This window comes from Molossus molossus, unplaced genomic scaffold, assembly GCF_014108415.1.
Source record: "Molossus molossus isolate mMolMol1 unplaced genomic scaffold, mMolMol1.p scaffold_m16_p_6, whole genome shotgun sequence".
NCBI classification, from domain to species: Eukaryota; Metazoa; Chordata; class Mammalia; order Chiroptera; family Molossidae; genus Molossus; species Molossus molossus.
This window is the reverse complement of record NW_023425399.1, coordinates 45,629,722-45,701,810: the sequence shown is the minus strand read 5'-3', so window position 1 is coordinate 45,701,810 and position 72,089 is coordinate 45,629,722. Positions and strand designations below refer to the sequence as shown.

General features: G+C 38.2%; 2 pseudogenes; one reads left to right on the top strand and one right to left on the bottom strand.

Moving 5' to 3' along the window:
* Positions 1-16,613: 16,613 nt before the first annotated feature.
* LOC118618110 lies at positions 16,614-17,034 on the bottom strand (annotated as a pseudogene).
* A 12,398-nt stretch (positions 17,035-29,432) lies between these two features.
* LOC118619185 lies at positions 29,433-37,147 on the top strand (annotated as a pseudogene).
* The last annotated feature ends 34,942 nt before the right edge of the window (positions 37,148-72,089 follow it).

The window sequence follows — 72,089 nt, the reverse complement described above, 5'->3', positions numbered from 1 at the left end:
CCATTAAAGAGTTATTTTTTGATGGCAACTGGAGATGTAAATAAAATAGCTCTCTCTTAGTATTTGGTTGAGATGACCCAAATGCTTGGTAGTCATTAAAACTTCCCCAAGTGAGCCCTGGCCGGTTTGGCTCAGTGGTTGGTGCATCAGCCTGAGGACCAGAGAGTCCCAGGTTCAGTTTCCACTAGGGGCACGTACCAAAAACAACAACAACAAAAACTTTCCCAAGTGATATTCATAATAATAAAACCAAGTTGTCAACACATAGCACCATTAATGTATGTCAGTAGTCATTATTGGAGGGAAATGAAAATCAAGTATATATCACAGAATGCACTCAATTAGAAACTATGGCTTCATCTCTACATTTTTGGGGGAGGGAGGAGGTTGTACAATCTCTTTACTGGGTTTTTATCAAGTTGGTATTCCACTCTTTCATTTATGGAGCCATAGAAGTGTCTGTAATGAAAGATTAAAATGGTGGTTTGCAGTGGCTATGCCCAAATAAAATATGACAGCTCTCTTGTAGGGCCTAAATGTAAGCAGAGGGAGCTCTGCAACAAGCTGCATTATGCTCTCTGCCATGCATACTGATCGCAAATTGTGTGGGTTATCCTTGAGACCATAAAAATAAAAAAAAGATGTGTGTATCTCTGTGTGTGTCTGTGTCTGAGAGAAAGAGACAAAATGAATTTCTTTCTCCCAACTAATTATTAACCTCATACATAGCAAGTAATAGAGAAAGGACGTTCAGATTTCCTATAGCAGAGGGAAACACACACACACACACACACACACACACACACACACACTGACAGACTAATGGCTACTTTCCCAAAGAGTGGTTAGAAAGAAGTAGTAAATGGGACTGTGTTGATGCTGGGAGAAGACCTGGGCAAAGATCAAGATACCAGCAACATATCGGATAACACATAATTGGCAGGTCACCACCAAATGAGTGTAGTCATGCATTGCCGGGCAGGCCTTTTTGGGTGATAAAGACACTTGTAAACAATTCAGTCCCAGAACATGGCAATAATATGTTGATCCGGCGTGTAATGAGGTGTCCCTGGAATCAATAAGCAGTCCTGGAGAGCAGGGAGCAAGGGTAGTGGCTGTCTTTCTGATGACCTTTCCTCACCACCAAGGACCCCATCTCCCCTGAAGAGGACTTTTCTCATTTTGCAGCCAGCTCTGAGTGTCAGAACTTCCATTCACAGCCAGCAAATGAACAGCTAGGCCCTGCATGCTAATGAAGTTCGGGCTATTTTGCACCTTTTCATCTGCACATTATGCTCTTGACTCTGGAGAAGGTGGGAATTAGACCGGACCCTGGTGTCAGACTGCCTGATGGCTCAGCTTCGGAAAACTGGTAATTGAAGCTGATGACTGATGCGAGGGAGGCCTGAATTTGGAAATAAACAGTTTCAAGCACTGCATGTCATTTCTGGAGAGACTGCTGAGAGAATGGAAATGAGCTCCGTTTCTTGAATCTAATGCAGTTTCTCAGCAGGAAAAACACCGTCTTTTAGACAACAATGCCAGTCATTAAGATTTAAATGTTCTGGCGATAATAGAGGAACTGGCCTCCCCTTTCACAAACAGCACTTATGTAAATGTCTTTCAACACCCAGATCTACATTTAATCCACGCCCAGGAAGATAACTGTGTGGGAAAGCGGAACTAAATGTAATTCTTAGTCTATAAATATCATTCATAAGGAGAGAGAGGAAAACAGTAAAATTGTTTGCCGACATGTCACAAAGCATTGCCCATCAGTGCTAGTAACGGAGCAACTCCCTGTTGAAACAATGAAAGGATATTTGGAAGTCTACGATAAAACACCTCCAAGCCACACTTTTACTGGTTATTTTCACAGGGTAGTATTTCATCCCAAATAATCTACCATCCTAGCCTTTTATGTTCAAATTGCATGAATATTCCTTATTTGTATGTAGAATTTATATTTATGACAGTGAATCTGTAGATGAAATGTTGCAGCAGAAGCCCAAATCTGGACCCATTTGCTTATAATCTGTTAAAAGAAGTTATTTCATTAAGCATTTATTTCATTTTCTCTTAACATTACTAGGTTGTCACAAAACCCCAGACCCAACATGACATACTGTTTTAATCCTCTTTTCCCAATCTGCTGAGATTAATTGGACATTATGTTGCTGTACACAAAAAGAAGAGCTCAGAACTCACAGCCTTTTGCTTTTTAAGAGGCTTTAAAAGTCATTTTTACTAGGCATCCCTTCAGCCCAGTCTTTCCTGGGCAGGTGAAACACCTTCAGGGAGAAAATTATGAGCCTGGAGAAGAGAAGAATGAAGCCAGTGGTATTTATCATGGCAGGCTGCAGTGATTCATGAATAACCAGCGGCTTGCTCCTACCTAGCTTTTCTTCCTACCCCAAGTGAGATTTAGATATTTCAGGCCTTTTTCAATTTAATGGTGACATATAGGATTCTCACAGGCAGTCTTTGGTTTGTTAGTGACATCAAGAATATCAGTACAACTTGAGAGAAGTCTAAGCTAGTTAGGGTGTTATTGTCACTTCAGTTTAAAGGTAGCAAACCTATCTTATAAAGGATTAACATTGAATTATTTCAACAATTCAAAATATAGATAAGAAATGCATTTCTAATAGAGTACTTGTGGATACTAGATAGATTAATAAATATTCAGCAATCCTTTGTAGGAAATATATGAAATTTCACACAAAAAAAGGATAAATCTTAAACACACACACATCTACCCCTTACTGTTACACTGTTTGCTCCATTCAGATGTTATTCCTGCATCTTGTTAAGCTTTACAATATAATGGCTAAAAGAGAGGGAAAAGTTGGGGTCACTAAAATGCAATAGTGATAACCACAAGGTTCTCCACACATGGTACACATGCATACAGGAAATTCAATATTTATATAGTGACTCCTTCTGTGTCCAGAGCAGCACTGACTTTTTGAAAAGCTTATATGTGTATTTCTTCATTAACCTCTCACCACAAGCACAAAATTCTATTCTATTAACATGTAAGGCAAGGGAGGCGAGAGAAAGGATGCCATTTTTCTAAGGTCACACAGCAAATACAGTAGTGAAGCCAGAATCAAACTTTCTGTTTTAAATATTTGCCATGTTTTTCTTTTCTATAGAGTCATGTTCCCATGTTCCCCTGTGTAAATACTATCAATAAAAAAAGTTATGTGGTATTAAGCTATTTATACTTTTGTACTACCTCTTCTGTTGCTGTTATAAAGTTGAAATTGTTCAGACTTAGAAGCATTACATGTAACACCAATTGTCCTGAGGAAGAATAGCCAAGAGCAAGATTTTTTCCATTCTTTAATGTCTACTGGTGGTGATTACTATAGTAATAGCATCTATTTTGTGTGGAGAGTGTTGCATGGATAAGCATGATTCAGCAGTTTAAGGGTCTATCACACGGACTTGGCTTTGGTTCAAATCCTGGCTCCATTACTGTACCAATAACAGAAAAGCAGAGTGGGTAATTTTTTACTCATGTTATTGTGGTGTGAGAGAGCCAAGAGACCACCAGAGACAAATAGAGAGCAAAACCGACCAGCGACTGATCCCAAGTTCTTAGAGACCAGCCTGGGGCCTCCAAATGTCGTGGCGAGACAGTCAAAGAAACACCACTAGGGAATTGAAGTCCAAATAAGAGCCGATTATTAGCCAGCTGGCGTCTGATTCCAAACACCCCTATGACAGAGTCTTTGGAATCAGCCTCTGTATGCTTTATTACATGCCTTTTATACCTTACAGTAAAAGTTTAATGATATAAGAAAATAAGATCTTCTTGATATAATGCCCAGGGCTACAACAATGCTGTATAGATTTAGTTTGCCTCGTGGATAACAGGAACACCTAGGAACACCCACGCACACCCAGGCACACCCAGGAACACCTAGGCATTTCAAGGTACATTGGGTCACACTTATCCCTGAGCACAAACACAATGCAAACCCAATTCCTTGAGATTGTGGGGGAGGTTTAGTCTCTGACTCAAGACCTCCAGGCTCTGTGGACTCTGTCAGACATGTAGCTGACTCCCAACAAATTCTTGGTTCAGGGAGTATTCCAATTTACTGAGGTTATTTTGACTAAACAGGTTCAGCTAGAGGGCACAGAGTGACTTTCCCAATCATCAATTATGGAGCAGCACAATAATTTACCAATCATCAATTATGGGGTTATAAACATGCCAGCACAACGTAATGGGAATTTCAGAAGGAGGTAGTTTAGGATGAAAGAGAACAGGTCCCCACAATGCTATCAATGTCCCAGTTTACTTTTGTCTTTCTAATCCATCTTTTTTAGAACACTGATTCTATCTTAAGGTCATCTCATGATCATATAATGACTGTGCAGTTCTAGCTGTTATAACATGTGTCTGCGAGATAACCAGAGACAGACAGCTGAATTGTAAAAGAGCACTTCATTACACTGGCGGGCTGGGGGGGTGGGGGGTGGTATAGCTTCCCTAGATCCTCAGCCCTGATTCTACTTGCTCATCCATTTTTAAAGACAGAAGTGCCATCCCCCTTTTGCTCCCCTCCCCCATCATGGCAATTAATTAGCGGGTGTGACAGTGATTACAAAGGTCACAATTAGCATTATTCACTGGTCTCACGATTTATAGTTTCCGACGCCTGCAAATACCAATACTCGGAAACTGCAAATGCCTTCCAACAAGTGGGGCAACAATAATCTTAGGCAAAATTCCTTTACTTTAAGGGGTAATTAACCTATTATTGGAAAAATATCGAGGAAGGTCCATTGATGATAAAAATGGAGTAATTTATTTTATTTGTTTAAATTTTATTATTATTATTTTTTAATCTTTATTGTTGAATGTAGAATGTATTACAAATGTTCCTCATTTTCCCCCCATTGACCCCTCCTCCCCCCTCCCACCCCCCTCCCGCCTTTTCTCACACTATTGTCTGTGTCCATTAGTTATGCATATAAGTTCTTTGGTTTATTTGTTCCCACCCCCCAACCCCTTTCCCTTTGTGGTTTGTCAGTCTAGCAATGAATTTGTACTTTATCCCTTCACCTTTTTCACCCATTCCCCCAACCTCCCTCCCATCTGGCAACCAACAAAATGTACTTTGTATCTATGAGAATGTTTCTGTTCTGCCTGTTCATTTTGATTGTACATTCCGTTGTCGATAGATATGTATTCATTGCCATTTTGTTTGTTCATATATTTTATCTTTTTCTTCAAAAAGACCCTTCATATTTCAAATAATAACGGTTTGGTGGTGATGAACTCCTTTAATGTTTTCTTGTCTGCAAAAGTCTTTATATGGCCATCGATTCTAAATGACAGCTTTGCAGGATAGAGTAATCTTGGTTGTAGGTTCCTGCTTTTCATCACCCTGAATAATTCTTGCCACTCCCCTCTGGCCTGCAAAGTTTCTTTTGAGAAATCAGCTGACAGCCCTATGGGAACTCCCTTGTAGGTAACTAGCTGCCTTTCTCTTGCTGCTTTTAAGATTCTCTCTTTGCCCTGGCCGGTTTGGCTCAGCGGTTAGAATGCCAGCCTGCAGTCCAGAGAGACCTGGGTTCAGTTCCCGCTAAGGGCATGTATTTCAGTTGCAGTTTGTCCCCGGGCCTTGTTGGTCATGAGGGTGGCAACCACTCGATGTGTCCCTTTCATGTCAATATTTCTCTCTCGCTCTCTCTTTCTCTCTCTCCCTCCTGCTCTGTCTGAACAAAAAATGGAAAAATATCCTCAGGTGAGGATAAAAAATATATATATTCTCTCTTTGTCTTGAACCTTTTGTATTTTGATGATGATGTGTCTTGGTGTAGGCCTCTTGGGGTTCATCTTATTTGGGACTCTGTGCTTCCTGGACTTGTATGTATGCTTCCTTCACCAAGTTAGGAAAGTTTTCTGCCATTTCAAACAGGTTTTCAATTTCTTGTTCTCGCTCTTCTCCTTCTGGCACCCCCAAGATGCGAATGTTGGCACGCTTGAAGTTGTCCCAGAGGCTCCTTACACTATCCTCATTTTTTTTGGATTCTTTTTTCTTTTTGCTGTTCTGATTGGGCATTTTTTGCTTCCTTGTATTCCAAATCGATGGTTTGCTTCTTGGATTTACGTACTCTACTATTGAATCTGTGTAAATTATTCTTTATTTCAGTTAATGCCTCCTTTATTTCTCACTGTGCATACATCATTACTGACTGGTCCTTTTTTATGCTCTTGAGGCCCCCGCTAAGTTCATTGAGCATCCTTATAAGCAGTAGTTTGAACTCAGCATCTGTTAGGTTGCTTATCTCCATTTTGCTTAGTTCTTTTCTTGGGGTTTTGTTCTGTTCTTTCATTTGGGACCTGTTTCTTTGTCTCCTCATTTTGGCTGCCTCCCTGTGTTTGTTTCTGTGTATTACTTAACAAGTGGTATGGGGCTAGCTGAAACCAGATGCTGCTTGTTTGAAAGAATTTAGGACAACCTGAAGCAGAATCCAAGACAGGCCAATCCTATGGTTAAGCAAGTGGCAACAGCTTGGGTGGGCCTGAAAGTTGGGTGGGGCGGGGCCTCAGGGAGTCACCGCGACGGGGCTACCAGTGTGAGCCAGGTTGCTGGAGTCCCTGATTTGGCGGCTGTCTGCCACCCCAGGGAAGGGCTCACCAAAGGAACAAAGGCCTCTGACAGCACTTTTGCCCCGGAGAAGGCCCCCTCTCCAGCCCTCGCTCCAGTGCCAAACAGCTCAGTTCTTCCCTGTATGTCTCTGGTGCCCTTTACGCTGCCTCCCCTCTGAGTTTAGAATGGAGTGAGTCCGATAAGTCCTTGCGCGGGCCCTCTAAGGAGGTGCTTGGGGCTCCAGCCGCGTCAGCTTTCCTGAGCCTCAGTTCCTGCTGGTTTTTCCAGCCAGAAGTTATGGGGACTTCTCTTCCTGGCACTGGAACCCTGAGCGGGCACCTGGTGCGGGGACCCCTCAGTCCTCAGGGAGGACCTTCCCTGCCCAGGTGTCCTCCTCATTTTTATCCGCTACACATGGTGTGGGACCAGCCCGTGGGGCCTCCGCCCCTCACACCTCCTACCCTCGTGCCTTCACCCCTCCTACCAGTCTAGATGTGGCTGCTGCTTTGATTTCGTCGTTGTAGGATTTCCATTCAGCTTGATTTCAGGTGGTTTTGAATGATGGTTCTGTAGTTTAGTTGTAACTTTGATGTGGTTGTGGGAGGACGCAATACCATGTTTACCTACACCACCATCTTGACCGGAAGTAAAAAATGGAGTCATTTAGTTGCCTTAACCAAGGGGCCTACATAAGAATGGAATTTGGTCACCTTAGCCTCAGGGGCGCAGGTCATGGTCATCTAATCTGATGGAGGAGGAAAGGAATAGGGCAAGGCAAAGGGTCAGATAAGTCATTTTCCTTGTAAGGAACTTCACAGGAAGCAGCTCCAGTGTTTGTAGTTCATTGGTAAGAACCTAATCATGTGGCTATTTCTATCTACAGAGAAGACTGGGTAGTATACATGTGAAGCTGATTTTGGTTCTCTTGCTAATGAAAAAGAGAACAGATATTGTATAATTAATTGCCACACTTAACAGATATAAATACAAGCGGTTGTGTAAATTGCTTAAGTCTCAGTTTACTTATCTGTTACATGGCAAAAAATGGTGGTCTCTTCCTCATTACCATACTAGGAATGAGTTGTAAGGAGAAAATAAAATATTTCACATAAAGTTCCCATTGCAATCCCTGTACATAAATGTGAAGATATGGTGACCTAAGAAATGAAGTATGTTTAGCCTTATCAGAGAGACTGTGAAAACAGAGATTAAAACCCCAAAAGGATGTCATTTTTCTCCCCATTCCAACTGACAAAAATTAAAATGAACAATAATGTATGATGTTGGCAAGTTCATAGGGAAATGGGCACTCTCATAAACTACTAGTGAGAATATTTGAATAATTTTTATGGAGGACAATTTAGCAGCAATCATTCTCCTTGCAACCTACCCTAGGGAAATATTTCCATAAATGTATAAAGAGAGCCACAGTCTTTGCCATTGGTAACTGAAGCTTTATTAGTAATGGTAAAAAACAAAAACAGAAAAAACAATGGTTACTGAAGCTTTATTTGTAATGGTAAAATAAATAAATAACCAAACAAGTAAAGTTTGAAACAAAAAAATAACCCCCCAAACAAACAAACAAACTATAAACCAACAAAAAACTGAACACATCCAAAAGAGAACGGTTAAATTAAACTGTAGTACATCTATGCCATGGCTTACTATGCAGATTAGAAGAAACAGGAAGATCTGTCTGTATGTAGTGACAAGGAAAGAAAGAAGGAAAAAAAAATTACCAAGGACCTGTTAAGGAAAAGCAGCACGTTGCAGAATAACATGTAGGATATGATGTCATATATTTAACTCATATTTCATATTGCGTTCCAAATTTCTCTTTGCTTCTCTCTATCTCTGTCTTCCAAATATTTTCTTTCACTCATGTCACCAGGGACAAAGTTTTTTTTTCTTTTTCCCCTGTTGAAGTAATCTGAGTTGTATTTTTTTAATCTTTATTGCTGTATTACAGATGTCTCCCATCCCCCCCCCCCATTTCTCCCCTACTCTCTCCTTATCCCAGTTCCTACCATGCTCCAAACCTTCAACACCTTATTATCTGTGTCCATGGGCTATGCATATATGAATATAAGTAATATGAATATCACTTCTCACTCTCCTACCCCCCTTCCCTCTCAGATTCATCAGTCTGATCCATGTCTCCATGTCTCCACTTCTATTTTATTTACCAATTAATTTTGTTCATTAGATTCCACATATAAGTGAGATGATGTGATACTTGTCTTTCTCTGACTGGCTTATTTCTTTTAACATAATACACTCCAGGTACCTCTGGCTGTCTCAAAAGGTAATAGATTATTTTTTTTGCAGTTGCATAGTATTCCATTGTGTACATGTACCACAGCTATTTTAGCCACTCATTTACTGATGGATAATTGGATTGTTTCCAGATCTTAGCTATTTTGAGAAGCACTGCTATTAACATAGGGGTGCATATATTCTTTCTGGTTGGTGTTTCAGGATTCTTTGGATATATTCCCAGAAGTGGGATCACTGGGTCAAATGGCAGTTCAACTTTTAGTTTTGTAAAAAAATTCTATACTGTTTCCATAGTAGCTGCACCAGTCTGTATTCCCACCAGCAGTGTACACTTTTCTCTATAACCTCACCAGCACTTGTTTGATGATTTGTTCAAAGTAGCCGTTAGGGCAGGTGTGAGGTGATACCTCATAGTTAATTTAATTTGCATCTCTCTGATGATTAGTGACATTGATCATTTTTTCATATGTCTCTTGGCCATTTGTATGTGCTGTTTAGAGAAGTGTCTGTTCAGGTAGTCAGCTAATTTTTTTTTATTAATTTATTTTTGTTACAGATGTTTCTCCTTTTTCTCCCATTGACACCCTCCTCTTGATCTCCCTACCCCTAGCCCTGTCCCCAGCTTTGTTGTCTATGTCTTTGGTTATGCATACGTGCATATAAATTCTGTGGTTTATTTCTTTCCTCGCCCCTCTTCTGAGATCTGTCAGCTCATTTTACTTTATTGGATTGTTTGTCTTCCTTTTGTTAAATTGTATGAGTAGTATATATCTTTTGGAAATTAATCCCTTATCAGACGTATCACTGGCAAATACGTTCTCCCATACAATGGGTTCCCTATTCATTTTGATACTGGTTTCTTTTGCTGTACAGAAACTTTTTAGTTTGATGTAGTCCCATTAGTTTATTTTTTCCTTTGTTTCTCTTGCCCTAGAATTGGTGAAAATTCTGCTGCGTGAGATGTCTGATATTTTGCTGCCTACATTTTGTTCTAGGATTTTCATGGTTTCATGACTTATATTTAAGTCTTTTATCCATTTTGAGTTTATTTATTTATTTATTTATTTATTTATTTATTTATTTATTTGGTACGTGCCCCTAGCGGAAACCAAACCTGGGACTCTGCTCTTCAGGCAGACGCTCTAACCGCTGAACCAAACTGGCCAGGGCTATTTTTGTGTATTGCATAAGTGGGTGGTCTAGTTTTATTTTTTTAATGTACCCATCCATTTTTCCTAACACCATTTATTGAAAAGACTGTCTTTACTCTATTTTAAGTTCCTCCGTCAAATATTGATTGACCATGAAGGTGTGGGTTGATTTCTGGGTTTTCTGTTCTATTCATGTGTCAGTACTAGGCTATATTGATTACAAAGGCTTTGTAGTATAATTTGATATCTGGTATTGTGATTCCCTCCTACTTTGTTCTTCTTTCTCAAGATTGCTATGGCTATTTGGGGTCTTTTTTGATCTCGTATACATTTTTGGAGTATTTGTACTAGATATGTAAAATATGGTTGGTATTTTAGGGATTTACATTGATTCTATAGATTGCTTTGGGTAGTATGGACATTTTAATGATGTTAATTCTTCCAATCCATGCACACGGTATATTATTTCACTTGTTTTTATTTTCCTCTATTTCTTTTTTTTCAAGGTCCTGTTGTTTTTTTGTGTATAGGCCTTTTACCTCCTTGGTTAAGTTCATTCCTAAGTATCTTAATTTGTTTTGGTGCAATGGTAAATAGGATTGTTTTTTAAAAATGTCCCCGGGTAAGAATAAAAGAATAATAATAATAATAATAAAATAAATTTAGCAGTTTTTTGGTGGAGTCTTCAGGGTTTTCTATGTATAATATCACATCACCTGCAAATAATGACAGTTTTACTTCCTCCTTTCCAATTTTAGTGCCTGTTATTATTTTTCTTCTTTTCTGATTTTCATGGCTAGGACTTCCAGTACTATGTTGAATAAAAGTGGTGAAAGTGGGCATCCTTGTCTTGTTCCTGCTTTTAGTTTTCTTCCATTACTATGATTTTAGCTGTAGGATTGCTATATAAGGTCTTAATGATGTTTAGGTATGATGACTCTATTCTTACTTTGTTGAGAGTTTTTATCAAAAATGAGTTTTGGATTTCATTGTGTGCTTTTTCCACATCCATTGATACGATATGATTTTTATCTTTTAATTTGATGCATTACATTTATTGATTTGTGAATATTGTAAAAGTGTTGCATCCCCAGAATAAATCCCACTTGGTCATGGTGTATAATCTTTTTAATATGTTGCTGGATCTGGTTTGTTAATATTTTGTTCAGAATTTTCACATCTATGTTCATCAGGGATATTGGCCTGTGATTCTCTTTCTTTGTAGAGTCTTTATCTGGTTTTGGAATTAGGATAATGCTGGCCTCATAAGAAGAGCTTGGAAGTCTTCCTTCCTCCTAATTTTTTTGGAATAGTTTGAGGAGGATACATGTTAGTTTTTCTTTATTCTTTTTTTTTTTTGGTATATGCCCCTAGCGGGAACTGAACCTGGGACTCTCTGGTCTACAGGCCAATGCTCCAACCGCTGAGCCAAACTGGCCAGGGCTAGTTTTTCTTTGAATGTTCAGTAAAACTCCCCTGTGAAGCTGTCCAGACCAGAGCTTTTGTTTGCTGGGAGTTTTTTGACTACTGCTTGAGTTTCACTAGTTATTATTTGTTTAAGTTTTGTTGAGTTTTGGAAACTTGTATGTTTCTAGGAATTTGTCCATTTCACCTTAGTTGTCCAATTTGTTAGCATATAGTTGTTTATAGTATTGTCTTATAATCCTTTGTATTTCTGTGGTGTCAGTTAATATTTCACCTTTGTAGGTTCTTATTTTATTTATTTAGTTCCTCTCTTTTTGTTTCTTAATGAGTCTGGCTAAAGGTTCATCAAACTTTTCTATCTTTTGAGGTACCAGCTTTTGGTTTTATTTATCTTTTGTATTATATTTTTTGTCTCTCTATCATGTTTCCACTCTGATCTTTATTATTTCCTTTCTTCTACTTTGGTTTTTTTTTTTTTTTTGCTCTCTTTGCAGTTATTTAAGTTGTAGGGTTAGATATTTTATTAGAACTTTCTCACCCTGGCCAGTTTGGCTCAGCGGTTAGAGCGTTGGCCTGCGGTCCGAAGAACTTTCTCTTTTTTTTGAGATAGGCCTGCAGTGCTATGAACTTCACTCTCAGGACTGCTTTTGGATTGTTGTGCATTCATTTTCATTTGTTTCCAGGAAGTTTTTTATTTCTCTCTTGATTTCATTGGTAACTCATTCATTGTTTAATACTATGCTGTTTAGCCTCTAGGTGCTTAAATGTTTTTGAGTGTTTTTATTATAGTTGATTTCTAGTTTCATTTCATTGTGATCTGAGAAGAAGCTTGATATGATTTCAATCTTCTTGAACTTGTAAAGACTTATTTTGTATCTTAATATGTGGTCTGTCTCTGAGAATGTCCCATGTGCTCTTAAGAAGTATATATTCTGCAGCTTTGGGGTGAAACGTTCTGTAAATGTTAATTAAATCCTTTTTATCTAGTGTGTCACTTAGAATCAATGTTTCCTTGTTGATATTTTTTTTGTCTAGAAGATATATCAACTGATGTCAGTGGAGTTTTGAAGTCCCCTACTATGATTGAATTGCTGTTGATCTCTCCCTTATAGTCCTCCAGACGTTTTTTATTTTTATGTATTTTGGTGTTCCAAATTGGGTACACATGTGTTTATCAGGGTTATATCTTTTTTTTGTATCAATCCTTTTAGTATTATGGAATGCCCTTCATTGTCTATTGTTATAGTCTTTATTTTGAAGTCTGTTTTTTCAGATATAAGTATTGCTACCCTGGTGTGTTATTTCCATTGGCATTGAAAAATTTTTTTTATTCCTTCACTTTTACTCTGTGTGTCTTTTGTTCTCAGGTGGGCCTCTTATAGACAGCATATATATGGGTCATGTCTCCTTATCCATTCAGCTACCCTAAGTCTTTTGATTGGAGCACTTAAACCATTTACATTTAAGTTTATTACTGATAGGTACTTATTTGTTGCCATTTTTATTCTTTATGCCTGTGTTCCTCTTTCTATATATATTTCTTCTTATTTTTACAACAGTACCTTTATCACTTCTTGCAGTGCTAATTTGGTGCTAGTAAACTCCTTTAGCCCTTTTTGTCTGTGAAGTTCTTTATTTCACCTTCAATTTTGAGTAATAGCCTTGATGGGTAAAGTAGCCTTGGATTCAGTTCTTTGCTTTTAATTACTTTGCAAACTTCATGCTACTCTTTTATGGCCTGAAGTGTTTCTATTGAAAAATCAGCTGTCAGTCTAACGGGAGCTTCCTTGTAAGTAACTTTCTGTGTTTCTCTTGCTGAGATTAATATTCTTTTTTTTTATATATATATGATTTATTTATTTTTTTTTTTGTTACAGATATTTTACCTTTTTACCCCATTGGCACCCCCCACCCCACCCCACCTCCACCCTGTCCCCGGCTTAGTTGTCCATGTCCATTGGTCATGCATACATGCATATAAGTTCTGTGGTTTATCTCTTCCCACCCCCCCACCCCCTCTTCTGAGGGATGTCAGTCTGTGCCCTACTTCCATGTTTCTGGGTCTACCGTATTCCTCAGATTGTTATGTTCATTATATTCTGTATATAAGTGAGATCATGTGGTATTTGTCTTTTTCTGCTTGGCTTCTTTCACTTAGGATAATGCTTTCCAGGTCCCTCCATGTCGTCTCAAAGGATAAGAGGAGATTAATATTCTTTATTTATTTTTAATGTTTGTCATTTTAATTATGATGTGTCTAGGTTTGGTCTTTTTAGGTTCAACTTGTTTGGGACTCTCTGTGTTTCTGGACTTGTGTCACTTTTTCCTTTACCAGGTTAGGGAAGTTTTCTGTCATTATTTCTTCAAACGGGTTCACTATTCCTTGCTTAAATTCTTCTCTTTTTGGACACCCCTATTATGCAGATGTTATGTTTTATGTTGTCCCAAAGCTTCCTTAAATTGTCCTCCTGCTTTTTAATTTTTTCCCCAATTGCTGCTCTTATTGGTGTTTCTTTCTACCTTGTCTTCTAATTCATTGATTCTCTCCTCACCCTCAATTCACAGCTTCTTCTAATCTACTTCGTTTTTAATCCTCACCTGAGGACATTTCTCTATTTCTTGTTCAGATAGAGTGGGAGGGAGAGAGAGGATGTGAGGGAGAGAGAGGACGTGAGAGAGAGAGAGAGAGAGAGAAACATAGATGTGAAAGGGACACATTGAGTGGCTGCCTTCTGCACCACCCCAAACAGGGCTCGGGAAAAACTGCAATAGAGGTACATGCCCTTAGCGGGAACTGAACCCAAGTCTCTCTGGTCCGCAGGTCGATGCTCTAACTGCTGAGTCAAACTGGCCAGGGCCCTTATAATCTATTTTTGACACCTTCTAGAATACTTTTTATTTTAGTTTTGTCATTCTTTATTTCTGATTGATTCTTATTTTTGGTTTCTACTTCTTTTTCATGTTCTGAAGTTTCCATTCAGTTCCTTATAATTCTCATTAAGTTGCTTGTAGTTCTCAATAAGTTGTTTGTGCACCCTTATAACCATTACTTTGAATTATTTAACTGATAAATTGATTGCCTCCATTTTATTTAGTTTCTTTTCTGGTGAATCCTCCTTTTCTTTAATTTGGGGGTTGTTTCTTTGTCTCACCATTTTATCTTTCCAGTGATCCAGTGCCTGGTACATTGGGTTGGGTGGTGGGAGTAGGTTTGTGTGTCCAGAGACATCAGGTTATGGCAAGTCATGCGTTCCGGAACTCAGATCCAGTCTAGTCATCTGGGGCACTGACAGCTCTTGGCAGCATCTACAGTGGAGTTGGAAGCTCTCAGTGGTGGCAGCAGCAGGGCCAGTGGCTCTTGGTAGCACCAACATCAGGGCCATCAGCTTGGAGTGGTGCCAGCTGCTGCTGCGGCAGACCTGGCAGTTCTTGCTGATGGTGACTGCAGCAGATCCGGTGGCTCTTGGCAGTAGTGGTGGCATGCCTGGTAGATCTCTGCTGTGGAAGGGTTAGTAGAATGGCAGCTCTCTGCTGCTCACAGGTCCTGCTGGAGTGAAGGCTCTGGCACTCTTCTGCTCATGGGTCTCACAGGGGTAGAAGCCCTCTGCTGCTGCAGGAGCAGTGGTGTGGTCAGCATGCTTATCTGTGGTCTCCAGGTGTTGGGTCTCTGCAGTTCTCCACAGCCTCCTCCCAAAGAGGACCCTACACACCTTTCTGTCTGTTCCCAAGCGGGGAGAAGTGCCTGGTCAGGGAGCACACTTCTGCAGCATAAAGCTCTTTCTGCCTGGAACACCCAAATGGCCAGCCCTGATTTCCCCCACTGATAGGCAGATGCCCACCCACACTCACACCCATGCACAATCTCTCTCACACATGCTCACACATTCACACTCTCATATTTATTCTGGTCTTGCCTTCTGCATTTTGGTTCTCCAGTCTCCTGGGACAAAGTTTAAGTAGTGTTTGTCTGTAGCCCCTTTAAAAGACTGGGATTTCCTAAACTCAGGTTTCCCCAGGTATGATGGAAATCCAGTGTGTGCAGCATCCACTTGGGCCCACTTCCACATTACCCTTGGTACTTGGGAATCCAAGGTAACTGACTCAAACATGAAGCTCATGCTTCCTGTGAGTAATCAAGTCTTTTGTCTCTGACCCAGCATCCATAAGATAGTGGCAGGTTAAAACCCCAGCCCTTTCACAGTTCTCATAATGTAATATTGAGAAGGCAAGCCAGGTGCAGCCCCTTAGGCAATGAAGTGACCCCACCCTTGGCTTTTGTAATGTAATTCCCATACATCCACCAACACCTGAACTACAGTGGAACTAGAAGGCCCCCAAATGCCCGGAGGCTTATCATGTTTAAAAGGTGGCAGGAACCTGGGTGCAGGGCTCAGCCTTTGGAGGTGACTCTGCTGGGACAGCATCAGTGCACATTAAACAGTCTTTTTCTAGTCCTCCAAGTGCGTTGCAATCTGTCTCTTCCCATTGACCGAATTTCTGCCACAACAATATAAACATTAACAATTACACATTTTACAAATGTACAATTTGATGAATTTTCACAAAGTGAACTCACGTATGCGACCAGCACCAGATCCAGAAAAAGATTGCCAGCATCACAGAAATCTCCTTGATGTCCCTGTGAGTCAGAGCCCTCCCAAAGGTAACATACTCCTAACAGAATGGATTATTTTGCCTGTTTTTGAATTTGACATGCATTGAATCATGCAGTATGTACTCTTTTGTGTCTGGATTCTTTCTTGCAGCAGTATATTTATGAGATTCATCATCATCAGCATCGTCATCATCATCATTAGTAGTAGTAGTATTTTATTATATTTTTTGCAGTTGGGTGGACAGTCATTTTAAAAGGAGATTAAAGGGGGATAATGTCTTCTAAGCTGAACATTTCCTTGGAAATTGACAATACCTTATATTTCCATTAGAATCAGGAGCACATTGTCTTGTTTTGCTTAGATGTTTCTCAATTCTGTCTTCAGAAGAGTTAGTTATAAAAAAGTATTCTTAACCATCCATTTTTTTCAGGTTACTGAGGGAAGTGGAAACTTTAGTGTTCATAATAACAAAATACTGTCATTCTTCCATGTGTTCACTGGGTACCCCTTTCCAGAGTAGCTTCTCAGCTCTGTGAGAAGGGCTCTTGTTCATCCAGCTTTGGCAAAGAAATATTACCCAGGGAGGAGGGCACAAATACTCCTCCACAATTTGATGGGAGTTTTGTAGTAGTTTTTTTTTTTTTTTTAGCACAGTTGCCTTCTACCACATTGTTGGATCTCAAGTATAGACATCTGTCCTCCAGTACTGACTCCATGGGCTCCACCCCACCTGTGTCCATGGTGCAGAGCTGGTAGGCAAAAGCAATGGTTTTCTTGAGCCATGCCAAGGCCCCTTGGCTGCAGAAGTCCATAAGCACTAACTGCTCCAGGTGTCTGATCACATCAGTGTTGATTTGCCCACTTCCCTGAGGATCTGCCTGGGAAAGTGAAGCCCAACTCACCCACCAGGGCCTGAAGAACCAGCCACCCATTCCATGCCCACATTTCCCCTTCAATTCATCTATATTACAGGTAGTTGCAGATCATCATAATTATTACTGTGTCAAGTTCCCTACAGGATGGCTAACAAGGCCATCTCTGATTCTCCCTCCCCTGCATCCCATCTCTCCCCCACCTGTTTACTTCTTGATTTCATTTTCTACTACATTCCCTGTAGTCACTCTCTCCAGCTGCACTGGTATCTTTTCTGTCTGCTGAACACAGTAGGTTTGAGCCTATCTGTACTAGTGATCCCAGTGCCTGGTATATTTTTCTCCCCAATAACTGCAGTTATCTCCTTCACCTCCTTTAAGTCTGCTCATTGTCCCCCCATCTCAGGAATGTCTAGCTGGGTAATATTATTTAAAATTGCAATTATTCTCCATTCCCCTGTACTCTTTATTTCTCTTGCTCTTTTTTTTCATAGCATATAATATAATTTATTGTCCTATTATGTGTATTATTTGTTATCTGTCTTCCACCACTAGACTATTAACTCCATGAGGATAGGAATTCTTGTGTGTTTAGTTCACTGATGTATACCAAGCTCCTGGAATACTTTATTTTATTTTATTTTTTTTTAATCCTCACCCGAGGATATTTTTCCATCTTTTGTACAGATAGAGTGGGAGGGAGAGAGAGGAAGAGAGAGAGAGAGAGAGAGAGAGAGAGAGAGAGAGAAACATCGATGTGAAGGGACACATAGAGTGGCTGCCACCCGCACAACCAACCAGGGCCGGGGACAAACTGCAACCGAAGTACGTGCCCTTAGCGGGAACTGAACCCGGGTCTCTCCGGACTGCAGGTCGACGCTCTAACCGCTGAGCCAAACTGGCCAGGGCTCCTGGAATACTTTAGATACATGGTTTATGCTTAATAAATATTTGCTTAATAAATGAATAAACTTCTGTAAATCTCAATTTATTGATACTCTCTCAAAGGAATATGCTTAGAATCAAGACCAGCCATCTTTTAAGTTATACACTTGCAGTGACCAGTCACTGAATATAGACTGCCCCCTAGGACGAGGTGTAAACTGTCCAGACAAATCCCTTCAGCTAAGGGCTCTTTCTGGGAAGGAATACAACAGTGGGTCCTAAGTAAGCAACCTGCTATGCAATCATATAGTGAATGCCTCAATCATGAAGGAGACTCTGGGTAGTCTCACAGCATCTACCAAAGAATACCCCCAGTGCCTCTCAGGTACACTTGCTATATATCAATTCACCCCTGCGGGATTCTTCTTGCTTTTCCCCAGGGAAATGTAACTACAAGAAGAAGATTAGTGGGCTGAAACTGCCACTGTAGTGGTTTTGGGACTTTACTTGATATTCATCTTCTTCCTTTCCTGCTATTTATTCTCAATTCCCCCTCAGTCTAAGCCGGGATCTCTCCTGGCATAGGTGCCTTACCTGTTGGGTGATTCAGGAGGAGTCATCCTTGAATAGTCTGCCCTTTGAAGACTGTGGCTGCTGTGCTTGTCCATTTACCACCAACTGGTCAGAGGAAGACCACGAGGCACCCAATAAGTCATCTAGGTGCCACACATATTCCTCCCTGTTTCCATCATGTCACAGCATCTATACCTCTTTCTGGTAATCAAGGTCAATTACCCTGCCAGAATTGTGACTCCTCTCCTGGCTTGCTGGTGTTTTTGGATGAGGAGCCCAAAGTTGATGTTCATAACTTAAATATTAATGTGAGTTCCAAGATGGTTGTGGCATAGGTGGAAACCACACACACCACTTTCCAGTGCCAAACCACATTTACAGCTAACATTCAGAAAAACAATCTGACTAAACAATAAAGGATACCTTAACAGGAGTATTATATGCAAGGATTGATAAAAGAAGCTACACAGAGACTGGTAAGATGGGCAGAGATGTGGAGAAGGTTTATTTCTGCACCTAGCAGCAGCAGCTGAGAAATATTGCGGCTGCAAGAATCCCCCCTAGGAAAGTGACAGGACCCCTAAACCAAAGCACCAGGGCTGGGAAGAAGAGCCTGCATAGTATCTGGTAGCAAAAATAAGTGGCAACTTTATCCTCTGGAAAGAAGAGGGAGTCTACTTGAATCCCAAGTGCTTTCCTTAAGAGACTCATTCTTGGGCACTCATCTACAGCTCTGATAGAGGGAAGGGCACTCATAGTATATGGAAACCATAAAGAGAGGATCTGGGTGTCATAGCTATGGAGATCTGGAAGGTAGTCTACTGAGGTTCCAGCTCTGAGTCAACATCCCACACTGCCCTCAGGAGCCATCTCCCAGAGTCAAGCACTCTATTCTTACAGCACCAAATAAAGAAAGTGCACTAACCACATCCTTCAAATACTGGTGACACCATCCTGCCAAGCTCAAGTTTGGCATAAAGGACTGTTGGCTGCACCTAACAAGGACCCAAGGTGTGCTCTTTTCCTGGAGAAACTATAGACAGGTTCTCCGATGATTATTCAGCTGAGTGGCTTTGGAACAAGGGCCAATGTTTCTGCTTCCAAGCCTTAGGCAGGCACCAACCACAATGTAAGAATCCCTTGTCAGTGTCCCTTGCAGTACCCTACAGAGCTAGGGGAAGGTGAGCAGCTCTCTCCCTTCCCAAGGGCCAGTGCCACCCCCAGCAGAGTATTGCCTTGATCTGTTTCTCCAAGCCCCACCAGCATCCGCTTGCTAGTGCAGCCTCGCAGGGGAAAGAGGACACAACCCAGAACTGGGACATTTGATGCAGCCCCTCCTGCTGTGCAGCCTTGTGGGGGAAAGAGGATATAACACAGAACTTGGACATTTGTCATAACCCCCATGGAGCCTCCCATCAGGGTCTCTGGTGGGGAAGGTATTGCCAAGCTGGAAGGTGAGCAACTAACTTCCCCCCCAAGAACCAAGGGCCAAGGGCCTGTGTCATCTAAATCAAAGGGCAGATTTAATTTGCATTCCAAATCATGTTGGCTCCATCCTGCTAAGCTCATATCTGTGGGGAAAGGGGACAAAACTCAGAACTCGAACATATGATGGGACATCTGATGTGCTTCAAAGCTAGAAGGAGGTGGGAACTCTCTCCCCTCCCAAGGGCTGTTGCCAACCCCAGCAGTAGCCTGCCTTGATCTGTTCCCCCAAGCTCTTCCAGCACCATCTTGCTGATACAGCTGTGCAGGGAAAAGGAGACACAACACAGAACTGGGACATTTGGTATGACCTGCTAGGATTAGCCTCTTGCCAGCGTCTCTGGTGGCAAGCTGCCAAGCTAGGGTGAAGCTAGCAGCTTCCTTCCCTCCCAAGAGCTAAGAGCTGGTACAACACCTGCCAGAGGGCTGTCTTGATCTGTTCTTCCAAGTCCTGTGGGGGGAAAGGGGCCAGGGACCACGGCTTAGAGCAGAGAGTTTTAGAATGAGACTCAGTCAGGGACTCTAAAAGCATGGCTGTGTCTCCATCCAGGTAGGCTTTTTGAGGGGGAAGGAGGTTCTGCTCAGAACCTGGACATTCAGACTACAATCTACCTAAGAGGCCCCAGTCCAGAGCTTCAGCAGGCATGGCTACAGAGCTACAAGGAAAAGTGCAGCTCACCCTCCTCCAGTGGCACAGTTGGTACCACCCCCCAAAAAACCTTTTTTGATCTGTTTGCCCAAGTCCCAGTGACCCCATCCCATCCTGCTGGCCTTGCTCCTGCAATGAGTACAGCTGGCTACACTCAATCTGAACCTGCAGTGTGCTCCTCCTGGGGGAGATAGAGTTGGACACTGTGGCAGAGTCTGAATGGTATGGCTCTGGAGTGTGGGCCACATTCTCCCCACTGAGTGTTGAACTATGCTGCTCCAAGTGAGGGGATCCACTAACTCTGTCTACCTGAACCACAGAAGAGCCAACAGCATTTATTAAGATGCAACTTAAAGATGAGGTGCATATAACCTACAAGAAACATTTTGGGAGCATGGAGCACAATTGATCTGGAAGATTGTGTCATTGAACCCAACAAGACACCATGGGACTACACCTGCACAGCAGCTTGAATGCCACCATGAAGTTGAGCCTGAGCCAGCCAGCCTGAGAATTGATCCCAACCATGAATGGCCAACAACAATCAAGACCCAGTTACAACAGGAAGTCACGCATAACCCATACAAGGGACATTCCTAGAACATCCAGCTCAGGAAATTAAGGAAACTGCACCACTGGGTCCCACAGGACACTTAAATTCAAAAGGCTACACCATGAAGATTGGGAGTCATAGCAGTTCTATTTAATACATAGAAACAAACACAAAGAGACAGCAAAAATAGGAATACAAATAAATAATCTTCAAACAAAAGAAAAGGAAATATCTTCAGAGAAGGAGCTAAATGAAATGAAGGCAATCAATTTACCAGACCCAGACTTAAAGTAATGGTTATAAGGATACTCAAAAAACTTAGTGAGAACTGTAAGGAACTTAATGAGAAATATAGAAGCTTAGTGGGAACTACATCAACATGAAAAACAACATAGAAGCCATGAGTAAGACTCAGTCTGAAAAAAAGAATACTATATTTGACATAAAGAATACACTGGAAGAAATTAAAAGTAGGTTGGATAAAGCAGAGGGTCAAGTCTGTAATTTGGAAGACAATGTAGAAAAATATACCCAATTAAAGCAACAAAAAGAAAAAAGAATGAAAAAGAATGAGAACAGTTTAAGGGAACTCTGAAATACTATGAAACAAAAAATCCGAATCTCACAGATACCAGAAGGAGAATAAAGTGAGCAGGGATACAGAACCTGTCTGAAGAAATGACGACAGAATACTTCCCTAACTTGGTAAAAGAAAAAGTCACACAAGTTTAGGAAGCACAGAGCGTCTCCATCAAGATGAAACCAAGGGAACGCATGCCAAGACACATCATAATTAAAATGGGAAAAGTTAAAGGCAGCAGGAGAGAGACAGTTAGTTACTTACAAGAGAGATTCCATACGGCTGTCAGTGGATTTCTCAACAGAAACACTTCAGACCAGAAGGCACTGGCATGAAGTACTCTAAATTATAAAGAGCAAGAACCTGCAACCAAGACTGCTGTATTCAGCAAGGCTGTCATTTAAAACAGAAGGTAAAATAAAGAGCTTCTCAGACAAAACAAAGGGCTAAAAGAGTTCAGTACCACCTAACCAGCATTTCAAGAGATACTAAAGGAACTGCTTTAAGAAAAAGAAGAAATATATATATAGAGAGAGAGGAACATAGGCATAAAGACAAAAAGAAGCAGTAAATACATACTTATCAACAATAACCTTAAATGTAAATGGATTAAATGGTCCAAATGAAAAGACATAGAGTAACTGAATGTATAAGAAAACATGACCCATGTATATATATGCTGTCTACCACAGAAGAAAAGATTCAACAAGGCTCAAAGTGAAGGGAATGGAAAAAATTTTCCATGCCAGTGGAAATAAAAAACAAATTGGGTTAGCAATACTCATGTTTTTTTTTTTAATCCTCACCTGAGGACATTTTTTCTATTTTTTTTTTTTTTTCAGATAGAGTGGGAGGGAGAGAGAGGAAGAGAGAGAGAAAGAGAAAAATCAACGTGAAAGGGACATATCGAGTCTGCCACCTGCACGACCAACCAGGACCGGGGACAAACTGCAACTGAGGTATGTGCCCTTAGCGGGAACCAAACCTGGGTCTCTCTGGACCACAGGCTGACGCTCTAACCACTGAGCCAAACTGACCAGGGCTAGCAATACCCATTTCTGACAAAAGATTTCAAAACAAAAACCATAACAAAAAACAAAGAAGGCCACTACGAAAAAACTAAAGAGATTGATCCAACAAGAGGATATAACACTTATAAACATATATGCACCAAATATAGGAGCACCTAAATATGTAAAAAAAAAAACACAAAAAAAGCTCTTGGTAGACTTTAAGGGAGAGATCAATAGCAATACAGCCATAGTGGGAAATGTCAACACTGCACTGTCATCAATGGATAGATCTTCCAGACTTAAAATCAACAAGGAAGCAGTGACATTAAACAACATACTAGATCTGATTAATTTTATTGATATTTACAGAACATTTCATGCCAAAGCAGCAGAATATACTCTTCTCAAGTGCACAGGGAACATTCTGAAAGTTAGATCACGTTAGGACACAAAATAAGTCTTAACAAATTCAAGAAAATTGAAATCATATTAAGCATCTTCTCGGATCACAACAGCATAAAATTAGAAATCAATCACTAAAATACTCAAAAACACTCAAACACATGAATAAAATACTAAGATCATATTTCACAGAACTAGAACAAATACTCCAAAAGTTCATATGGAACCTACTATAAGGGAGAGCATAATTGCCAATGATATATCAGATAGGGGGTTAATTTCCAAAATATATAGAGTACTCATATGACTCAACAATAGGAAGACAAAGAACCCAATTAAAAAATGGGCAGAGGAGCTGAATAGACACCTCTCCAAACAGAACACACAAATGGCCAAGAAACATATGAAGAAATGCTCAACATCACTAATCATCAGAGAGATGCAAATTAAAACAACTATGAGGTAGTACCTCACACCTACCAGGATAGCTGTCATCAACACACCATCAAACAAGTGTTGGTGAGGATCTGGAGAAAAGGGGACTCTAGTACACTGCTGGTGGAAATGTAGACTGGTGCAGCCACTGTGGAAAACACTATGGTGTTACCACAAAAAATTAAAAATTGAATTGCCATTTGACCCAGTGATTCTGCTTCTAGGAATATACCCTAAGAAGCCTGAAACTCCAATCATGAAGAATACATGTACCCCTATGTTCATAACAGCACTATTTACAACTGCTAAGTTCTGGAAACAGCCCAAGTATCCATCAATAAATGAGTGGATAAAAAAAGTTTTGGTACACATACTCAATGGAATACTATGCAGCTGTAAGAAACAAAAATCTTCTATTTTTTGAGATGACATGGAGGGACCTGGAGAGTATTATCCTAAGCAAAACAAGCCAATCAGAGAAAGACAAATATCACATGATCTCACTTATTTATGGAATATAATGAACAAAACTAACCGATGAACAAAATAGGCCCAGAAACCTAGAAGTAGGGTACAGACTGACAAACACATGGAGGCTAAGTAGCATGTTATAAAACAATGAATAGCTGTAAGAAAGAAAGATCTCTTATCCTTTGAGACGACACGGAGGGACCTGGAAAGTATTATCGTAAGTGAAAGAAGCCAAGCAGAAAAAGACAAATACCACATGATCTCACTTATATACGGAATATAATGAACATAACAGTCTGAGGAATACGGTAGACCCAGAAACATGGAAGTAGGGCACAGACTGACATCCCTCAGAAGAGGGGGTGGGGGTGGGGAGAGATAAACCACAGAACTTATATGCATGTATGCATAACCAATGGACATGGACAACTAAGCTGGGGACGGGGCGGGGGTGGGATGAGGAGGGGGGTGCCAATGGGGTAAAAAAGGTGAAATATCTGTAACAAAAAAATAAATTAAAAAAAAGAAAAAAAATTAAATCATGTTTTATGCAATCATGGAGTTAAGTATTTTGAAAATATTTAATATATCCCATATAAAGTGACTATCTTATCTACTTAAAATCTCTAGTTCTCTAGGTTTTCTGATTATACAAATAATATATGTTTCTTGCAGAAAACCTGGAAAACACAGAAGAAAATAAAAATGATACAGAATCCTCCCACATAAAATTAAATACTGTTAATACAGTCTTAATGTCATGCACAATTTTTATCCTGCTATTTACTTATTTGTAAATATTTCCTACCTTGTTAAGGCACATTGATGAGCCTTAATTTGATCTGGCTGTTTCTGTTATTACTTCTCATATAGATTAGTTTTTATTTTTCATTATTATAAATTACATTGAAGTGAAAATTTTGAATCTAAATTTCTGTCTGCATTTCTGATTGTGTGCTTAGAATAAAGTCCTAAAAATGTTCAAAAAAAAAAAAAAAAAAGAAAACAATGAATAGATTACCAATGAAATCAAGCAAAGAGGAAATAAAAATTACCTGGAAATAAATGAGAATGAACATACAACAGCCCAGAATCTATGGGACACAGAGAAAGCAGTCCTGAGAGGGAAGTTCATAGCATTATAAGCCAACCACAAGAAGCTAGAAAAAGCTCAAGTATACAATCTAACCCTACACCTAAAAGAACTAGAAAAAAGAAGAAGAAAAACCCAGAGGAAGTAGAATGAAGAAATTAATAAGGATCAGAGCAGAAATAAAGTAGAAAAGATCAATGAAACCAAGAGCTGGTTCTTTGAAAAGTGAAACAAAATTGACGAACCATTAACCGGACTCATCAAGAAACAAAGAGGAATGACCCAAATAAATAAAATCTAATATGAAAAAGAAGAAACAACTGACATCACAGAATTACAAAGAATTGTAAGAAAATATTATGAACAACTATATACCAAACAATGGGACAACCTGGGCTAAACTGAAAAATTCCTAGAAATATACAATCTTCTACAACTCCATCAGGAAGAATCAGAAAACCTGAATAGACTAACAATATCTAATAAAATTGTAGCAGTAATAAAATGTCTTCACAGGCAAATTTTACATAACATTCAAAGAAGAACTGAAACATATACTCCTCAAATAATTCCAAAAATTTCAAGAGGATAGAAGAATTCCAAGCTCTTTTTATGAGGCCAACATTATCATAATTCCATAAGCAGATAAGAGACTACAAAGAAACAAAAAAATTCAAGAGGAAGGAAGCTTTCCAAGTTTGTTTTACTTTGCCAGCATTAACCTAATTTCAAAACCAAATAGAGCTACAACAAAGAAAGAAAATTGTAGGCCAATATCCCTGATGAACATAAATGCTAAAATTCTCAACAAAATATTAGCAAATCGTATCCAGCAATACATTGGAAAGATCATGCAGAATGATCAAGAGGAATTTATTCTGGGGATGCAAGGCTGATACAATATTTGCAAATCAGTAAATATGATACATCACATAAAAAAAGAAAGATCAAAATCATATCAATAGATGAAGAAAAAGCATTCAATAATATTCATCATCCACTTATGAAAAACAATCTCAGCAAAGTGCAAATAGAGGGATCATACCTCAACATAATAAAGGCCATATATGAAAACCTACAGCCAACATCATTCTCAACAGGCAGAAACTAAAAGTGTTTCCCTTAAGATCAGGAACAGAACAGGGATGTCCACTTTCACCACTCTTATTCAACATAGTACTTGAAGTTCTAGCCACAGCAGAGAAAAAAAAATAATAATAAAACACACCCTAATTGGAAAAGAGGAAGTAAAATTGTCATTATTCAAAGATGACATGATATAATATATAAAAAACCCTAAAGACTCCACCAAAAATCTACTAGATCTAATAAATGAGTTTGGCAATTTGTCAGGATACAAAATCAATATTCAGAAATTGATGGCATTTCTGTTTACCAATAATAAACTATGAGAAAGAGAAACTAAGAAAACAATCCCATTTACTATTGCAACAAAAAAAAGCCAAGGTAGCTAAGAATAAATTTAGCCAAAGAAGTAAAAGACCTGTACTCAAAACAGTATAAGACATCAAAGAAAGAAATTGAGGAAGACACAAATAAGTGGAAGCATATATTGTGTTCATGGATTGGAAGAATTAACATTATTAACATGTCCATATTACCCAAAGCAATCTACAAATTCAACACAATCCCTATTAAAGTACCAATGGCATATTTCACAGATCTAGTACAAATATTCCAAAAACGTATACAGAACCAAAAATGACCCCCAATAGCCTCAGCAATCTTGAGAAAGAAGAACAAAGTTGGAGGGATCACAATACCAGATATCAAACTATACTGGTAGGCCATTGTTAACAAACAGTCTGGTACTGACATAAGAACAGACAACTAGATCACTGGAATAGAACAGAGAGCCCAGAAATCAACCCAAGCCCAAGCCTCTATGGTCAATTAATATTTGACAAAGGAGTAAAGACAGTGTACTCAATAAATGGTATTGGGAAAGTTGAATGGTACATGCAAAAAAAAAAATGAAACTAGATCACCAACTTACACCATACACAAGAATAAACTCAAAATGGTTAAAAGACTTAAGTGTGTCATGAAATCATAAAAATCCCAGAAGAAGCCAAAGGCAGTAAAATCTCAAGACATCTCTCATAGCAATATTTTTGCCAATATATCTCTTAGGGCAAGGGACACAAAGGAAAAAAATAAACAAATGGGTCTATGTCAAACTAAAAATCTTCTGCACAGCAAAATAAACCATCAACAAAATGTAAAGGAAGCCTACTGTATGCGAGAACATATTCAACAACGATATCTTTGATAAGAGGTTAATATCCAAAATATATGAAGAATTTATACAACTCAACATCAATAAGACAAACAGTCCAATAAAAAATGGGCAGCCATGGCCAGTGTGGCTCAGTTGGTTGGGCATCATGTTTGATTCCTGGTCAAGGAACATGCCTGGATTACAGGTTCCATCCTTGGTAGGGAGGCATGTGGGAGGCAGCCAATCAATTTTGTGCTCTCACATCAATTTTCCTCTCTTCTTTCTTCTTCTCTCTCTCTAAAAATAAATAAATATATTTTTTTAAAATGGGCAAAGGAGCCCTGGCCAGTTTGGCTCAGCGGTTAGAGCGTCGGCCTGCGGTCCGGAGAGACCCGGGTTCGGTTCCCGCTAAGGGCACGTACTTCGGTTGCAGTTTGTCCCCGGCCCTGGTTGGTCGTGCGGGTGGCAGCCACTCGATGTGTCCCTTTCACATCGATGTTTCTCTCTCTCTCTCCTTCCTCTCTCTCCCTCCCACTCTATCTGTACAAAAAATGGAAAATATCCTCGGGTGAGGATAAAAAAAAAATAATAATAAAATGGGCAAAGGACCTGAAAAAACACTTCTCCAAAGAGCATATACAGATGGCCAATAGACATATAAAAAAATGCCCAATGTCACTAATCATCAGAGAGATGCAAATTAAAACCTGCCATAATGGCTACCATCAATAAATCAATAAACAACAAGTGATGGAGAGGATGAGGAGAATAGGGAACCCTAATAATGCACTGTTGGTGGGAATGTAGACTGGTGCAGCCACTGTGGAAAACAGTATAAAGTTTCCTCAAAAAATTAAAAATGGAACTGCCTTTTGATCCAGTGATTCCACTTCTGGGACTATATCCTAAGAATCCCAAAACACCAATCAAAAAGAATATATGTACCCCTATGTCCATAGCAATGTTATGAACAATAGCCAAGATCTGAAAATATTCCAAGTGTCCATTAGTAAATGAGTGGATAAAAAAGCAGTGGTACATTTTCACAATGGAATACTGTACTACATAGCTGTAAAAAGGAAAGAACTCTTACCATTTGCAATAGCATGGGTGGACCTGGAACTTATAATGCTAAGCAAAATAAACTAGTCAGAAATCCAAATACCATGTGATCACACTTAAATGTGGAATCTAATGAACAAAATAAACTGATGAATAAAATAGAAGCAGAATCATGGATACATGATACAGACTGACATATGTCAGAGGGGAGGGGAGTGGGGTGGAGAGGATAAAAAAAGATGAAGAGAATAACCAAAGAACATATATGCATACCACATGGACACAGACAACAATGTGATTAGGGCCACAGAGAGAGGAGGGCTTGGTCTGGCTGGAGTAGGGCAAAGAAGGGAAAATGGGGGAGATCTATAATAATATCAACAATAAAAATAAAAATAAAACAAAATTTAATGGGACACTTGCATCCCCTGGTGAAAGTGTTGCCCTGCTTGGGAACAGAAATGTATAGAATCACGGAAACCAGAATTGGAGAGATGGGAAGCAAATTCTCCAAATAAATCATTGGATGTGATGGTGTGTGGAGTCACTTCTATGTTAACCCCTTGGTTCCCATACCTATTTATATCACCTACTGAGAAAACAATACATATAATATTCATTGATTTAGGGTGTGGTCACATTCTGGAGGATAGAGGCCCATTCTTGCAGGTTTAGCACATTGGTTGTGCCTTGAATGGGTCATTTAACTGCTCTGTAAGGTTGGTAGTTTCTTTGTAATGTTGAATGCAATGGAACTAGTAGATCCCATGTGTGTGAGACCACTGCTGGACCACCTTTGCTGTAAAATGGGCCCTTTGGTCCAATGTGACATAATGTGGGATCTTGTGTTGGTGGATCAAATACTCTGTAAGCCCTTTAAACATGGTGCTGGCTAAGGCCTTGTGGGCAGGACAGACAAAGTCATACTTGGAATATATTTTTACTTTAGTCAAGATGAATGGCTACTCCTTTCAGGGTGGAAGGAATCCAGTGTGATTAACCTGCTATCAAGTGACTGGTTGGTTTCCATGGGGGATGATGCCATAATAGGATCACTGATGCCTGTGGTTGACACTGAACATTCAGTAGTAGCATTAGCCTTGGTGAGTGAAAGCCCATGTTGCTTATGTGACCCCATACCTATCATCATGCCCATTCAGTTCACACTCTCTTATGCCAACATTGGGATAGATGACAGTAGATGGTTGAATCATTTTGTCTACCTGATTTTTAGTGTCTTTTCTGTGGTGGACTGTAACAGATATGAAAATCTTTATATCTTCATACTCATTTCAATATGTTCATTCACATGCCTTGATCTTAGAATTATTTGCTTCTCATCTTCTTATATTGCTTCTTCCAGGCACTCGACCAACCAGCTAAATTATTTACCACTTTTTATGAGTTTTTTTTTAAAATCCTCACTGAGGATACTTTTCCATTTATCTTGAGAGAGAGAGAGAGAGAGAGAGAGAGAGAGAGAGAAAGAGAGAGAAATATCGACTGGTTGCCTTCCACATGACCCCCAATCAGGGCCAGGGACCAAACCACAACAGAGGTATGTGCCCTTGACCGGAATCAAACCCAAGACTCTTTGGTCTGTGGGCTGATTCTCTAACCACTGAACAAAACTGGTCAGGGCAACATGTGTTTTATATAGTCTTCCTTTGGCTACTTTTCTTTCCACACAAAGTGGATGATCATGTGTACTGCCTCCAAACTTGCTCATTGGGAGGACTGTCTCACACCATTGACTTTAAGGCCACCTTACATTGGTGCTGTAGTGTAACTATTATCCTTTTTCTGCTTCTACCCATATACTGAGTCAATGCATTTTTGAGCCCTGTCTCATGTTTTTTCTTCTCTGTCAGCTGATCATAAGAGACCATGTGGTTTAGGTATCAGCTTAGGGAGAAAAATTGGTGGTGGATCACATAGAAGTGTGGTTACTTGCTTATGTAATTACTTGGCTCTCTGGATCTGCTCATGTTCCATCCTGGATCTAGGACATTCGTCTTACAAGGAATTACTGTGGGCTCACCTTTCCTTGAGATTCTGTGGGTCTCATAGAACCTCACTTAAAATGAGCTATTCTGGTTGCAGAGTTACTTGCTTCGTTGTTAGGTACTCAATCTTTGTTTGGACCTAGAAGCCCACCAAGAGCAGTTATTCCCTAAATCTTTTTTTTTTTTTTAATTGTGGTATAATTCACAAAACATAAAATTTACCATTTTAACCATTTTCATGTGTACAGTTCAGTGGTATTAAGTACATTCATATTGTTGTGCAGTCATCACAACCACCTTTCTCTAGGACTCTTTCCTCTTGAAAAATTGAAACTCTATACCCTTAACCAATAACTCCCCATTCTCCCCTTTCCACTGTCCCTGGATACTGCCTTTCTACTTTCTGTCTCTATAAATTTAGGTATCTCATGTAAATGAAATGATACGTTATTTTTCCTTTCTATCTGACTTATTTCACTTAACATATTGTCCTCAAGGTTTATCTTGTTATAGCATATATCAGAATTATCTTCTCTTTTAAGGCTGAATAATATTCCATTGTACACATATACCACATTTTGAAGAGCAGTTCTTTTATTTTTTGAATGGTGTAAAATTCTGTACTTCAAATATTATGAACTTACTATAGAACTCTGGAGTCTATATCCTAATTTTATTATTTAAATTTAGATAAACTCCACTCGGCATCTTTTCCCACCACATATGTCTCTAATACCATAAAGTGTATCAGTCTATATGGCCCAAGAGGCTGGCCTGGCCTGCTGCAGGCCCTTCTTTGCTCTGAGCCCCATGAAAGCTCGCAACATTTTGTGTCCCTCATTAAGTGGGTTGAAGATGCATTCCCAGGTGTGGAATATTTTCCCACCAGAAATATTTTCTAACCAGAAACTGAATATGTTTACCAGGCATGTGCGAGATGCAATAATTTGTTCTTTCTTTTGGAGGGGCCTAAAAACCCTGAATCTTCACAGGGTTTGTGTTTCATTCTGTTTCACCACTTCTTGCTCATTTGTTTCCATAATGTAATATCATCAATGCATGATGTTCTACAAGTCCAGTTTTCTATGTATCATAGGTCCAAGGGAAGAAGGGTTTACATAGCCATGGGGCAAGACTGCAAATGCATACCATTATCTATCATGGGTAGATACAAACTGCTTCTGGTCCTCATTCCTGATAAGTATAGAAAAGAAAATCTCCTCCAAACCACTTATCTGAAGCACATTAAACTTCTGTAAAATACCACATCTGGAACAGTTGTGACTTGATTCCATTTGCATTTAATTCACCATTATCCTCCAGCATCTGTCTTGGTTTGGTAGGACCAGATTGGTGAACTAGATAGGATGTAATGGTGAAAAACTTTCCTTCCCTTAGATCTTTAAGAATGACAATAATTTATGCCATTCCTCCAGAATATGATATTGTTTCTCATGTAACTCTTAAGAACAGAGGGGGCTATTTAAGAAGAGGCTATTTTGCCCTGGCTGGTTTGGCTCAGTGGTTAGAGCGTTGGCCTGCGGTCCAGAGAGACCCGGGTTTGGTTCCCGCTGAGGGCATGTACCTTGGTTGCAGTTTGTCCCCGGCCCTGGTTGGGTTGTGCAGGTGGCAACCACTCGATGTGTCCCTTTCATGTTGATGTTTTTTCCTCTCTCTCTCTCCCTCCCACTCTATCTGAACAAAAAACGAAAAAGTGTCCTCGGATGAGGATAAAAAAAAGAAGAGGCTATTTCACTTGGCACACCATAGACAGAAGAACCAATATGGGGGTTGTGCCAACTACCAAATACATCTATTCTATACCATTAAATAAGTCCATGGATCCAATGGACCCACTGAGAGCCTCACCAGAGCTCTACTTATACCTGTTCCAAACTAATAGGGATTTCATGATGATGCTTTGATTTATTGGCTATCATAATCACATCAGACCCTGCGTCCAAGGGCCCTAAAAATGCTTGGGAGGCAGTCTTTTTCTTGGAAGGTCAACCTGCAGGGTTCACATGTGGACACCTTAACCTTATCAAGGAAGTATAAATTCAGGACCAAACCTCGTGTTAATACTGGGTTGTACAAAGATTGTTGGTGAAATAATGGAAATAATTATTTTTCTGGTTTACCTTTTTTTTTTTTTTTACTAGTGTGTGACCTTTGGGGAGATGCTATTTTATGTGAAGTGTTTCTATTCCCCATCTAGTATGGGCCATGCCTTCTGTCTCTATAGAAAGTCATCGAAATGAAAGCTTTTTCTACCAGGTTGTGATATCTAGCCTTAGGTGAGCTGATAGTTTCAATGCTTGATTATGTTTCTGGATTACTGATTTTACTTTGTTTTGGTCCCTGAGGATTTAAAAAAATTTTTCAACAATATGTTTATATTGATTTTTTAGAGAGAGAGAGGAGGGGGGAGAAATAGAAACATTGATGTGAGAGAGAAACATTGATCAGTTGCCTCCTGCATGCCCACCGATGGGGATTGAGCCCACAACCCAGGCATGTGCCTCAACCAGGAATAAAATTTGTGCCTCTCATTCCATGGGACGACACTTAATCCACTGAGTCACAGCGGCTGGGCAAGCCCCTGAGGATTTTGTTTGCCTTCTTATCTGTGTGTTAGGGGCTGAATAGTATTCCTCCAAAATTAACATGTTGAAGTTCTAACCCCAAGTATCTTGAAGTGACTGTATTTAGAGATAGGTGTCTGGATACTAGACTCTTAGCTGAAATGTAATTTGCAAGTATTTTCTCATTCTGTAGGTTATATTTTAATTTTTCTGACAATGTCCTTTGAAGCACAATCATTTTTAATTTTGACAAAGTTTAATATATGTACTTTTAATTTGATTGTGCTTTTGATGTCATTTAAAAGAAACCATTGCCTAGTCTAATGTTACACATTTTTTTCTGAGTTCTATAGTTTTTACTCTTACATATAGATCTATAAACCATTTTGAGGTAATTTTTGTATATGGTGTGTAGTAGGGGCTTAAATTCATGCTTTTTCATATGACTATCCTGTTGCCCCAGCACCATTTATTCAAAAGACTATTCTTTTCCTCATTGAATGGTCTTACTAATCTTCAAAAAAATAAATTCACCATAAAAGTAAGGACTTATTTCTGGACTCTCAACTCTATTCCATTGATCTGTATTTATATCCTTATGCTAGTTGCATACGGTCTTGAATTACCCCAGTTTTGAAATATGAAAGTGTGGGTCCTCCAAGCTTGTTATTCTTTTCCAAGATTGTTTTGACTATTTTTGGTCCTTTGCATTTTCATATGAACTTTAGAGTCAACTTTTCAATTTTTCAAAAACCAGCTGGGATTTTGATAGGGAACATGTTGAACACAGATTTGAATCAATTTAAAGAGTATTGCCATCTTAACAATATTAAGCCTTCTAAATCATAAACATAGATGTCTTTATTTATTTTAGACTTCTTTCAAAACTGTTTTACAGTTTTCAGTGCATAAGTCTTTTACTTCCTTTGTTAAGTTTATCACTAAATATTTTATTCTTGTTGATGCTATGGTAAATAAAATTGTTAAAATTATTTTCTTAACTTCACTTTTGAATTTTCATTGTTAATGTAGAGAAATACAATTGATACTTCTATATTGATTTTGTAGTCCATAACCATGTTGAACTTGTTTATTAGTTCTAATAGTGTTCCTACACATTTATTAGGGTTGTCTATATATAATACCTTGTCATCTGGAAATAGAGATAGTTTTACTTCTTCTTTTCCAATATTGATAATTTTTACCTGTTTTCTTTTTGTCTATTTGCCCTAGCTGAGTTTTATAACCCAATATCAGAGGCTTTGCCTTTTATTTCAATGAGGGAAAAACTGACATATTATAAAATGCGTAAATTATAAGTACTCATGTTGGTGGAATTTTATGTGTTTATGTGTAACTGCTAATTATTATATAAAACATTTTTACCATCTCAGAAAATTTTCTATTTTTAGTTAATACTCCTTCTTTGAGGTAACCACAACAAACTACAATTGAATGTAATCATACAGCAATACATTCTTGTGTATCTGGTTGTTTTACTCAGCATAATTTTTTAAAACTGAAAATGGGAAAGGAAAAATGGTAGTGGAGTGAGTGGAAGCTACATAGACCATCCCCCAAGCCCAAACTGGAATTACAACAAAAATAAAGAGAAATAATTAGGAAAAAACAACTGAAAAGCAGCTGGTGAGAACCCATATAACTAGAGACAGAAAGAGAATGTCAAATTGAGCCCGGTAGGAACTGTGAAGACACGTGAATGTGGGCTGCAAGCCCACAGACAGCAGCAGACAGCTGAATTAGCTGTGTGTGCCACCTGCTGAGAAAGTTGGGGTTTTAAAAAGTACCAAATCAGCTATAGCACTCACCTTGGGCTCTTGCAGAGAGAGAGCATACTGGACTGGAACTGTGTGAAGAGAGTCTGGGGCTTCTGGCTCAGGAGAGAGCTAGAGGGGAGGATACTGGGAGTTTTGTGCTGAATCACTCCTTCACAGAACAGTATCGATATTACTCAAAGAGCCCCTTCTCAGTGCCCCAGGGAGAAGCCACAGCCCCTCCCTCAAGAATTCAATACCACCAGGCCAGAGAAATACAAATTGAAGCTCATTAACATGTAGATTCTGATAGCAAGCAAGTGCCCCACCAGCTGGAAATACTCTTACACCTGAGGGATTTTTTATTCAGCTAAGGAGTACAAATCAAGGCTCATCTAGCAACTGAGACTAATAGACTTCAGGTAAAAAGCTAGAGGAGACTGAACCTTTCCTTGGCTTGAAAATGTACCCAGGAAAGTAATACTTGACAGTGGTGTTTAACGCAGGTCCTCCCATATTATTTTCAAATCCAGTAGAGAAAACCACGACCAGCTGAACACCAACAGCCACAAGGAAAATTTGGCAGGCTTCAAAACCCACTGAGACAGCCAAAATGGAGAAAAAGAACAAAAACAAACAAACAAAACAAATCCCAAATGAAAGAACAAGATAATTCTATAGGAGAAGAGATAAATAAAATGGAATTAAGCAAGATATCAGAGGTAGAGTTCAGGGTAATAATTATGAGGAAGCTGAACAGCATGAGTAAAGATATAGAAACATTGAAAACCAACCAATTGGAAATGAAGAATGATATAGCCAAAATAAAGAACTCATTGGAAGGAACAACCAGAAAATAGAGGAAGCCGAGAACTGGATCAGTGAATTAGAAGATAGGGTAGGAAAAAATCATCCACTCAGAGAACCAAAAAGAAAAAGAAAAAAACAAAAACAAAACCCAAACAATTAAAAAAGAGAAACACAGCTTAAGAGAACAGTGGGATAATATGAAATGTAGCAACATCCACATCATAGGAGTGCCAGAAGAAAAAGAAAATGAGCAAGGGTTAGAGAATATATTTGAAGAAGTAGTGACAGAAAACTTTCCTAGCTTGGTAAAGAAAAAAGGCATACAAGGTCAAGAAGCACAGAACGCATGAAGTAAGAAGAACCCAAAAAGACCCACGCCAAGACACATAACAATTAAAATGTCAAAAATTAAAGACAAAGAGAGAATCCTAAAGGCAGCAAGAGATAAGCAACAGGTTACCTACAAAGAAATCCCCATAAGGCTATTAGCTGACTTCTCAAAAGAAACACTACAGGCCAGGAGGTAATGGCATAAGGTAATTAAGGCAAAGAAAAACAAGCACCTGAATCCAAGACTACTCTACCCAGCAAGGCTATCATTCAAAATAGAAGGTGAGTTCCCCCTCCTCCTCTGGGTTGGTAGAGGAAACTGCTAACCCTGCTGCGGTTCTCTTCCTGCCTGGAGAAGGCCTCTGAGGCAGGAGTTCCTGGCTCTTGCCTGAGGGGGTCAGACAATGACAGGGGTAGGGGCCAGGGACACTGTTCCCTGAAGGTTGAGGCTGAATATCATTCAGGATCCAAATGAAGATACAGAATGGAATAAAATTTTAAGAGATTTGGGCATTCATCCTCCAAAAGAAGAGACAAAAGATGAAATTGAAGAAATGGTTTTACGTTTACAGAAAGAAACAATGGTTAAATGATATGAAAAGATGACTCTTGCACGGTTGAAGGAAGCTGAAGATGAATTTGATGATGAAGATATGGGAGCTATTGAAACATGTAGGGAAAAGTGGTTACAGGAATGGAAAGATCTTAAGAAAATACAAAAATTTAGAATTAAGAGAAATTTCTGGAAATCAGTATGTGAATGAAGTCACAAATGAAGACAAAAATGTGTAGGTTATGATTCATCTATACAGATCAAGCATACCAATGTGTGTTTGTTGGTTAACCAGCATCTTGGTCTTCTAGCAAGGAAGTTTCTGGAAACTAAATTTGTTAAAGCCATTGTGAATAGCTGTATTCAACACTACCATGAAAACTGTTTACCAACAATTTTTGTTTATAAAAATGGTCAGATAAAAGGCAAATTCATTGGAATTATAGAATGTGAAGGGATAAATCTCAAGCTAGAAGAACTTGAATGGAAGCTAGCAGAAGTTGGACCAATACAGACTGATTTGGAAGACAATCCCAAAAAAGACATTGTGGACATGATATCTTTATTAATGATAAAGATAGTATGATATTATCTTTATTAAGAAACACTTCTATTTATGATGACACTAATAGTTCAAACAGTAATGATGATTATACAAAATTGAGGGAAATACTTAATGAATAGCTTTAAAGTAAAATAACAACAACAGCAACAAGAAAATAGAAGGTAAAATAAAGAGCTTCACAGACCAAAAAAAAAAAAAAAAAGGCTAAGTGAATATATTAACACTAAACCAACACTGCAAGAAATGTTAAAAGTACTGTTGTAATAAGCAGAAGAAAAAGGAAGAGAAACATAACCAGAATAAACAAAAATGGCAATAAATAAGTACATATCAATAATAACCTTAAATGTAAATGGATTAAATGTTCCGATCAAAAGCCCCAGCGTAGCTGAATGGATAAGAAAACAAGATTCATATATATGTTGTTAAAAAGAGACCCAACTCACAAAATATTCACATAGGTTGAAAGTTAAGGGATGGAAACAAATTTTCCAAGCAAATGGAGAGAAAAAAGAAAAAGCTGGGGTAGCAATACTCATATCTCATAAGATAGACTTCAAAACAAGGGCCATAATAAAAGAAAAAGAAGGTCACTACATAATATTGAAAAAATTTATTCAACAAGAGGAGATAACTTTGGTAAACATATATGCATCCAACATAGGAGCACCAAAATACATTTTAAAACTTCTGGAGGACTTTAAAGGAGAAATCAACAGAAATACAATCATAGCAGGAGACATCAACACCCCACAGACATTACTGGATAAATTCTCTAGACAGAAAATTAACAAGAAAGGAGAGACACTAAATCATGCACTAGATCAAATAGCTTTAATAGATATCTACAGAGAATTACACCCCAAAACTACAGAATTCACATTCTTCTCAAGAGCACATGGGACATTCTCAAAGATAGACCACATGTTAGGACACAAACCAAGACTCTACAAGTTCAAGAAGATTGAAATCATCTCACATCACAATGACATGAAACAAGAAATCAATTACAGCAAAAATATTTAAACACATGGAGGCTAAATAGCATGTTATTAGACAATAAATGGATTACTAAGGAGATCAAAGAAGAAATGGAAAACTTCCTGGAAACCAATGAAAATAAACACAGAACAACACATAATCTATGGGACGCAGCGAAAGCAGTCCTGAGAGGAAAGTTCATAGCACTACAGGCCTACCTCAAGAAACAAGAATAATTCCAAAATGACTGTATAACCCTAAAATGTAAAGAACTAGAAAGTAAACAAAAAGAAAAACCCAGAGTAAGTAGAAGAAAAGAAAAAGTAAAAGTCAGAGCAGAAATAAATGACATAGTGACAAAAAAAAAATAATTCAAAAGATGAATAAAACAAAGAGCTGGTTCTTAGAAAAAATAAACAAGATTGATGGACCCCTAGCCAGACTCACCAAAAAACAAATAGAGAGGATGCAAATAAACAAAATTAGAAATGAACGAGGAGAGGTAACAATTGATACCAAAGAAATACAAAGGATCCTTAACAAATACTATGAACAAGTATATGCCAACAAATTGGACAATCTAGGTGAAATGGACAAATTTCTAGAAACACATAATCTCCCCAAACTGAACCAAGAATATGTAGAAAACTTGAACAGACAAGATACAACTAAGGAAATTGAAGATGTAATCAAGAATCTCCCAGCAAACAAAAGTACAGGCCTAGAAGTTTTCATGGGGGAGTTTTACCCAACATTCAAAGAAAATCTAATACCCATTCTCCTTAATCTGTTTCAAAGAAATTAAAGAGGAAGGAAGACTTCCTAACTTGTTTTATGAGGCCAGCATAATTCCAATTTCCAAACTAGATAAAGACACTACAAAGAAGAAACACTACAGGCCATTATGCCTGATGAATATAGATACCAAAATCTTTAACAAAATATTAGCAAATCAGATCCAGCAATACATTAAAAAAATTATTCACCATGACCAAGTGGGATTCATGCTAGGGATGCAAGGCTGGTACAATATTCACAAATCAATAAATGTGATACACCACAGAAACAAAATGAAAGATAAAACCATATGATCATATTAATAGATGCTGAAAAAGCATCCGACAAAATCCAGCACCCATTTCTTTTTGGAAATAAAATTTGGTTTTATTTTGTTATTATTTTTTCAATTTTTATTAATTTATTTTTGTTACAGATGTTTCTCCTATTTCCCCCCTAGACATCTTTCTCCTCTTCACGCCCCTCACCCCCCAGCATTGTTGTCTATGTCCATTGCTTATGCATACATGCATATAAATTCTTTGGTTTATCTCATCCATCCCCACTGCCACCTCCTCTGAGGTTTGTCAGTCTGAACCATACTCCTTTTGATGTCTCTGGTCTTTTGGTTCATCAGGTTATATTGTTCATTATATTTCACACACACAAAAAAAACCCAGCACCCATTTCTGATAAAAAATGCTCAACTAGTGGGAATGGAGGGATCATATCTTGACACAATAAAGGCCATGTGTGAAAAACCTACAGACAATATTATATTCAATGAGCAAAAACTAAAATTATTTTCCTTAAGAATAGGAACAATACAGGGATGCCCACTTTCACCACTCTTATTTAACATAGTACTGGAAGTCTTAGCCACAGCAATTACACATGAAGAAAAAAATAAAAAGAATCTAAATAGGAAAGAAGAAAGTGAAACTGTCATTATTTACAGATGATATGATATTATACATAGAAAACACTAAAGACTGCATCAAAAATCTACTAGAGCTAATAAATGAATTTGGTAAAGTAGCAGGAATCAGAATAACATAAAAAAATCAATGGCATCCGTATACATCAATAATGAACTCACAGAAAGAGAAACTGAAAAAAAAAATCCCATTTACCATTGCAACAAAAAAACTAAGATACTTAGAAATAAACTTAGCCAGAGAAGTAAAGGATCTGTTCTCAGAAAACTACAAGACATTGAAAAAATAAAAAAGGAGGATATTAAAAAGTAGAAGCATATACCTTGTTTATGGATTGGAAGAATTAACATCATTAAAATGTCCATACTACCCAAAGCAACCTGTAGATTCAATGCAATCCCCATTAAAATACCAGTGACATATTTTATGTAACTAGAACAAATGCTCCAAAAGTTTATATGGAACCAAAAAAGACTCTGAATAACCACAGCTATCTTAAAAAAGAAGAAAAAAGTAGGAGGGATCACAATACCGAATACTGGGTTATACTACAAAGCCATTGTAATCAAAACAGCCTTGTACTGGCACAAGAACAAGTATGTAGATCAATGAAACAGAACAGAGAATCCAGAAATTTATCCAAAAAATTATGCTCAATTAATATTTCCCAAAGATGACAAGCGCATACAATGGAGGAAAGATAGCCTTTTTAATGAATGATGTTCAGAAAATTGAACAGCTGCATGCAAAAAAATGAAACCAGAACACCAACTTAAACCATACATAAGAATAAACTCAAAAAGGATAAAAGACTTAAATGTGACTTGCGAATCCATAAAAATCCTGGAACAAAATGTAGGCAACAAAATTTCAGACATCATACACAGCAGAATTTTCATTGGTACAATGCCTAAGGCAAGAGAAACAGAGGAAAAAAATAATACATGGGACTACATCAAACTCAAAAGCTTCTGCACAGTAAAGGAAACAACCATCAAAATGGAAAGGGAACCCACTATATGGGAGAGCATAATTGTCAATGATACATCAGATAAGGGGTTAATTTCCAAAATATATAGAGTACTCATACAAGTCAACAAAAGGAAGACAAAGAACCCAATTAAAAAATGGGCAGAGGACCTAAACAGACCTTTTCAAACTGAACATACAAATGGCCAGGAGGCATATGAAGAAACGCTCAACATCACTAATCATCAGAGAGATGCAAATTAAAACAACGATGATGTATCACCTCACACCTGCCAGAATGGCTGCCATCAACAAATCATCAAACAACAAGTTCTGGAGAAAAAGGGACTCTAGTACAGTGCTGGTGGGAATGCAGACTGCTGCAGCCGCTATAAAAAACAATATGGTGTTTTTTCAAAAAATTAAAAATTGAACTGTCATTTGACCCAGTGATCCCACTTCTAGGAATATATCCTAAGAAGTCTGAAACACCAATCAGAAAGAATATATGTACCCCTACGTTCATAGCAGTATTATTTACAATTTTAAGATCTGGAAACAACCCAAGTGCCTATCAATAGATAAGTGGATAAAAAAAGCTGTGGTACATATACACAATGAAACACTATGCAGCTATACAAAAAAAGATCGCTTATCCTTTGAAACAACATAGAGGGAACTGGAGAGTATTATGCTAAGAGAAATAAGCCAAATAGAGAAAGACAAATATCACACGACCTCAGTTATTTGTGGAATATAATGAACATAACAGTCTGAGGAATAGGGTAGACCCAGAGACATCGAAAGGAGTATGATTTAGACTGAAAAGCCTCAGAGGAGGAGGTTGGGTGGGATGGATAAAATAAACCAAAGAACTTATATGCATGTATGTATAACCAATGGACATAGGCAGCAATGGTGGGGGTGTGACAAGATGGGGAGGCAAGTGTCTAGGGGGAGAAATGGAGAAACATCTGTAACAAAAATAAATTAATAAAAATTGCAAATAATAATAAAACAAAAATCAGTCAGAGAAAGACAAATACCATATAATTTTACTTCTATGTGGAATCCAAAGGACAATATAAGTAAGTGAACAAAACAGAAACATTCATTCATAGAGAATACAAAGATACTCCCAGAGGGAGGAAGTTTGGGAGGCTGGGTGAAAAAGGGGGAGGAATTAAAAAGCAAAGTTTGGTAGGTACAAAATAGTCATGGGGATGTAAAGTATAGCATAGAAACTAAAGTAAAAAATAATGTAATGATTGTTTATGTTACGAGGTAGGTTCTGGAAAGATCAGGAAAACACATTGCAAAGTATATAACCACTATGCTATATATCTGGAACTAATACATAATAATATTAAATGTAAACTGTGATTGAAAAAAAATTTTTATGGGAAAGGAATCAAAGTATACCAGTATGATAAATTGTAAATTCATAAAGGAAGGCAGCCCAAGAGGTAAAAAGGGAAAAAAGGAATTACAAAACAACCAGAAAACAATAAACAAGTATAAATGGAACATGCTTGAATTAAAAGGAGTAGAATAGCCCAGCCAGTGAGGCTCAGTGGTTGAGCGTCGACCCATGCACCAAGAGGTCATTGGTTTGATTTCTGGTTAGGGCACATGCCCAGGTTGCTGGCTGATCCCCAGTGCGGGGCATGCAGGAGGTGGCCAATAGATATTCTCTCTCATCAATGTTTCTATCTCTCTATCCCTCCCCTTCCTCTCTCTCTAAAATCAATAAAAAAAACCCCCAAAATATTTGTTTAAAAAGGCATAGAATGGATTTTTAAAAAAACAAGACCCACCATATGGTGTCTACAAGAGAATCACTTCAGCTTCAAGCACTTACCTAGGCTCAAAGTATAGGGATGCAAAAAGATATATCATGCAAATGGAAACCAAAAGAAAGCAGAGGTAGCTATACTTACATCAGATGAAATAAACTTTAAGTCAAAAACTGTAAAAAGAGATATAGAAGGTTATTATATAATGATACAAGTGTCAATTTGTTAAAAGGATATAACAATTCTAAATATATAAGCATTCAACATCAGAACACCTAAATATATTTAGCAAATACTAACAGATGTGAAATGAGAAATCAACAAAAATACAATAATAGAAGGGGACTTCCATATACTACTTTCAACAATGCATAGAACATTCAGTAGAAAACATTAAAAAAACATTGGACTTGAGTAGGCTCTGACGTAGTGAATGAAGCCGACACTATAGTAGACACTTGGGAAGACCTTGGGAATATGAAAAGGGAAGCAGATTGCTCCAAGCTTCCAGATTGAGATTATTTGTTGGAAGTTTAATTCATCTGAGAAAATTTGACTCCCACCAAACTCAGATGATTCCCCTGAGTACATAAAACTGCACATACTGATTAAAATTGGCGGCAGAGTGAATGGAAGCTACACAGACCATCGCCCAGGACGAAACTGGAATTACAACTAAAATAAAGACAAATCACTGGGAAAAAGCAACAGAAAAGCAGCTTGTGAGGTCCATATAACCAGGGACACTGATCAATCCTGGTAGGATTTTGGAGGTGCAAGAGGGGGGCTGAGAGTCCATGGACAGCATCAGTCTTAGCTGTGTGATCAGCACCCTTGGGGAAAAACTCCCAAGCAGCTCCACAGTGCAGAGACTGAACAGAGTGCTACAATAGCCACAGCCCCTCACCTTGCCCCCCAGCAGAAGGAGGGCGGACTGGACTGGAACAGGGGGGACACTCAGGATTTGGAGGGTGCTCAGACCTTTTGCTGAGTTGTGGCCACACAGAACAGTAGTCATCTTACTCCTCCTTCCCAGGGCTCTGGGAAGAGGTGCCAGCCCCTCCCTCGGAGATTCAATATCACCTTTGGGCCATTAAAATGCAAATTGAGGCTCATTAACAACCAGCATCTGCCCCACCCTTGGGAAATCCCCTTATCCTGAACACCTGAGGGAGTTTTTCATTCAACTGAGTGAATGCAAGGCTCTTCAAGTAACCACTACTGATAGCCTCCAGGCAAAAAACTGGAGGATAACTGAACCTATTGTGGGTTTGCAACACTACCTAGGAAAGTAAGACTTGACAGGGGTGTTTAACGTGGGTCCTCCCTTACACCCACACGAGGGAACCACAAACAGCAGAACACCAACAACTACAGGGAAAATATGGCAGGCTCTAATACCCACTGAGATAACTAAAATGGTGAAACAAAGAAACAAATCCCAAATGAAAGAACAAGAGACCTCTACTGAAGATGAGATAAATGAAATGCAGTTAAGCAAGTTAACAGAGCTAGAATACAGAGCCACGATCATGACGAAGCTCAGCATCATGAGTAAGGACATGAACACCATGAGTAAAGACATAGAAACTTTGAAAAACAACCAAAGGGAAATTAAAAACCACCAAAAAGTAATAAAGAATGACATAGCAGAAATAAAGAACACAGAGTAGAGGAAGTGGAGGACCAGATCAGTGAATTAGAAGACAGGGTAGAAAAAAATCAACCAATCAGAAAACCAAAAGGAAAAAATAATTAAAAAACAGGAAGATAGCTTAAGAGAACTGTGGGACAACTGGAAACATAATAATATTTGCATCATAGGAGTCATGGAAGAAGAAGAAAATGAGCAAGGATTAGAGAATATATTTGAAAAAATAATGACAGAAAACTTCCCTAATGTGGTGAAGGAAAAGACATACCTCGGTTGTCTACCTCGGTTCTCGAACATAATTCGTTCCAGGAGGATGGTCGAGAACCAAATTGTTCAAGAACCGAAGCAATGAAACCCAATAGGAAATAATGGAAACTGGATTAATTCGTTCCAAGCCCCAGAAAATGCCTATTTACTGGCCTAATTTGTATATAATATGTAGAAAAACATAAGTCTCAACAAGAAATAAAAGTGTACAGTATGTCTAAGGGTTAAATTCAGTGTAAAGCGTGACTCTCTCCACAAAGCGTGACTCTCTCTCTCTGCACTCACACTGATGACGCAAGCAAGGCGCGCTGGGCCGAATGAATGCCATTCGGCTCAACTCGGCTCATCTCGGAAGTTCGAGTTCCAAATATTTGTTCGGATTCCAAGACAAAAGTTTCTCGAATCTCCTGGCCGAATACCAATTTGGTCGAAAGTCAAGGCGTTCGAGAACCGAGGTATCACTGTATAAGTACAAGCACAGAGAGCCCCGAGTAAGGAGAACCAAAACAGGTCCACAACAAGACACATAGTAATTAAAATGTCAAAAATTAAAGACAAGGAGAGAATCCTAAAGGCAGCAAGAGATAAGCAACAGGTTACCTACAAAGGAAACCCCATAAGGCTCTCAACTGACTTCTCACAAGAAACACTACAGGCCAGAAGGGAGTGGCATGAAGTAATCAAGATCATGATAAACAATGATCGGAATCAAACACTACTCTACCCAGCAAGGCTATTATTCAAAATGGAAGGTCAAATAAAGAGCTTCCCAGACAAAAAGAAAAAAGGCTAAGGGAATACAAACCAGCACTGCAAGAAATGTTAAAAGGACTGCTGTGATTAGCAGGAGAAATAGGAAGAAAAATATAACCACACTCAACAAAAATGGCAATAAAAAGTACATATTAATAATCACCTTAGATGTAAATGGATTGAATGCTCCCATAAAAAGACACAGAGTAGCTGATTGGATAAGGGAGTATGACTCATCTATATGTTGTTTACAAAAAACCCACCTCACAACAAAAGACTTACATAGGTTGAAGGTGAAGGGATGGAAAAAAAAAATTCCAAACAAATGGAAGGGAAAAAAAGCTGGGTAGCAATACTCATATCTGATAAAGTAGATTTCAAAATGAAGTCCATAACTAGAGACAAAGAAGACCACTACATAATATTGAAAGGATCTATCCAACAGGAAGATTAACCTTGATAAACATATATGCACCCAATATAGGGGCACCAAAATATATTAAAAATTTTCGAGAGACTTCCGGTTAAGATGGCGGCATAGGTAAACGCGGTATTGCGTCCTCCCACAACCACATCAAAGTTACAACTAAACTACAGAACAACCATCATTCAAAACCGCCTGAAATCAAGCTGAATGGAAGTCCTACAACTACGAAATTAAAACAGCAGCCACATTCAGACGGGTAGGAGGGGCGAAGGCACGAGGGGCAGCGGCGTGACGGGCTGGTCCCGCACCCAAGTGTGGCGGATAAAAATCAGGAGGATACCTCGGCTGGGAAGGTCCTTCCTGAGGACTAAGGGGTCCCCATCCCACACCAGGTGCCCCCCTTAGGGTTCCAGTGCCAGGAAGAGAAGTCCTAATAACTTCTGGCTGGAAAAACCAGTGGGAACTGAGGCTCAGGGAAGCTGACGTGGCTGGTGCCCCAGGCAGCTTTTTAAAGGGCCTGCGTGCAAACTTATCAGACTCTCTCCCTCTAAGCTTGGAGGGGAGGCAGCTTGAGGGGCGCCAGAGACACACAGGAAAGAACTGAGCTGTTTGGCACTGGAGCGAGGGCTGGAGAGGGGGTTTTCTCCAGGACAAACGTGCTGTCAGAGGCCTTTGTTTCTTTGGTGAGCCCTTCCCTGGGGCGGCTGGCAGAAGCCATATCTGGGACTCCAGCAACCTGGCTCACACTGGTAACCCCGCCCTGGTTACTCCCTGCAGCCCCGCCCTGCCCCACCCAACCCAACTTTTAGGCCCACCCAAGCTGTTGCCACTTGCTTAACCATAGGATTGGCCTGTCTTGGATCCTGCTTCAGGTTTTCCTAAATTCTTTCAAACGAGCGGCATCTGGTCTCAGGTAGCCCCATACCTCTCATTAAGTAATACACTGAAACAAACACAGGAGGCAGCCAAAATGAGGAGACAAAGAAACAGGTCCCAAATGAAAGAACAGAACAAAACCCCAAGAAAAGAACTAAGCGAAATGGAGATAAGCAACCTAACAGATGCTGAGTTCAAAATACTGCTTATAAGGATGCTCAATGAACTTAGTGAGAACCTCAGTGAACTTAGGGAGGGCCTCAAGAGCATAAAAAAGGACCAATGAGAAATCATGAATGCACAGTTAGAATTGAAGCAGGCATTAACTGAAATAAAGAATAATTTACACAGATTCGATAGTAGAGTATGTAAATCCAAGGATCAAACCATTGATTTGGAATATAAGGAAGCAAAAAAATGCCCAATCAGAACAGCAAAAAGAAAAAAGAATCCAAAAAAATGAGGACAGTGTAAGGAGCCTCTACGACTATTTCAAGCGTGCCAACATTCACATCGTGGGGGTGCCAGAAGGAGAAGAGCAAGAACAAGAAATTGAAAACCTGTTTGAAACAATAATGGCAGAAAACTTTCCTAACTTGGTGAAGGAAACAGACATACAAGTCCAGGAAGCACAGAGAGTCCCAAACAAGATGAACCCCAAGAGGCCCACACCAAGACACATCATCATCAAAATGCAAAAGGTTCAAGACAAAGAGAGAATCTTAAAAATACAAGAGAAAAGCAGTTAGTTACCTACAAGGGAGTTCCCATTAGGCTGTCAGCTGATTTCTCACAAGAAACTTTGCAGGCCAGAAGGGAGTGGCAAGAATTATTCAGAGTGATGAAAACCAAGATCCTACAACCAAGATTACTCTATCCTGCAAAGCTGTCATTTAGAATCGATGGACATATAAAGACTTTCCCAGACAAGAAAAAGTTAAAGGAGTTCATCACCACCAAACAGTTATTATATGAAATGATGCAGGGTCTTTTTGAAGAAAAAGACAAAATATACGAACAAACAAAATGGCAATAAATACATATCTATCGACAATGGAATCTACAAATAAAATGAACAGGTAGAACAGTAACATTCTCATAGATAGAGAGAAAATTTTGTTGGTTGCCAGTTGGGAGGGTGGTTGGGGGGATGGGAGAAAAAGGTGAAGAGATTAAGGAGTACAAATTCATTGCTAGACTGACAAACCTCAAAGGGAAAGGGGTTGGTGGGGTGGGAAGAAATAAACCAAAGAACTTATATGCATAACCAATGGACACAGACAATAGTGTGGAAAAAGGCGGGAGGGGAGCAGGAGTGGGGAGGAGGGGTCAATGGGGGAAAAATGTGGAACATCTATAATACATTTACATTCAGCAATAAAGATTTAAAAAAAAATTTTTCTGAAGACTTCAAAGGAGAAATCGACACCAATACAATCATAGCAGGGGAATTCAATACCCCACTCCCATCACTGGATAGATCCTCTAGACAAAAAAATTGCAAGGAAACACAGACTCCAAATGAAGCACTAGATCAAATGGATTTTATAGATATCTACGGAGTATTTCACCCCAAGACCACAGAATTCACATTCTTCTCAAGTGCACATGGGACATTATCAAAGATAGACCTCATGTTAGGACACAAACTAAATCTCTACAAGTTCAAGAAGGAAGGAAATAGTAAAGATAAGAGGAGAAATAAATGACATAGAGACCAAAAGAAAAATTCAAAGGATCAATGAAACAACAAGCTGGGTTTTCGAAAAGATAAACAATACTGATGGACCCTTTTCTGGAGTCAACAAGAAACAAGAGAGAGGACCCAAATACACAAAATCAGAAATGAGAGAGAAGTAACAACTGACACCACAGAAATACAAAAGATTGTTAACAACTATTTTGAACAATTATATGGCAACAAATTCGACCATCTAAGGGAAATGGATAAATTTCTAGAAACACAGTCTTCTATCGCTGGACCGGAAAGAGATAGAAAACTTGAACCGACCAATAACAACTAAGGAAATTGAAGTGGTAATCAAGACTCTCCCAGCAAACAAAGACCAAGGCCTGGATGGCATCAAGGGGAAGTTATTTTGAACATTAAAAAAAGAACTAACACTCATTCTTCTCAAAATATTTCAAAAAATTCAAGAAAAAGAAAGACTTCCAAACTCATTCTATGAAGCCAGCATAATTCTAATTCCAAAACCAGAAAAAGACACTACAAAGAAAGAAAACTACAGGCCAATATCCCTGATGAACATAGATGCCAAAATCTTGGACAAAATACCAGCACATCGAATCCAGCAATACATCAAAAAAATTACTCACCATGACCAAGTGGGATTCATCCCAGGGATGCAGGGTGGTAGAATATTTGCAAGTCAATAAATGTGATACACCACATAAACAAAAGAAAGAATAAAAACCACATAATCACATCAATAGATGCAGAAAAAGCATTTGGCAAAATTCAGCACCCATTTCTGATAAAAACGCTTAGCAATGTGGCAATAGAGGGATCATATTTCAACATAATAAAGACCATATATGAAAGACCTACAGCCAACATCATACTCAGTGGGCAAAAACTAAAAGCATTTTCCGTAAGAACAGGAATAAGACAGGGATGCCCACTATTGCCACTCTTATTTAACATAGTACTGGAAGTCTTAGCCACAGCAATCAAACAGGAAGAAAAATAAAAGGGATCTCAATTACAAAAAAGGAAGTGAAACTCTCATTATTTGCAGATGACATGATATTATACATAAAAAACCTTAAGGACTCCATTAAAAATCTACTAGTCTTAATGAATGAATTTGGCAAAGTAGCAGAATACAAAATTAACATCAAGAAATCAATGGCATTCTTATACACCAATGATGAATCACAAAAAGAGAGACTAAAAAACAATCCCATTTATTATTGTGGCAAAAAAAAAAATTAAGATACCTAGGAATAAAATTAACCTAGAAGTAAAGAACCTGTTCGTGAAAAACTACAGGTCATTGAAAAAAAAAAAAAATAGAGGAAGATATAAAAAAGTGGAAGCACATACCTTGTTCATGGATTGGAAGAATTAACATCATTGAAATGTCCATATTACCGAAAGAAATCTATAGATTCAATGCTATCCTCATCAATATACCAGTGACATATTTCACAGAACTAGAACAAATACTTCAAAAGTTCATATGAAACCAAAAAAAACCCCAAATAGCCACAGCAATCTTGAAAACAAGGACAAAGTAGGTGGGATCACAATATTGAATATCAGGTTATACTACCAAGCCACTGTAATCAAAACAGCCTGGTACTGGCACAAGAACAGCCATATAGACCAGTGGAACAGAACAGAGAACCCTGAAATGGACCCAACACATTATGCTTTATTAATATTTGACAAAGGAGGCAACAGCATAGAATGTAGTAAAGATAGCCTTTTTAATAAATGGTGTTGGGAAAATTGGACAGCTACATGCAAAAATATGAAACTAGACCATCAACTTACACCATACACAAGAATAAACTCAAAATGGATAAAAGACTTAAATGTGACTCATGAATCCATAAAAATCCTATTAGAAACTGTAGGCAAGAAAATTTCAGACATCATATGCAGCAGAATTTTCACTGATACATCACCTAAGGCAATAGAAACAAAGGAGAAAATGAACACATGGGTCTACATCAAACTCAAAAGCTTCTGCACAGCAAAAGATACAATCATCAAAATGGAAAGGCAACCCACTCTATGGGAGAGCATAATTGGCAAATGATACATCAGATAAGGGGTTATTTTCCAAAATATATAGCGTATTCATACAATTCAACAAAAGGAAGACAAAGAACCCTATTAAAAAAATGTGCAGAAGAACTGAATAGACACCTCTCCAAACAGGACATACAAATGGCCAAGAGGCATATGAAGAAATGCTCAACATCACTAATCATCAGAGAGGTGCAAATTAAAACAACAATGAGATCACCTCATACCTGCAAGAATGGTCACCATCAACAAATCATCAAAGAACAAGTGTTGGCAACGGTGTGGAGAAAAGGGGACTCTAGTACAATGCTGGTGGGAATGCAGACTGCTGCAGCCACTACGGAAAACACTATGGTGTTACATCAAAAAATTAAACATTTAATTGCCATTTAATCCCACTTCTAGGACTATACCCTAAGAAGCCTGAAACACCAATCAGAAAGAATATATGTACCCCCATGTTCATAGCAGAACTATTTACAATAACTAAGATCTGGAAACAGCCCAAGTGTCCATCAGTAGACGAATGGATAATGAAGTAGTGGTACATATACAGAATGGAGTACTATGCAGCTATAAGAAAGAAAGATCTCTTATCTTTTGAGACTACGTCGAGGGACCTAGAAAGTATTATCCTAAGCAAAACAAGCCAAGTAGAGAAAGACAAATATCACATGATCTCACTTATTTGTGGAATATAATGAACATAACAATCTGAGGAATAGAGTAGACCCCAAGACGTGGAAGTAGGGTACAGACTGACAACCCTCAGAAGAGGGGGTTTTGGGGGGGAGGGAAGGGATAAACCACACAACTTATATGCATGTACACATATCTGATGGACATGGACCACAAAGCCGGGCATGGGGTGAGGGGGCTGGGGAGGAGGTTGACAATGGGGAAAAAAAAAAGAAAACTTTGGACTTAAACTATACCTTATACCAAATAAAACTGATAGATATATGCAGAATATTCCATTCAATAGCAGCAGAATCCATACTTTTTTCAAGGGTATGTGAGTTATTCTCCGGGATAGATCGCATGTGAGGTCGCAAAATAAATCTCAGCAATTTTTTTTTCTAAATTTAAATTATACCAACTATCTTTTCTGACTAAAATGGTATAAAACTAGAAATCAATAACAGAAGGAAAACTGGAAAATTCACAAATGTATGGATATTAAACATCACACTCCTGAAGAAGATATTTTTTTTTCTTTATTGTTTAGAGAGAGAGGAAGGTAGAGGGAGAGAGAGAAATATTAATGAGAGAACATTGATTGGCTACCTCCTGCATGCCCTCCAGTGGGGAGTGGGCCCACAACGTGGGCATGTGCCCTGACCAGGAATTGAAGTGGCAACCTCCTGGGTATTGGTCAATGCTCAACCACTGAGCCACACTGGCAAAGTCTTGTCTTCCAGTCACTGCTTTCAAAACTCAATTGACATGGCCTCCCACTAGTTCTTAATTTAAAAATTATTTTCACATTTACTACTAAGCTTTTGGTTTATATATATCCTCTCCTTATTTTTTCTTCATATGTTTTGGTGGCAAATCTTTTCTATTTGTCTGCTCATTAGTTTTACCAACCATTCTTTCCCTTAAGGTTTTTAACTTAAGTCTCTCTGCCATGTATCCCTGCCACTATATACAAAGAAAAACAGTATTTGCTTTATGTATGAGATCAGACACTTGTAAGTCAGTTTCCTGGTGGTAAATTTATTTTTTCTTTTTTGATATTTGATTTTTTGTCTTTGATTCAATCTGCATCACTTTAATTAAAAAGCAGAAAAATAAAACTCACATGGGAATCCTTGTATGTAATGGAAGCTTCATCAGCTTTTAAACCAGATACACACAGAGACACAGAAAAACAAACTCAACACCTGATTCTTTTTATTTGAGTAACAAGAGTGAGGAGTCTTTGAAATCCTCCCTGGGATCCATGTAAATGACCAAGACAGTTAGATAGCAAATGATCTTCAAAGTGGGCATCCTTCCAACAACTACTTGCATTGATTTTGTTATTTCTGAAACCTGATTGATGCCAGAAAGATCAAAGAGCTAAGGCAAAAAATCATCTCTGTTATTGCCCTCCACCCTACCCCCATCCTGTATTTTAGAATAAGGATAGGATATTGGATGACTTCTTAAGTTATTTAGGGAATTTTAGATGTTCCCTGTTCAGAGCTAAGAGGGGCTGGTGGGTGGGGTGAGGACAACTTGATTCATGGAGTCAGGTGTCCAGTGTTCTGGCAAAAAATCAGTCTGAACAAGAATGGAGAACTGTCCTTGGGTAAGGATAAAAAAAAAAAAATCAATGGAAAAATATCCTCTGGTGAGGATTAAAAACAAACAAACAAAAAATTGGGCTTCTGAAAACTGTAAAATTTTTTTAACCAATGAAATTCCAATAAATTCAATTAAAAAGATTTCAGGCAGAATTAAGTTTGCTAATATGATGAGATTATCTGGGTGTGTCTAATTATATATATATATATATATATATATATATATATATATGAATGATCTGGATATATATGAGATCTGGAAGAGGACAACAAAAGACTGAGGTATTTATTCAGAGAGAGATTTGAAGATGCTATATTGTTAACTTGAAGATGAAGAAATATACCATGAACTAAGAAGGTGGAAAAGAATAGAAATGGTTTCTCCCCTACAGCCTCCAGAAGGAACTTAGCTCTGTCAAGAAATTGATTTTAGCTCAGTGAGACCCATTTTGGATATTCTCAAACTATAAGATAATAAATGTGTGGCATTTTAAGCCAAGTTGTGTCAACTTTTATATAAGCAATAAAAAATTAATATATCTAACATTTTTACTCCTGGTATATACTCAAAAGAAATAAGAATATATGTCCACAGAAAAAATTTAAACATGAATATCCATAGTAGTACCTTTTATAATATCCCCAAAGTGGAAACAATGCAAATGTTCAACAACTGATGGATGGATAAAGAAAACATTCAGCCCTGGCCAGTTTGGGTCAGTGGTTAGAGCCTTGGCCTGCGGTCCAGAAAGACCCGGGTTCAGTTCCCGCTAAGAGCATGTATCTCAGTTGTAGTTTGTCCCCGGCCCCGGTTGGGGTTGTGCGGGAGGCGGCCACTCGGCCACTCGTGTCACTTTCACATCAATGTTTCTCTCTCTCTTCCTCTCTCTCCCTCCCACTCTATCTAAAACAAAAATGGAAAAATGTCCTTGGGTGAGGATAAAAATTTAAAAAAAAGAAAAGAAAACACATTCATGTAATAAAATATTACTTTGTTATAAATGATATAGCACTAATCTTGATATAGCACTATAAAATGATATAGCACTATAGATGAATCTTGAAAACACAATGGGAGTGGAAGAAGCCAGTCACAAGAGCCATATATTTTATGATTATATTTATATGAAATGTCCAGAATAGAAAGATCTGTAGAGACAAAGTTGATTAGAGGCTGCCTAGGTCTGGGAAAATTGGGAGAAATTAGTAACTACTAATGGGTACAGAATTTCTTATTGGGATGTTAAGACTGTTCTAAAGTTGAGTGTAATGATGGTCAGAAAACATTGTGCCTATAGAAAATTACTTTCAATTATACATTTTAAATAAGAGAATTTTATAGCATATAAATTATATCTTCTTGTTATGAAGAAAATTATCCCTGATTCCTAAATACAGGCATGAGTTAACAAAATTTTTAATGTTGAGAAAACTTGCAAATATGGCAAGCAATGGCAGATTTAATTATATATTAGTATCCAAGAGGAAATGATTGGTTTCAGTTATCTTTTTAAAAAATTTATCTTTATTGTTGAAAGTATTACAGATGTCCCTCCTTTCTTACCTCCATTTGCCCATTCCCAGCACTCCCACCAGCCCCCTCCTTAACCACACAATTGTCTGTGTCCATTGGTTCTACATACATGCAAATAAGTTCTTTGGTTTATCTCTCAGTCCCCGACCCTGGCACTCCTGCCAGCTGCTTTCTCTCTGAGGTTTATCATTATGTTCCCTGCTTCTGTGTCTCTAAATCTACTTTGTTTGTTAGTTTAATTTGTTCATTGGGCCACATATAAGTGAGATCATGTGATACTTGTCCTTCTCTGACTGAATTATTTTGCTTAGCTTAATACTGTTTAGGTCCCTCCATGCTGTCTTAAAGTGTAAGAGAGGTTTTGTTTTTACAACTGCATAGTATTCCACTGTGTAAATGTACCATAGATTTTAAAATCACTCATCTACTGATGGGCACATGGGCTATTTCAAGATCTTAGGTATTGTAAATAGCACTGCTATGAAAATAGGGGTGCATATATTATTTTTGATTGACATTTTAGAATTCTTAGAATATATCCCTAAAAATGGAATCAGTGGGTCAAATGTCAGTTCCACAGTGGCTGCACCAACCTGCATTCCCACCAGCAGTGTGCTAAAGTACCCTTTTCTCCAAATCCTCTTCAGCATTTGTGGTTTGTTGATTTGTTGATGGTAGCCATTCTGGCATAGCCATTTTAATTGACATCTCTCTGATGATTAGTGATGCTGAGAATTTCTTAATATCGCTTGGCCATTTGTATGTCCTTTTTGAAGAAGTGTCTATTCAGGTCCTTTGCCCATTTTTTTTTTTTTTTTAATGGATTCTTCCTTTTCTTGAGTTATATGAGTACTTTATATATTTTGAAAATTAATCCCTTACCCGATGTATCATTGGCAAATATCTTTTCCCACAGAATTGGTTCCCATTTAATTTTGATGCTCGTTTCTTTTGCTGTGCAGAAGTTTTTAGTTTGATGTAGTCTAATTTGTTTATTTTTTTCTTTGTTTCTCTTGCCCTAGGTGATGTATTAGTGAAAATTCTACTATATACAATGCCCGAGATTTTGCTGTCTATATTTGCTTCTAGGATTTTCATGGTTTTATGACTTACATTTAAGTCTTTTATCCAGTATGAATTTATTCTTGTGTATGGTGTAAGTTGGTGGCCAAGTTTTATTTTTTTGCAAGTACCTGTCCAATTTTCCCAGCATCATCTATTGAAGAGACCGTCTACTCCATTGTATGCTTTTGCCGCTTTTGTCAAATATTAATTGAGCATTACAGCTTGGGTTGATTTCTGCAATCTTTATTCTGTTTCATTGATCTATATATATGCCTATTCTTGGGCCAGTAATAGGCTGTTTTGATTGCAATGACTTTGTAGTATAACCGGATATCTGGTATTGTGATCCCTCCAACATTGTTCTTCTTTTTCAAGATTGCTGCATCTCTTCAGAGTCATTTTTGGTTTCACATAAATTTTCAAAGTATTTGTCCTAGATCTGTGAAATATGCCATTAGTATTTTAATAGGGATTGCATTGAATCTATATATTGCTTTAGGAAGTATGGACATTTTAATGATGTTAATTCTTCCAATTCATGCACACAGTATATGCTTCCATTTTCTAAAATATCTTTCTCTATTTTTTTTTTCAATGTCCTGTAGTTTTCTGTGTATAAGTCTCTTTTCTTCTTGTTACGTTTATTCCTAGAAATCTTAATTGTTGTGCTGCTTTCCAGTTTGAATGTTATTTATTTTTTTTCTTCTTTTGTGATTGCTATGGCTAAGACTTCCAGTAGTATGTTGAATAAGAGTGGTCAATGTGGACATTCCTGTCTTCTTCCTATTCTTAAGGAAAACTCTTTTAGTTTTTGCCTATTGAGTATGATGTTGCCTGAAGGTTTGTTATATATAGACTTTATTATATTGAGGTATGATTATTCAATTCCAATTTTGCTGAGTGTTTTTATCAAAAATAGATGCTGGATTTTGTCAAATGCTTTTTCAACATCTATTGATATGATCATATATGGCTTTTAGCTTTCATTTTGTCTATGTGGTATATCACATTTATTGATTTGTGAGTATTGTATCAGCCTCACATCCCCAGGATAAATTCCATTTAGTTGTGGTGAATATTTTTTTAATATATTGCTAGAACCGATTTGTGACTATTTTGTTGAGGATTTTGAAGTCTATGTTCATCAGGGATATTGGCCTGTAATTCTCTTTCTTTGCAGTGTCTTTATCTGGTTTTGGAATTAGGATTATGCTGGCCTCATTAAAAGATCTTGGAAGTCTTCCTTCATCTTTAATTTTTTTGGAATAGTTTGAGGAGAATAGGTGTTAGCTCTTCTTTGAATGTTTAGTAAAATTCCCCTGTGAAGCCATTTGGACCAGGGCTTTTGATTGCTGGTAGTTTATTGATTGCTGCTTCAATTTTATTAGTTGTTATTTGTATGATTAGGTTTGTCTTCTTGTTTGAGTTTTGAAAATTGTATGATTCTATGAATTTGTCCATTTCACCTATTTTGTCCAATATGTTGGCAAATAATTATTCATAGTATTTTCCTACATTCCTTTGTATTTCTGTGGTATCAGTTGTTATTTCACTTCTTTCAATTCTGATTTTATTTATTTGGATCCTCTGTTTTTGTTTCTTGGCGAGTTATGTTTCATATTGTCCTATAGCTCCCTTAAACTATTCTCTGATTGAGTGATTTATTTCCACCCTGTTTTCTAATTCACTGATCTGATCCTCAGCTTTCTCTAATCTGCCGTTTATTCCTTCCAGTATATTCTTTATTTCTGCTTTGTCATTCTTCATTTCTGGCTTGTTGTGTTTCATAGTTTGGATATCTTTTTTTTCATGCTGTTGGGCATCTTTATAACCATCACTCTGAAATCTATAACTTATAAATTGCTTATCTCTATTTTATTTAGCTCTTCTTCTGAAGAATTCTCTTGTTCTTTTATTTGGGCCTTGTTTCTTTGTTTTCCAATTTTGGCTGCCTGTTTGTGTTTGTTTCTATGTATTAGGTTGGTCTGCTCTGACTCCCAGTCTAGGTAGGAGGGTTTTATGTAGTAGGTGACCTGTGGGACCTAGAGATGGAGTCTTTCTTATCACTAAACCTGTGTGTTCTAATAATGTTGCTTGGGTGCTTTGTGTGGGCCCTCCTTTTGCAATGGAGTCTTGATTTCTATAGGCCTGTTTGTGTGTGCACCTGACCTACAGGGTGGCTGACAGTGATGTTCAACTTCCAAAATATATGAAGCACTATTCACCTCAACAGGGTTTGGGGCCTGCCTGTGGATATCCTGCTTGTGAAGCTTATTGGGACCTACTCTGTTACTGACTGGTATTGTCCCTTGGATTTATTGGTTTGGGGAATCTTTGGAGGATTTTTGTGCAGGCCAATGTTAGATGGTATTTGTAACTGGCCCTCAGTACTCTCCATGGGAGCTATCAGTGATCCATAGCTCATGGCTCTCTCTGCTGGGGATGGATGTGTATGGAAAGGACCAAACTGAACACTAGTGTCTGGTTTTACTAGCTCTTGGCAGAAGAACAAGTCAGGTAAAGATTCAAAGCACCTAGAGATCTGCCTCTTCCTGCAGATTGATTGTTAGTCTCAGTCACTTAGTGAGCCTCAGGCTGTAGTCTGCAGCCAGGCTCAAACTCCATAGGTAGGGTAGGAGAATTTCCAATGGGTGGGGTAATTGCTTCCCTCTGGGTTACAGCTGTTTTGATGGGAAAACTCTGCCTCAGAAAGAATGTCTTTTATAGCACTGGGGAATGACTCAGCATAGCAATCCTGGTGGCTGACTTCCCAACTCTCTCCCCAAAACCATGAACCCCAGACTCTCTTCAGGCAGCTCTAGTCCACTCAGCCCTCCTTCTACTGGAGCCCAAGGTGAGTGGCTACAAACAAAATTTAGTGCACGGACCATTTTGGAGAGTGCCCGTGTTTCTAGCCATGTCTTCTTGCTGGACAGAACCTCCAGTGTTTTTCACAGCCATGTGTGATGTGGGAATCTTTCCTGGTTTTGTTATGCTGGGCTGGGGAGTCCTTCTTGAGGTTTAGACCATCCATATTCTTAGAGGGAACCCCCCACAGCTGGGATATACCGCCAGAACTCCTGCTGCTGCCTGTAGGAGCTTAGCCAGGCCTTTTTCACTTCCACACTTCCCACCAGTCTTGATGTGGGCTTCTCTTTATGTCCTTGGTTGTAAAGGTTTGCTCCAGCTAGTCTTCACCTGGTTATTTGGAATGATTTTTTTAAATATTTTAGTTGCAATTCTAGTTTGGTCCTGGGAGAAGGTAACTTTCACTTAATCCACTGCAATTTTGGAATCTCTCAGTACAGCAGACACAGAAGGACTAAACTTTAATCATTTTGTCCGAAGGAACTTATCCTTTAATTTATCTACTGACTAACCTTGAATGAGCAATGGGATTTTAGAGGACAAAAGTTCTAACCTGTGGCTGTCCAGTAGAAACATACAGTGAAAACCAGATATGCAATTTTAAGTTTTATTGTAGCCATATTATAAAAAGTAAAACAAAAGATAAAAGTAATTCTAATACTATATTTAATTTAATTTAATATATTAAAATGTTTTCTTTTCAATGCATAATTGATAAAAAATTATTAATAATATATTTCACTTTTTTATCATTTCAAATTTCAGTGTGTATTTCACACCTATAGTACATCTCAACTGAGTCACTAAATTTTCAATAGTTTGTGAAATGTACTCCTATTAAAACAATAAAATTGTGTTTCACAAAAAACCCACATACATTTCTTGAGTTTTAAAACTTAAATGAATAAAAATTATATAAAATAAAAAATTTATACCCTCAGTCACACTAGACACAATAATGTTCAATAGTTATATGTGGCTGTAGGCTGTCATTTTGGTCAGCATAGCTCTCACCAAAGCATGTCCTTAAGATATTCCTGAAGCTCTGGCCAGTGTGGCTCAGTTGGTTAGAGCATCGTACTGTACATCAAAACATGGCGGGTTCAATTTCTAGTCAGAGCACATACCCAGGTTGTGGGGTTCGATCCCTGGTTGGGGTGCATACAGGAGGCCCATGTTTCTCACATCAATATTTCTCTCTCTCCTCCCCCACCCCTTTTCCCTTTCTCCCAAATCAATAAAAATATCATGTCCTTGGATGACGATTAAAATAAATAATAATAAAAAATTTTATGCAATTGAATTCTGCTGCCAGTGTTCCAGCAAGGATTTTTTTTTTGGGGGGGGGGGGTTAGAATACTCATAGTTTGTGTACTTCCTGGATGTTATGGACTGAATATGTGCTCCACCACCAAATTCATATGTTGGAGCCTTAACCCCTAGTACTTCAGAATGTGACTGTATTTGGAGATACGGACTTCAAAGAGGTAAGCAAGGTAAAATGTGGTCATATGGGTGAGCCCTAATCCAACATGACTGGTGTCCTTATAAGGGGAGGAAATTTGGACACATGAAGAGATAAGAGACATGCATGAACATAGAGGAAAACCATGTGAGGGAATGGTGAGAAGGTAGCCATCTGTAAGCCAAGGAGAGAGGCCTTAGAAGAAACCAAACTTGCTGACACCTCGATCTTGAACTTTCAGCCTTCAAAATGAGAGAAAATTAATTTCTGTTGTTTAAGCTACCCAGTTTGTGGCACTTTGTTAGCGCAGCCTGAGTAGACTAACACTGGACCAGCTCATAGTGGGTTAAAAAAACCAGGCAGCCCTGGTCAGTTTGGCTCAGAGGTTAGAGCATCAGCCCCAGGACCAGAAAATCCCAGGTTCCGTTCCCGCTAGGGGCATGTACCTTGGTTGCAGTTTGTTCCTGGCCCCAATTGGGGTTGTGTGGGTGGCAACCACTGGATGTGTCTATCTCACATCGATGCTTCTCTCTTTCTCTCTTCCCCACTCTCTCCCTCCTGCTCTATCTGAAGATAAATGCAAAAATGTCCTCAGGTGAGGATAAAAAAAAAATCAGATAAACATAAACCCTTCATCATTTCAGATGTGTTACTCCTATTTTGTCACCAGCTTCACACATGACTGTCCCCAAATCCTTAGAACTTGACTCTATCTAAACCAATTTAAGAAAAGTAAATGCACACGGGGTGTGTTTTTTAAAAAACTGGCCTTTGTGCAAGTTCTTTAGTGGTTGGTTGGACAAGATGTTGTATTTATTTTCCATTTTGAAGGCGACGAGTGAATGAGTCACATCAACAAACCACAAAAATATGGCTTTCAAGTTCAAAGTGAAGTGTTCATGCTCATCAAGCCGAGCCTCTTGCCTTTGTCCATCACACACATCAAGCCTCTTTATGATCGCCAAACTTCGTTAATAGCATTTGTGTCTATGCTAATACAATCAGAATATTATGCAGATCATCTGTCTCTTCCCAGAGAGAACAGGGTGATCAGTTATTAGTGATTTACACTGATGAACTCCACTAATTGCACAAAATGTAATTAGTGATTACATAATATTTGAGCTCTTGCATCTGTCATTAATGTCCACAATTCACCAGAGATGGGACCTACTGAATGGAGTATGATTGCCACATGCTAAATCTAGTTAATCCAAAGTATGTTAATCAGCACAGGATACACTTTAGGAAGTGGTTAAAAGCTCTTGTGACCTCAGGAAAAAACCCTGCTGTCTATCAAATTCTGAATTGCTTACAATAGAGATCTTTATCAAAAGAGAAATTTAATAATTAAATGGCCTGGAAAACTCAAGGGCACAGTTATTGGATGGTATTAACACATTTAGATTTTTCTGTAACAGATATGGTGACCAAAATGTTGTAATAGTGCTGGTATTAATTTATGATACATTTGACTATGGATTCAGGATGTGTTATAAGCCAAAGTTATTATGATTTGTTATGTGACTAAGGAGAACTGAAGTAAGAAATAGTTCTTTTTTTTTTTTATCCTCACCCGAGGACATTTTTTCCATTTTTTGTTCAGATGGAGTGTGGGAGGGAGAGAGAGAGAGAGAAAGAAACATCGACGCGAAAGGGACACGTCGAGTGGCTGCCACCCACACGACCCAACCAGGGCCGGGGACAAACCGCAACCGAGGTACGTGCCCTTAGCGGGAACCGAACCCGGGTCTCTCAGGACCGCAGGCCGGCACTCTAACAGCTGAGCCAAACCGGCCAGGGCAAGAAATAGTTCTTTTTAGAAAATTTTTTAAATTTATTTTTTCCATTGTATTTTATTTTTTTAATTAATTAATTTATTTTTGTTACAGATGTTTTTCCTTTTTCCCCACAGACACCCTCATCCTGATCCTGCTCCATGCCCAAACTTTGGTATCTATGCCCACAGATTACCATAAAAGCATATAAGTTATTTGGTTTATCTCATCCATCACCCCTAACCCCCTTCCTCTGTGGTATGTCAGTTTGAACCATACTCCTTTCTTGTCTGTGGGTCTATTTTGTTCATCAGCTTATTTTGTTCATTATATTCCATAAATAAGTGAGATCATGTGGTATTTCTTTTTCTGATTGGCTTATTTCACTTAGCATAATGCTCTCCAGGTCCCTCCATGTTGTCTGAAAGAATAAGAGATCTTTCTTTCTTACAGCTGCATAGTGTGTATATGTACCACAGCTTTTTTTATCCACTCATCTATTGATGGACACTTGGGCTGCTTCCAGATCTTAAAATTGTAAATAATGCTGCTATGAACATGGGGGTACATATATTCTTTCTGATTGGTGTTTCAGACTTCTTAGGGTATATTCCTACAAATGAGATCACTGGGTCAAATGAAAGTTCAATTTTTAACTTTTTGAGGAAACACCATATTGTTTTTTATAGTGGCTGCAGCAGTCTGCATTCCCACCAGCAGTGTACTAGAGTCTCCTTTTCTCCATACCCTTGCCAACACTTGTTTGATGATTATTCTGGTAGGTGTGAGGTGATACCTCATAGTCGTTTTTATTTGCATCTCTGATGATTAGTGACGTTGAGCATTTTTTTATATGTCTCTAGGCCATTTGTCTGTCCTGTTTGAAGAGGTGTCTAGCTCCTCTGCCTATTTTTTAATTGTGTTCTTTGTCTTCCTTTTGTTAAGTTGTATGAGTACTCTGTATTTTGGAAATTAACCCTTTATCTGATGTATCCTTGGCAGTTATGCTCTCCCATACAGTGGGTTCCCTTTCCATTTTGATGATTGTTTCTTTTGCTGTGCAGAATCTTTTGAATTTGATATAGTCTCATGTGTTCATGTTTTCCTTTGTTTCTGTTGCCTTAGGTGATGTATCAGTAAAAATTCTGCTCCGTATGATGTCTGAAATTGTGTTGCCTACATTTTCTTCTAGGATTTTTATGGATTCATGAGTCACTTTTAAGTCTTTCGTCCATTTTGAGTTTATTCTTATATATGGTGTAAGTAGATGGTTTAGTTTCATTTTTTTGCATGTAGCTGTCCAATTTTCCCAACACCAGTCATTAAAGAGGCTGTCTTTTCTCCACTGTATGCTCTTGTCACCTTTGTCAAATATTAATTGAGGATAATGTCTTCGGTCAATTTCTGGGTTCTCTGTTCTGTTCCATTGATCTACCTGCCTGTTCATGTGCCAGCACCAAGCTGTTTTGATCACTATGGCTTTGTAGTATAACCTGATATCTGGTATTGTGATCCCTCCTACTTTCTTCTTTATTTTCAAAATAGCTGTGGCTATTCAGGTCTTTTATCATTCCATATGAACTTTTGAAGTATTTGGTCTAGTTCCATGAAATATGTTATTGGTATTTTAATGGGGATGCATTGAATCTATCGATTGCTTTGGGTAATATGGACATTTTAATAATGTTAATTCTTTCAATCCATGAACAAGGTATGTGTTTTCACTTTTTTATATCTTCTTTTATTTCTTTTTTCAATATCCTGTAGTGTTCTGTGAATAGGACCTTTACTTCTTTGATTAAGTTTATTCCTAGGTATCTTAATTTTTTGCCACAATGTAAATGGTATTGTTTTTTTAGTTTCCCTTTATGTGAGTTCATTATTGGTGTATAAGAATGCCATCAATTTCTATTTTCTACTTTTGTATCTGCTATCTCACCAAATTCTTTTATTAAATCTAATAAATTTGTGATGGAGTTTAGGGTTTTCTATGTGCAATATCATGTCATTTGCAAATAATGAGAGTTTCACTTTCTTCTTTACAATTTGGATCCCTTTTATTTTTTCTTCATGTCTAATTGCTGTGGCTAAGACTTCCAGTACTATGTTTAATAGAAGTGGCAAAAATGAGCATCCTTGTCTTGTTCCTGTTCTTAAGAAAGATGCTTTTAGTTTTTGCTATTGAGTATGATGTTAGCTGTAAGTTTTTATATATGGCCTTTATTATGTCAAGATATAATCCCTCTATTCCCACATTTTTAAGCATTTTTATCAGAAATGGGTGCTGGATTTTGTCAAATGCTGTTTCAGTGTGTATTGATATGATCATATGGTTTTTATCTTTTATTTTGTTTATGTGGTATATCACATTTATTGATTTGCAAATATTTTAGCAGCCTTGCATCCCTGGGATGAATCGCAATTGGTCATAGTGAATAATTTTTTTAATGTATCGCTGGATCTGATTTGCTAATATTTTGGTAAGGATCTTGGCATCTATGTTCGTCAGGGATATTGGCCTGTGGTTTTCTGTCTTTGTAATGTCTTTATCTGGTTTTGGATTTAGAATTATGCTGGCCTCATAAAATGAGTTTGGAAGTATTCATTTTCCTTGAGTTTTTTGGAGTAGTTTGAGGAGAAAGTGTGTTCATTCTTCATTGAATGTTGGGTAAAACATCTGGACATGAACTTTTGTTTGCTGGGAGTTTCTTAATTACATCTTCAATGTCCTTAGCTGTTATTTGTCTGTTCAAGTTTTCTATCTCTTTCTGGTTTAGTTTTGGGAGACTGTGTAATTCTAGAAATTTGTCTATTTCACCTCGATTGTTCAATTTGTTGGCGTATACTTGTTCTTAGTACTTGCTAACGATCATTTGTATTTCTGTGGTATTAATTTTTATTTCTCCTCTTTCATTTCTTGTTTTGTTCATTTTGGTCCTCTCTCTTTGTTTCTTGAGGAGTCTAGCTACAGCTCCATCAATCTTGTTTATATTTTCAAAGAACAAGCTCTTTGTTTCATTGATCTTTTGAATTTTTTTTAGTCTACATGTCATTTATTTCTGCTCTGATCGTTATGATTCTTTTCTTCTGCTTGCTCTGGGTTTTCTTTTTGTTTGCTTTCTAGTTCTTTAAGTTGTGAGAGTAGAGAGTCAATTCAAAATTTTTCTTGTTTCTTGAGGTAGGCTTCTAGTGTTACAAACTTCCTCTCAGGACTGTTTTCACTGCATCCCATAGATGTTGTGTTGTTGTTTGTTCACTTTCACTAGTTTCCAGAAAGTTTATGATTTCTTCCTTGATCTCCTTGGTAGCGCATTTATTGTTCAATAACATACTGTTTAGCCTCAATGTGTTTCTGTTTTTTTGTGTATATTTTGTAATTGATTTCTAGTTTCATGCCATTGTGATCTGAGAAGATGCATGGTATGATTTCAGTCTTCTTGCACTTGAAGAGACTTAGTTTGTGTCCTAACATGTGGTCTATCTTTGAGAATGCCCATGTGCACTTGAGAAGAATGTGATTTCTGCAGTTTGGGGTGGATTCTCTGTAGATATCTATTAAATCCATTTGATCTAGTGCATCATTTAAAGTCTCTGTTTCCTTGCTAATTTTTTGTCTAGAGGAACAATCAGTGATGTCAGTGGGTTGTTGAAGTCTGCTGCTATGATTGTATTGCTGTCAACTTCTCTTTTGAAGTCCTCCAGTAGTTTTTCAATATATTTTAGTGCTCCTATATTGGGTTCATATATGTTTACCAATGTTATATCTTCCTGTTGGATAGATCCTTTTAATATTATGTAGTGGCCTTCTTTATCTCTAGTTGTGGCCTTCATTTTGAAATCGATTTCATTATATATGAGTATTGCTACCCCTGCTCTTTTTTTCTTTCCTGTTGGTTGGAAGATTTTTTTTTCCATGCCTTCACTTTCAACCTATGTGAGACTTTTGTTGTGAGGTGAGTATCTTGCAAACAACATATATATGAGTCATGCTTTTTTATTCAATCAGCTACTCTGTCTTTTAATCAGAGCATTTAATCCATTTACATTACAGGTTAATGTTGATATGTATTTATTTATTGCCATTTTTGTTAATTATGATTATATTTTTCTTCCTATTTCTTCTACGATTTTCAGCAGTCCTTTCAACATTTTTTGCAGTGCTGGTTTGGTGCTAATATATTCCCTTAGCCTTTTTTGTCTGGAAAGTTCTTTATCTCACCTTCTATTTTGAATAATAGCCTTGCTGAATAAAGTAGTCTTGGATTCAGATCCTTGTTTTTCATTACATTGATTATTTCATGCCATTCCCTTCTGGCCTGTAGTGTTTCTGTTGAGAAGTCAGCTGATAGCCTTAGGGGGGTTCCTTTGTAGATATCCTTTTGCTTATCTCTTTCTGCCTTTAGAATTTTCTCTTTGTTTTTAATTTTTGACATTTTAATTATTGTGTCTTGGTGTGGGCCTGTTTTGGTTGTTCTTACTCAGGGCTCTCTGTGCTTGTACTTGTATGTCTTTCCCTTCACCAAGTTAGGGAAGTTTTCTGTCACTATTTCTTCAAATATATTCTCTAACTCTTGCTCATGTTTTTTTCTTTCTGAGCTCCTATGATGCAGATGTTGTTACGCTTCATATTGTCCCACGGTTCTCTCAGGCTGTCTTCCTGTTTTTTAGTTGTTTTTGCTTTTTGGTTTTCTGATTGGGTGATGTTTCTCTACTCTGTCTTCTAATTCACCAATCTGATCCTCAGCCTCCTTTACTCTGCTGGTTATTTATTCCAATCTGTTCTTCATTTTGGCTATGTCATTCTTCTTTTCCAATTAGTTGGTTTTCAATGCTTCTGTATCTTTAATGATGCTGTTGAGCTTCCTCATGATTATTACTCTGAACTCTCTCTCTTATATCTTGTTCAGTTTCCTTTCATTTATATAATCTTTCGTCACATTATCTTGTTCTTTCATTTGGGATTTGTTTTTTTGTTTTACTATTTTGGCTGTCTCTGTGAGTATTGGAGCCTGCCAAATTCCTTGTGGGTGTTGGTGTTTCACTGGTTGTGGCTCCCTCTGCTGGGTTTGGATGAGTGTGGAAGGACCCACGTTAAACACAGTTGTCAAGTTTTACTTTCTTGGGTACATTTACAAGCCCAAGACAGGTTCAGTTATCCTCTGCCTTTTTGCCTGGAGGCATAGTGTCAGTTACTTGATGAGACTTGGGTTGTATGAATGAGCCCTCAACTGAATGAAAAAATTCCTCACGTGTTCATGGTAAGATAGTGGGTGGGGCAGATGCTTGCTATTTCTTAGTGAGCCTCAAATTACATTTCTCTGGGCTTGTTGGGTGGTGTTAAATTCCTGAGGGAGGGGCTGTTGCTTCTCCCCAGGTTCTGGGAAGGGGCTCTTTGGGTAAAATGGCCATTGTCCTATGAGGGAGTGATTCAGCACAAAACTTCCAGTGCCCTCCCAGCCGTACACAACCCAAGTCTCTCCACACAGGTCTAGTCCAGTCTGCCCTTCCTTTGCCAGAGCCCAAGTTAAGTGGCTATAGCTAATTTAGTGCTCTGTTTTTGCCTTTTGTGATTAGGAGCCAGCTAGGGATTTTAACCCTGAGGGAGTTGCTCACAGCTAAAATAAATAAATACTGTTTGTGGGCTCCCAGGCAGCCCTCTTTGCCTCGACAATTTCTACCAGGCTCAATTTAGTGTTCTCTTTCAGTCTATGCTTATATGGGTCCTCTCCAGCTGCTTTTCTGTTGGTTTTTTTCAATGACTTATCTTTAGTTTAGTTGTAATTCCAGTTTGGTCTTGGGAGATGGTCTGTGTAGCTTTTGATCTGTCTGCTGCCATTGTGAAATCACAAATAGTTCTTAAAAAATTGTTTTTTTGTTGTTGATTTTTGAGAGAAGAGAGAGGAAGAGAGAGATAGAAACATTGATGTGAGAGCACATCAATTTGCCACCTCCTACATGCCCCCTAATGGGGATTTGGCCCAAAACCCGGTCATGTACCCTGACTGGGAATCTAAGCAACCTCTTGGTACATGGGTCATTGCTCAACCACTAAGCCACACTGGCCAGACAAGAAATAGCTCTTTTTATGAATAAATATAACTATAATTACCCAGAGCCTTCTTAGAGTACAATTTTGCATGTTCATTTTACCGAACAAAGTTTTAGAAGCATAACATTATTGCGATATTTTGCTTCTTGTAATAAATAAAAGTTGGGTTCTAAAATGGATTTACATGATAATATATTTCATTGTGTCCTGAGTCACTATTGATTTTCAAGATACTTATTTGTAGCAGATTCTGTGGATTCCTTACCCATGTTTCTCATTGAGTTCACCTACAGCTGCAGTGGATAGTTTTTATACAGGGGTGGGCAAAAGTAAGTGTATTGTGTATTTATACAATCGAATAATATGCAGCCACAAGAAGGAAGATACTTAATTTTAAATCAGCAAGAGTAAATTTAATCTACTGACTAAAAAGAAAATGTACTAAACAGAAAATATAGAATGAGGTAGACTAACTTCTAACATATTAGAAATTGTAATAAATGTTTATGAGTTAAAAACAGACTCTCAGACAGGATTTAAAAATCCAGTGATATACACAAGAGATATTCTTAAAATAGAATGTTAAATAAAATGTTAAAATAATAGAATGAATAAACTATACTAGGAAAATTTGAATCAATAGAAAGTTGATGTAACAATCTTAATATTCAACAAAATGAAATTTAAGGCAAAGTGTCATTAATAACAAAATTTAATACAACTGTAGAGGAACAATAAAGATAAAAATACACATCTATTTTAAGTGCATATGGCCTTTACATATCAAACAACAGCTGATGAAACAGCAGGAAGAATTATATAAAACATTAATTGTCTTTGAGGTTTATTCAAAATTTTTTTCTTTATTGATTTTTAGAGAGAGAGGAAGGGAGAAGGAAAGAAAGTCAGAAACATCAATAAGAGAGAATATCAATTGGCAGCCTCCTGCATGCTGCCAACTGGGGATTAGGCCCACAACATGGGCATATGCCCTGTCCAGGAATTGAACTGGCAACCTCTTGGTACATGGGTCGATGCTCAGCCACTGAGCCACACCAGCTAGACATGTCTTAGAGGTTTTCATACAACCCTTTCAGAATCTGTTAGACCAAGTAGGTTAAAAATAAACAGAGATATAAAAATTGGAATAGCACAGTATAGCTTGAGCTTATAGACATACAGAGAGCTGTATAATGAGATAGTTTGATTTTTCTTGATCACTCATGGAACATTTTTAAAAACGAACCATGCATTGGACCACAAAGAAAACCTCAATATATTCCAAATAACCAATATCTATATTTTTTGTTATATGGCTATTTTTTCTGTCACATTGTAATCAATTAGAAATGAATACCAAATCTTAGCCAATATTCTGACATGTTTACAAATCTGAAGCATATTACTAATTAATTCCTGATTTTAAAAAGAAATCAATAAAAAAAATGAGAGAATATTTAGAACTGAATAACCTTTTTAAATGTGTGGTTCATACTAAATATATCACTTAACAAATTTTTAAGCTTTTAAATACAGTCATTAAGAAATGAGAAAGGTCAATATTAAGTAGATATTTAACTCAAAAACTTGGAAAAAGCATAAGAGAGAAAGCTCAAAAGGAGAAAGGAATAAAGAACAGAGATTTATGTTATAAAGAAAAAATAAGTAGTAGTTCTGAAACAAAAAAATATAGGTTCTTTGACCAGCTGGATAAGAGGCTGACCTGTGACCTTGGCAAATAAAGACTAACCAAAGCTAAACAGCTACAGATACATTAGAAAATTTAAATAAAATAAAATAATATTATTATATAAGTATATTAATAAATTAAAAATTCTATATGAAGTTATTACATTCCTAGAACAAACTATAACATCCCTAAAATTGTATTAAAAAAATAACTAATATAAATCATATAAATTGAAACCATAGTCAAAGACTTTTTTTTTTTTCTCCCAAATCTTTATTGTTGGATGTAAAATGTATTACAGATGTTCCACATTTTTCCCCCATTGACCCCCTCCTCCCCGCTCCCGCCCCCCTCCCACCTTTTCCCACATTATTGTCTGTGTCCATTGGTTATGCATATAAGTTCTTTGGTTTATTTCTTCCCACCCCCCCCCCCCACCCCAACCCCTTTCCCTTTGAGGTTTGTCAGTCTAGCAATGAATTTGTGCTTCTTAATCCCTTCACCTTTTTCACCCATTCCCCCAACCCCCTTCCCAACTGGCAACCAACAAAATGTTCTCTGTATCTATGAGAATGTTTCTGTTCTTCCTGTTCATTTTGTTTGTAGATTCCATTGTTGATAGATATGTATTCATTGCCATTTTGTTTGTTCATACATTTTATCTTTTTCTTCAAAAAGACCCTTCATCATTTCATATAATAACGGTTTGGTGGTGATGAACTCCTTTAACTTTTTCTTGTCTGGGAAAGTTTTTGTATGTCCATCGATTCTAAATGACAGCTTTGCAGGATAGAGTAATTTTGGTTGTAGGATCTTGGTTTTCATCACTCTGAATATTTCTTGCCACTCCCTTCTGGCCTGCAAAGTTTCTTTTGAGAAATCAGCTGACAGCCTAATGGGTACTCCCTTGTAGGTAACTAGCTGCCTTTCTCTTGCTGCTTTTAATATTCTCTCTTTGTCTTGAACCTTTTGCATTTTGATGATGATGTGTCTTGGTGTGTGCCTCTTGGGGTTCATCTTGTTTGGGACTCTCTGTGCTTCCTGGACTTGTATGTCTGTTTCCTTCACCAAGTTAGGAAAGTTTTCTGCCATTATTGTTTCAAACAGCTTTTCGATTTCTTGTTCTCTCTCTTCTCCTTCGGGCACCCCCAAGATGCGAATGTTGGCACGCTTGAAGTTATCCCAGAGGCTCCTTACTCTATCCTCATTTTTTTGGATTCTTTTTTCTTTTTGCTGTTCTGATTGGGGATTTTTTGCTTCCTTATATTCCAAATTGATGGTTTGCTCCTTGGATCTACATACTCTATTATTGAAGCTGTGTAAATTATTCTTTATTTCAGTTAATGCCTCCTTTAATTCTAACTGTGTATCCATGATTTCTAACTGGTACTTTTTTATGCTCTTGAGGCCCTCCCTAAGTTCACTGAGGTTCTCACTAAGTTCATTGAGCATCCTTATAAGCAGTATTTTGAACTCAGTATCTGTTAGGTTGCTGATCTCCCTTTCGCTTAGTTCTTTTATTGGGGTTTTGTTCTGTTCTTTCATTTGGGACCCGTTTCTTTGTATCCTCATTTTGGCTGCCTCCCTGTGTTTGTTTCTGTGTATTACTTAATGAGAGGTATGGGGCTCGCTGAGACCCGGTGCTGCTCGTTTGAAAGAATTTAGAAAAAACCTGAAGCAGGATCCAAGACCGGCCAATCCTATGGTTAAGCAAGTGACAACAGCTTGAAAGTTGTGTGGGGCGGGGCGGGGCCTCAGGGAGTCAGCAGGGCGTGGCTACCAGTGTGAGCCAGGTGGCTGGAGTCCCAGATATGGCTTCTGTCTGCTGCCCCTGAGAAGGGCTCACCAAAGGAACAAAGGCCTCTGACAGCACGTTTGTCCCCGAGGAAGCCCCCTCTCCAGCGCTCGCTCCAGTGCCAAACAACTCAGTTCTTCCCTGTATGTCTCTGGTGCCCCTCGAGCTGCCTCCCCTCCAAGCTTAGAAGGAGAGAGTCCGATAAGTCCGTGCGCGGGCCCTTTAGGGAGCTGCCTGGGGCTCCAGCCGCTTCAGCTTCCCTGAGCCTCTGTTCCCACTGGTTTTTCCAGCCAGAAGTTATGGGGACTTCTCTTCCTGGCACTGGAACCCTGAACCGGGCACCTGGTGTGGGACGGGGACCCCTCAGTCCTCAGGAAGGACCTTCCCAGCCGCGGGATCCTCCTGATTTTTATCCACCACGCTGGGGTGTGGGACCAGCCCGTCTCGCCGCTGTGCGCTCCGCTGCCGCTGCGCCGCCGCCACCGCCCCCCTCGCGCCGCCGCCCGTCCTACCGGTCTGGATGTAGCTGTTTTTTTTTTCCTTAGTTCCGTAGTTGTACGACTTCCATTCAGCTTGATTTCAGGCGGTTTTGAATGATGGTTGTTCTTTAGTTTAGTTGTAACTTTGATGTGGTTGTGGGAGGACGCGATACCGCGTTTACCTATGCCACCATCTTGACCGGAAGTCAAGACTTTTTTTTTTAACCAAACCTTACATGCCTAAATGGTTAAGGTAAATTCATTTTTAAAATTTCAAGGAACAACTACTTCTTGTCTTAACAAGGGGTTTCAGAAAATAGTGGAAAGAATATAGGTTGCATGATTCCTTTATGAAATGATTTTGCTTCTAAGATTTGATGAGGACAAACAAAGAAAGAAGATTATAGGTACATTTCATTTATGAACATAAATGCAGAAATCCTAAATAAAATATCAGTTACTAAATTTGATAGTGTACAAAAATATTTCAGTATCAAGTAGGATTTATCCCAAGAAAATAAAGATGGCACATTTACCATAAAAGAAAATGAAGAAAAAAGGCCTGTGATTTAAAAAATTAATTTAGAAAAAACGTTTGATAAGATTCAACACCTAGCAAATCAAGAACAGAAGGGAAATTACTTTAGTTGACAAAAGATTTATACCAAAAGTTGCAGCAGTTGTTACATGTAATGGAGACTTTAAATTCATTGCCTTTAATATAAAGATATTGCATAAGAGCATAAGATTAGGTAATTGCATTATAGAGTGCCTGGTACAATTAATCAAATAATACCATCATAAAAACAGGAATTAATTAACAAAACACCT